This window comes from Gossypium raimondii, chromosome 5 (genome assembly GCF_025698545.1).
Source record: "Gossypium raimondii isolate GPD5lz chromosome 5, ASM2569854v1, whole genome shotgun sequence".
Taxonomy (NCBI): Eukaryota; Viridiplantae; Streptophyta; class Magnoliopsida; order Malvales; family Malvaceae; genus Gossypium; species Gossypium raimondii.
Genome location: NC_068569.1, coordinates 5,675,204 through 5,739,384, shown reverse-complemented (window position 1 = coordinate 5,739,384; position 64,181 = coordinate 5,675,204). Strand labels below are relative to the sequence as shown.

Here is a 64,181-nt window from a genome sequence, read left to right as displayed (position 1 = left end):
TGAATCGGCAAGTGAGTAATCTCCGCCTCTGAGTAACCTATTTCTTTCCTCTCTGCATGCGATTGTTTCAGTTCTTGGTAAATCGGCATTTCGTTTCTTGCTGGTTATGGTTTTTTTTCATTATTTGTTTGGTTGTTGATCATTACAGGTTCTTTGCTCCAGCACTTCTTCATCGCTCTCTTCCCCGATTTCCTCATTACAGGTTAGTTTCCCTCGATTGCATGTTTGTATTTATAGTTTTGAACTCAAAAGCTATACAATTGTTTGCAGTGGCTTCTTACGTTTGATTGACAGACTACTCTTATCATTATCGAGAGGCGTATCCTGCTTGTCTTGTATATATGTAGGAAATGGAATTTGTTGCCATGAACTGTGAGGAGAAACAGAGACCTTTACCTTATTATATGCCTCCCTTAAAAGTTGGGCTATTGCTACCTTAGCTTAGTGTTCATGTTCCCGATCTAAGCTGAATGATGAGCTCTTTAGATTTTCTTCTGTTCTGATTTTGAAAGCTGATGATTAGGTAGTTTGATGTATGACAGATGAACTTCAAAGGGCAGTCATAATGTATACATTTTAAGATCTTTGAACTCAATGTTAAATCACAATACTTGAGAACTGTCTGTAAGTCGTTTTGATGGAAAACATTTGCAGATAGTACAAAGTGTTGGTGATTTTAGGTTTCTTTCAGACCCCGGATTTGGCCGATAATCTGACCATCTATTACTAGTGTCTGTCCTTAGGAACTTTTTGCGCGGTTAGCATTAGAATTTATTGTTATTCCTCATATTTAAATGCAACTAGATAGAAAAAAGAAAACTAAAATTAATTTCCATCAATATTTAATCTATACTATCCAAAATTTTCATTTTCTTTTTAAGTCTTCGTATTAATTTATGTTTGGCAGTTAGCTTTAAAGTTACCCTTGAAAACATGGATTCTTATTCATTTATATATTTTCTGCTGTGACGGAGATAGTGTTGTATCCTCTCTTTTACTAGTGGAACTTGTGCTTGAGGCACTTGGAGAGTTTCTAGTACTCTTTTTGGCTGCTATTGTAGAATAGGCTGTGATAAATTAGAAGTTTCTTGATTTGAATATGCTCAGTGTTTTAGCTATTCTTTACATTTTGTCTAAACATATTCAATTTATTCTTTTTTTCTTTAGTGATTTGCGAAGTTTGCGCGGGCCAAATTCAAAATATTGGTTTCTGTTTTCCTTACGAATTCAAATTGCAAAGCCAAGTATTGTCTATAGTAACTGTTAAGTGCCTTCTCCTTTTCTCTTGTAGACCATGATGGATGCTGAAGAAAATTTTGCTTAATATTCTGTAGTAATAATTTAATTTCAGCATATAGGAAGCTTTGACGGAGGTCATATCTAAGTAAGAAAATGTTGGTTCAAGTGAAATAATATATGCAATCGGGTATATATTTCTTCCTTGGATAACTATATAGAGAGAAGGAATGGAGGCTTGTTTGCACAAGATGCTTGTCAACCAAGTTTGATTGGCCACCTGGAGTCGAGAAAATGATATTTATATCTAGTCAAAATGCATCCTACTTTTGTTGCTGTTTTTAATTTTCTATACACAGATTAGCATAGATTAATACGTTTTTGAACATTGATTTGTTCCATTAAATTTATACAAAACATATCTTAATTACTTAAAATATATTGCTTTTAACTTTCTCACATTTCATTTGACTTGTAAAATAAGCAAGCATCTGAAACTAACTCATATTGAATCAAATTAATACCTTTTTTTTTTCTCTTTTTGAGAATTCATCTAAGTTGATTGTAAACAGCAGTCAAATGAAGTCATCATTGTCGAAATCTATGTTGTTCTGATGGATGAATTTTAATTGTCCAAACCTTTGTTAGTAGCATTATAATGTAGGGAACTTGTGAAATCATGCAGCTAGTGAACATGCTTTAATAAACTTTTAATGCCTTCATTTCATACTAATCAATGTGCTTTAATAAACTAATCAATATTAGCCTAGATACTTTAATCGATTAAAATGCTAACGTTAATTTTAAACTTGATAATAATATTAAAACTTCAATTTCATTAGTAAACCAAATCCTCATTCTTTATTTTATTTGTTTTAAAATTAGGTCACCTTAATTAAACTAATCATCAATAAATAAACTAATCAATGTTCAAACTTTGAACATGCTTTATAATTTTAAATTATAATGAGTAAACTTGATAATCTAACAATTACCAACAATTAATTTTAGGTCAATTATACATATACCTTTAAATTTTAATAGTGTTTTAAAATGTATTTGAATATATTTTCTTCCTTTATTGTTTGGGTGATTGATAAAGAAACGAAATTAAAGTTGCAACGATATCATTTAATAGATACTTTTTTGCTTCGTGTGTTCTAAAGTTGTATTGTTTATTTTTATTTGATAATGTGTAATTGCAACTTCAATTCTTTGATACTGTGTTCTAATTTTAATATGTTGCAGTAATGGCTCGTCTGCCTTTAATTGCACAAAGTGTGAGGCGTAAAAGAATTGGTATTGCATTGATAATATGGTTGGAAATCTGTAGAATTGCGATTTGGTTCTTATTTAGAATGGGTGTCAGCCTTAGCCTACATACTTATAGACCAAGGATTAGGTCCTACACCTTAGATTTTTATGCAAAACGGGATTATTTGAAAAGGCTTGTATATGCTAGTGACAAGATCTGTGTTGAACAAGTTAGGATGAATAGAACTGCCTTTTTTAAATTATGTGAGATGTTAGAATCGATAGGGGGATTGAAGTCGTCAAGAAACATGCTTGTTGATGAGGTAGCAATGTTTTTAAATATCATCTCCCATCACCTGAAAAATCGAGTTATCAAGCATCACTTTAGAATGTCCTGGGAAATTGTGAACAGAGCATTTCATAGTGTTTTAAATGCTGTCATACACTTACAAGATGTGTTATTTAAAAAGCCGGAGCTAGACCTGTCCATGGGCCGGGCCCGAAATATGGGCCTGAAATTTTGCCCAGGCCCGACCCGAGAAAAAAAGAGTAAGCCCGAGCCTGGCCCGATTTTTAATAAACACAAAAATAAAATTTTAAAAATAAAAATATAAAAATATTTTTAAAGTATTTTAAAATTAAAAAATAAAAATAAAAAATATATATTTATTATATTCGGGCCCGGGCCAAAAAAGTTGAGCCCGAGCCCGGCTCATTTTTTAAACGGGCCTCATTTTTTTGCCCAAGCCCATATTTTGGGCCTATATTTTTACCCGAACCCTCCCATATTTCGGGCGGGCCGTCGGTAGGTCAGGCCGCCTTACCATGGACAGTCTAGCTGAGCCAATTACAACAGATTCTTCTGACACAAGGTGGAAATGGTTTAAGGTATTGGACTGAGTTTTATATATAGCTTGTACAACATTAGTTGATTTAGATTTAAATTTGTATTCTAACTCAAGGTTTTATATCATGTGATATAGAATTGCTTAGGTGCTCTTGATGGAACCCACATCAAGATTAAGGTCCCAACAGTTGATAAAACTAGATATCGAACGCTAAAAGGTGACATAGCAACAAATATGCTAGGTGTTTGTACACCTGATATGCAATTTGTTTATGTTCTTCCTGGTTGGGAAGGTTTAGTTGCTGATGGACGGGTTCTTCGAGATGCCATTAGTATAAGACATGGACTAAAAGTTCCTCATGGTAAAGTGTATAGTTAGAGGACTTCGAATTATTCATTAAGATCAAACTTTTTGTGCTGAATTAATCATTTAAAAAAAAATATTTCATAGGTTGTTATTATCTAGTTGATTCTGGATACACAAATTGTGAGGGATTTCTTGCACCATTTAGAGGACAACGATATCATTTGAACGAGTGGCGTCAGGGTTATCAGCCAAGTTCTCCGCAAGAGTTTTTTAATATGAAACATGCCTCAGCACGTAATGTTATTGAAATATGCTTTGGGTTACTAAAACTTAGACGGGGAATACTTAGGAGTCCATCATTCTATCCTGTAAGGGTGCACAATAGAATTATTATTACATGTTGTTTGCTCCATAATTTTATTCGAACCCATATGAGTATTGATCCTATTGAAGCGGAGGTGGGAGAAGGATTGCCTAGTAATGTGGTGGATGACGATGAACCGAATATCGCAAATGTTCATCCATCGGATGCTTGGGCTACTTGAAGGATGGAACTAGCCAACCAAATGTTCATTGAATGGCAAGCATCTAGAAATTAGTTAGGTTTAGGGACAAAATGAGTTTGAGTTAATTTGTTTATGTTATTTTATGTATGTAGTTTGTGAAACTTTTGTGGTGTTTGAATTGATTTTTGTAATGTACTAAACTTGTTAAATTATAATTTAATTTCTTTTCATTCAGCATGTGTTATTTTAGAATTGAGCTTTTGATTCATGATATTAAACTTAATTATAATTTTATAAAGTGTTCACCTTTTGATTCATGATATTAATAGTAATTAATATAATTTTTTTTTCTTAAGATAATTATGTCAAGTGTTCCAGAATCAAATGCTTCTTCTCAAGCTTCTCGAGGAACCAAAAGAAAATGGGTTCCAGAAGAAGATGCAGCATTGATTTCCTGCATGGTGGATTTGTACAATGTTGGAACATTTAATGCTGATACCGGGTTCAAAGCCGGTTATTTAAACGAGTTGGAAAGAATGCTACAAAAGGCTTTACCAAATACAATGTTGAAGGCGAAACCTAATATTGAATCGAGGATTAGGTTACTAAAAAGGGAGTGGTCAATCGTATATGACATTATTAATAGCCAAAACAATAGCGGTTTTGGTTGGGACGAGCATAGGCAGCTCGTTGTTGCTGAAGATGCGGTTTGGGACTCCTATTTAAAGGTAAGAATTATTTCAAGTCTTTACTATCTTATTTTTACCAAACTTATAACTAATATGATTTCCTCATTTTTTTAGAGTCACAAAGAAGCCGCTCAATTCAGACATCGTACTTTCCCTTACTACGACCAGCTTACAGCCATATACGCAAGAGGTCAAGCGACTGGGAAAGATGCTCAAACAGCTGCTGATGTTCTTGAAGAAATAAATGCTGAGGCTGTACCTACTATAGATATGGATGAAGAGAGAAACTCATTCTATGACTGCGAAGCTGACGTCTCATTGGATGACATGGATGTTTCTGCTGCGGAGCCGCGACGAGATAGAGACCAAGGGGGTTCCTCATCTTCAAACAAGAAAAAGAAGAAATCTGATGCTCGTGATAATATGTATTCTTCATTTAATGAGGCTGCCACTTTATTGGCCGAAAACATGCTGGCCATTGGCGATCAAATCAGTAGGAGTATTGCCTCCGATGTGGTCGTTTAGCAAAAGTCTGAAGAATTCCAAATCATCCAAGAGAAAGCTACAAATTTATATTCAACCTTATGGGAAACTGAAGGTTTAACTGACGATGAGCGGTATCGAGCTTTGAGTAAAATTCCAGATCATCCAACTCAAATGCTTGTTTTCTTTAGTTTACCTTCTGCTGCGCGATTGGAATGGGTCAGAAGATTTCTTTTTGACCATTAAAAATCAATGTTCAAACTTTTTGATGTTGTAAAACTATATAACATATGGATTATGATGTAGAATTTCATTTTCATCTAACATTTTCTTAATATAAGTTAATTATGTTTATGCAGAATATAATTCTCAAGTTATATTATGATTTTAGTAAATTCATATAAGAACATATTATTAAGAATTATATGAAATTATATATCATTATTAAATTATATTTAATATTAATTATTTTAAATTATATAAATTCATATAAGAAAATTTATTATCAAAATTTTATGAAATTATATATCATTATTAAATTATATTTAATATTAATTATTTTAAATTATATAAATTCATATAAGAAAATTTATTATCAAGAATTTTATGAAATTATATATTATTATTAAATTATATTTAATAATAATTATTTTAAATTATACAAATTCATATAAGAAAATTTATTAGTTATAATTATTTTAAATTTTATTAAATCATATATTTTAATTAAATTATATTTAATAATAATTATGTTAAAATATGATTAAATTATTTATTACTGATATTAATAATCTTATTAAAATTTAATAACGATAACAATAATTATTTATCTAAACAAATTTCTGCTAAGGGTATTCTAGTCATTTTAGTTTTTTCCCTTATGCTATTACACCTCCATCCCATTCAACCAAACACAAGAATACTATTACGCCTCTATTCCATTACATTCAACTAAACAATTGATTTGCTATTACGCCTCTATTTCATTACGCCTCTATTCCATTACAACGAAGCGAACCAAACGTGCTATAAAAGTATTTTCAAGTTATTTTACAAGTTAAAACCAGCTTGAAAATGTATGATATATAAATAAGTTTTTGCTTGAAGATAATATAAATACGACATAACAACGTAAGTGAGAAGCACATCAACTTGATATGCAAGTAGATTATCTCCAAATTTCTGGCATTCTGAAATGACCCTTGAGTGACAATGCACGATTGAATTTTGGTGGCAGACATTGTTGATGAGTAGTAAAACACCACATTCATTTGTCAAACACCATAAGGCCAAAGAGCCCACTTTTTAGCTTTCAATAATCATATGTTAATTCGATTACACCAAATACTTGATACATAGTTTAAGGATTCAATAACACTAGAAGCAAACACTGATCTTCATACCCCTCATTACAGTGGGAGAGGAATCTGGCTGCCCCACCGAGGACGACTTTGATGCTTCCATTATCACTGCTGCTTCTTCCAAACAGCTTTGAGTCTCATCACTACCCATTCCTACGGTCATCTTCTCCACTTCTTCTCCTGTGTATATATGGATCTTGGATACCACATCACAAAATTCACTGCAAACAGCAAGTCAAACTCATCATAGGCAACATATTTTTCACACAGCACAAGCCCAGTAATAATTTCTATGTGCATTTGAAACTTTGTAAACATGTTTCCCTCCTGCATGATAAACGCTATCATGCAACAAACTTGATAGTTGATAGCAGCGAGGGAGAGTGAGACTTACTGCCACGGGTCGTCTCCAACTACCATTACATCATTGTCCCTGTCAGTGTACAAAACCCGCCACCCTTTATCAGGATCATTTAAAAGACCTTCCATACCGAAAAGATGTTCTAGTTCAGTCATCAAGTCTTTATATCCATAAAGTCTTGAGAGATCAATGGCTCTTCCAACCAAGCTGCCTTGCTTGTGAACCTGTAGTCAGTCATGTTACAGTATCAGTAGGACAGAAGTAGGAAACAGAGTTAAAATTCAACTTCGGCCGTAACATACTTACCTTTGTACAACTCCGCTTACCAGAATTTTGTGAGTTCAGAGTAGGTGATTCCGCAGTCAAGGAGAATCCAAAGAGTTTACATCCAGCCACATTTCCTTTGTAGCACTCATTCTGTTGGTTCCTCAATTTTTTTCCAAAACCGGGACTAGGGATATTCTCCATTGGCTTATGGTCATTCGGAGGGTTTGGTTTCCTGATGTCGTCCACACTAACCCCCGGCTTAATTGAGGAAGCATTGAACAAAACATTGCCCCTTGGAAGTTTAGATGCGTAAGAAAACATTTTTGGTTCCTGGCCAGCTTTGTAAAACTCATTATAAGGAAAATACATATTTCGAAGTCCTTCTGGATAGCAGTTGGTGTTGGGTGCTTGATTCATGTTGAAAGAATTGCAACCATGATTGGTTTTTGCCCAAACACCAAGGTTGAGATCAGCCTTGTGTGTGAGGGACCTCAATGAGCAAATTTCTTGACCTTGCAAGACCTTCGGAAACCGATTAGTTTCCGCAAAGCCTGTGTAAGAGGAGGAGTGAGCCCTCATAAAATCACTAATGTTACTCTTTCCAATTCCTGTCGATGCAAGACTTTGATGTGCCATAGATTGCATCTCGGAATTGAGGGGATGGTTCACTGTACCACATCCATATACGGGTGATATGAAACCTACATTTTCTTGACCTTGCAAGACCTTAGAGGATCTTGTCGATTCCTCAAAGTCCAAATATCCAACCCCTCCTGAAGAAAAGAACATTTTATGGACACATACATTTATCAAGTTTAGTTTTAAAAATCAACAATAATACGATTCTAGTGGAAAGATTTGTACCAGTGATAGGGGTGTCAAGTGCAGCAGTCTGCAGACCTGTCCGCAGTTTCTTTAACCTGAATGGAGATGGAATACTTAAGGGTGGGGGAAAAACAGGAGGATCAATTTCCCAAGGTGAAACTCTCTCTTGGTGATCACTTGCGATATCATCATCCCACCTAACCTGTTAGATGTCATACTCAAGCGTGTGATACAAGATCCTCTCAATAATATTTTTGCACATGTATATATTAAAAGTAAAGGCTTCAATGTCTGATGATATAGATATCCTGAAATGAACTCAAGTAAGAGAAGTTGGATATTAAAAAGAGGTTTTTGCTATGACAGGTAAAGGAACTCTCAGCATGAAGCTACTAAGTTATATTTTATTGAACAATTAGTTGACTTAGGGCACCTTCCTAGTTGTTTTGTTTCATCAACCATTTTTCATTTCATTCGGAAAAATAGTTTATCACCATTCATCATGTGATGCACAAAAGTTTATATATATATGTAAAGTATCTTGATGAAAAATAACATGCATATTAACTTGCCTAGTTGTGAAAGCTATGTCACTAGGACTCAGCTGTGTTGAACACAGGGTAAATATGGGTATGTTGAATATTTTTTCCAAGATTTCCATGTATTTGGAGAGCCCTTGGAGGAATATCTCTATTCCCATGTTTGGATATGTGTCGGAGCAATGTGTGACTACACGAGTTAAACTACACAGCTAAAAAAGCAATAGTTACATGAGCTCAATATTAGGGGCTCACCATTACGCATCTCCACTTTGAGTTAGGCCATTTATAAGGATCTGAGTCCCCTATTCCTGTCACTACACCATTACACCTATAAAAGAGTAGCACTATATTATATTCTCGAAATAAAACCATTAAAAAGGAAAAGAAACAAAGAAAGCAATTGATCTTTGTCATGATTTGCGGTTTGATTAAACAAGACCTTCTCTCCGGCAAATCATCCATTTCAAATTTCATTCTGAATCTTGCCCCAGTGCACATTGGATTTGTGATGCTTTTAATATACTTTTGGAAGGGTATGACGAACTCGGCATGACTGGCCCTGCATTACAGCAATTTGAACAAACATACCATTTCATTTCACATCAAATGCATAACACTCGGAATTTTAAATAGGCTAACAAGCTCTGCAACACAACAACTTAATTACATTCCAACATTCAGAATGCTCCTTGAATGCAACTTCCAAGAGCTACTTATAATCTAAAGTCTAACATTAAGAGATGCTTTGCAATCAGTTTGAAAATGACCTTCATATTTTCAAATGAAACATTTACTTACTGTAAAGACCATTTGCATTAACATTTATAAACTAATAAAGAATCCTATTAAGTCTTGATTTTGTTAGGTGAATTTACTTTTTTTTTTTTTTGGTTTACATCACTTACCAGCTTATTTCTTTTCTTTATTTTTTTGGCTAAATACCAGCCGATACGTACCTTGGACAGTAGCAGACTTGAAACACTCTTTTGGTGGATAATGCATTAGACACTGCAGAAAGAACCTTTGGATATGAATTATGTTTCGCAATAACTGAATCTGGAAGACCAGTTCTTGGTCGAACGGCTCTTCTAATTCCCAACCTCAGCTCCCCATCTTCGCCCCTACAATGTGGAGATCAATGAATAACTAGGCCATGGGAAGACATAGGTGCACTAAAAACTCCCATGTCAATATATATTATGATTCTCAAGTAGGATAGAATATTCCAGTTTATGATCAATTTCTAATTGCAAATATGAAGTTGTGCTCTCCAAAAATTTGTATATTGGTAAAAGCTATACACACCTCAGAAAGAGCACTGCATCCCCAGCAATAAGATTCTTTTGACTCACAAAAACACTCCAGCCGGTAGTAAGGAGATGTCGCCTCGGTTGACCTACACATAATAAACATTAAGCTCTTATCACTGGTTCTTTCTAAACACTATCAGAAATGCCAAACTCTCTACTAAGGTTACCCCTAAATATATGGCGAAACCTCCACTCAACTCCATGGAGGTCTTTAGCAACAAGCTCCTGTGAGGGCCTTGTCTGTTTATAATCCTGAAATCAAGGCAAACACCATTATGTCTACAAGAGCGAGGTTCATGGTGAATATTACATCGAGGATTTATAAGTATAAAAACCAGCCGAGGAAAACAGTCTTCAGCAGCTCTACGAGGAGCAGAGAACCCTCCATGGATGCTAGTGTCAGAAGCTGTTAGTGTCTTGCAAAACATGTGAGAGGTTGGCTTCGAAGGCGACCCATCGGCATGCTCATCCGCCCCTACCTCATCCAGCTGCTTGCTCCCCAAATTATGCCCTCCCAACTGATGAACATTTTCAAAATAGTTATAAGTACGTCAATTAATTATTAATGAAGCGTTATAATATAACTATTCTTACTATGAATTACCTCACTTGTTTCCTAAAAGTTATATCACTTAATAAAAGAGTCATAATTATTCATTTATTTGATAGACCTAAATTTTTTTCAAACTTTTATTATTTTTAAATTTTTTTATAAAAATTATTGTAGAAATTCTGGCTATGCTCCACTTAATGCTCAGTTTACTGTTTGTGTTAGTGCAAAATATCTTTATTATATCCTCGAAATTTATTTACCAAAAACTTTTTTACACACCAAAATATAATCTTTTGCACCCCAAACCAAAATATAAATGAATTGAATAAAACTTAAAAAAACAACATTGATCTTATAAATTGATTTTTTATCCCACGCAAAAACAGAAAATCCCAAACTGGAAATCACCAGCCTCGTAATAGGAAAACTAGTGTATGGAGACAGGAATTCATTCATTCATTCATTCATTAAAGTCACTAAATTCTAAACAGTTGCACTGTGAAACTCCCATTTCCTCATAAAAATAATACCAAAGAAATCACAGATTTTTATACAAGTATATTCTAAACCAATGTAAAGGACTCAATCAGGTATGGTTTAAGTTAAGAATTATAATAATACCTCCGGTTGAGGAAGTAAAGTGACTTGCGTATAGACCTCATCATTCTCCTTATTGGCCTTAACGATAGAAAACAAAAGGAGACTTCAAATGAATCAATCAATCTTTAGGAGAAAGCTAACTTATGGTACAAGTCAATTTAAAAAGAAAAATTGAATTAGTTACCAGAAGCTGGACATTCATCACTTTGCAAAAGATTTGGGGAGGAAGATCAAAGGTGTCCAAGGGAGAGAAAGGAAAAGCAAGGGCAAGTTGTTCCAAGTGACCTTGAGGGAAGTATACAACCACATTTCCCTTCTTTGGAAGTGATGTGAGAGGACCAGCACAAGCATGCCAAAGCTCCAAGTCAATGGAAGATGAACAAGGAGGTGAACCTGAGTTTGAAGAACATGAAGAAGAAGAAGAAGAAGATGATGATGACGACGACGACGACGACAAACAGTAAACGCAAGCACTAGCTTTTTCACAGCTCCCATTGCAAAGTACAGTCTTCTCCACCTCGTTTACTGCATGGTTCAGATCAATTTCCATGAACACCCCCCAAGTTTTACTTTATTTTTTCTTCTCCACAGTGCAAGTTCAACCGAATTACCAACTGCCTCCACCAAACGGAATAATAACAGGAAAATTTACGAAAAAAAAAACTAGAATGAGAGTAAAGGGTACCCAAGAAAGCTGAATAACTAGAGGAAAAAAAACTAGGAAATGAAGTCAAAATCATTGGGAAGAAAATTGTGATATTCCTTTTAAGGGGTACCCACAAAGCTATAAGATGAAGAATAGAAAAAGAACAAGACAGTCATGTTTTTGAAAATGGAGGGACAGAGAAGAAAGAAGAAAAGGCTATGTGAAATAAGAAGAAGAAGAAGGAATTGAAAGCATAATTCCTCCCTCCCATTAGCAGGTAGTGAGAAGGGGGAGCAGCACAGCAAACATAGACAATTGCTTATAGTAGTAAGCACAGCAAAGAAAAGGCAATATGGGGTAGTGACTTTTGGCTTTTGGACTTGACAAGAAGATATCCAATGAAAAGAGAAGGGAAAATGTGTTTAGTGGAGGGGTTAACAAATAAAATATCTATCTATATTCCTCAATGTATGAGAATCTGTAAAATCCAAGGAAAAGAAATATCTGTTTAGGCGGATAGAGGGGATGATTCTTAATAACCTGTCTAGTAGTTATCATTCCTTCTTCCTACATTTAACCCTTCTTTTTAATTCTATATTTTCAATCACAAAATTTAAAAATTGTTAAGTATATTTATCATTAATTCAAAATCTCCTTTCAAAATATCAACACATTAATACTAACTTGAGATACAATATTTTTACGTTTTTATTTTGTTTAAAAATAAAATACATTCATAAATTTAATTTTTGAATTTTATAAATATTTTAAATTATAAATTTACGTATAATTAATTTATATGTATGTGATGTTGAAACTAGGTTAACAAAATACACATAAGAATACATATAGAAAATCCAAGACAATACAGCGACTGGTTTTGTTAATAAAAAAAAGTGTAAACTTCAAATTTTCAAGTTGTTTTAAGAAAATATATAAGTGGTAGATTTTAGGTTGTGACGATAATGAAATCATTAGATATTTAAAATATTTTTAAAATAATGCTAAACTCACCCTTAATGTTGAAGCAACTTATTTATTTTAGGACAAATGATCACCGTAATATAGTATCTCTCTACACCGTTTAAGGTGTAGATGCATTTAAATATCTAAATCCAATTTATTTATTATATATTTTTATTTGTGAATAGTTTGGATTTGATTTTTTTTTATGAAAAAAAGTGTGAGACTAAAAATATTTAAATATGTAAAGTTGATATTAAAGTTGTTTCTCATACAAGCTAGAATTGAGGGGGGGGTATTAAAAATATATGAAACCCACAGTGATGAGGGCTGAAGCTAAGCCCGAATAAATAGAAAGAAAGGAGAAGCTGGAAGAGGAAAGAAACATGGGACCAAAGGAGGAGCTTTTGGCAGCAACTATCGTGGGCGTGTTGTTAGTTGTTAGGGCTCAGTGAGTCAGTCAGACAGACTGCAACTGCTGCTCCTTCACTTTTTTTGTTTTTGGGATTAATCTCTAGTCTTATCATCTATCTTTGTTTTTTTCAATCCTGTCTTCTTATTTTCCCCACTACATTCTTCAGCGCGTCACCTTGTTTTCTCGGAAAAGGTTAAGATTTGGAATAGGCACATATCCTTTTTTTAGAATGTTATGATGTATTTTATTTTAAATTAATTTTTAAACTGTTACCATTTTGATTCATCAAATTGTAAATTATTTTTAAAATTTTATTGTTTTCTTTAAAAGGGATTACATAAGTCCTAACGACCATGCGAAGGTATATTAATGAAAGCGGATTCTGGCATAAAAGAATCTTATAGGGTTTTTTTCTCATAATAATAAAATTGAGTGGAAAAGAAGAAGAAAAAGTAAAATGCACGCGAGAAAGGATGGAGGAAGTGAGAGTGATGGCATCGCATAGCCTGCGCCTTTGGCGCTGCTTCATGGCCCCCACCACTGTCCACTCGCTCGCCTACATTTTTCCTACCCAATCCATCCTTCTATTCCCACTTTATTTACCAATTTATCTCATGTTTTTTAATCAATTATAATCCGCCCTTTCTCTATAAAAGTCATATGCTATATTAATATTTTGTTATAACAAAAAAAATTTAATCGACTTTTTATATTTTATTCAATATTTTATATCAAAATTTTCACTTATAATTTATAATAATAAGGAAGTATATTATTTTAGTTTTATTTTAATATTTACATTTCTCTATGGTTTAATACACTAATATCTATAATTAGTAACAAAATTATAACTATATTTAACATATTAAAACAACTAAAATATACGTCACTATATTATTTCTATTAATTTTACACTTTAATATTTATATATAAAATATTACATTATATGTGTAAGTTTGTCTTCTTTTTTATTGATCTTGTTTTATAACAATAATATTTGTATAAGAGTTTATAATGTATTATTTTGTTAGAGTTTAATGTTGTATAAATGTTTTTCTTTAATTTTTAAAAATTAAGTGTAGCATTTAATCTTATGTTGTTAGTTAAAAGAGTAAGCAATTTCACATTTTCTAATAACAAGTTGCAATTGAATTATGAGTCCATATATACTCATATTTTACATTCCATAAAAATAAGGAAAATGAGACTTAGAGTCTATAAAAGACATATTTTATAAATTTTATTTTCACAGAAGTGGCACTAGAAAATATTCTAAAGAAATTATTGTATAGAAAAAGCTTCCAATTGTAAAATCGGCTAGTCTCGTGATTTTTTTAGTAATTTATTCCTTTGGTTTCTTAAATATATAAAAGAAATTGAATGCAATATGATTACATGATAAGAACTAAAAATAAAAATAAAATAAAATGTGGTGAAAGATGATGTGGAATCCCTAATCCTTTTAGACTTCGATGAACGTCAAGTTTTTGTGTCTCCTCTCTTTTAATTGAGTTTATCACCGGCAACGAAGCACCATGCTTAAATTCTTCATGAGGGTTGTTTTGATTTTTTTTCTTTTTCTTTTTGAGATTTTATATTTATGTTTCCTAAAAAGTGAAGTTTATCATGTGAAAGAGATTATATAAGAAAATAAGAGGAGGAAAAAAAAACGACGAAATTTGTTGGGTTGAATATGATGAGAGTAATTAATTGATTTTTATTAAAGCTTCAATTAAAGGTGTTTTGGATTATTTAATCACAAGTCCTTAGTTATTTTGAAAATAAAAATTTTTGACAAAATGACACCGGACATTATTTAAGTGGCTAATAGGTTAAAAACTAACACAATTAAAGGGAGGTATCATATTGATAGATAAAACTAAAAGTTTAAATTGAACAAATTAAGAGAAGTATAAAATAATTCAAATATAAATATATAAAATATAACATGAATATGAATGCATTAATCAGAAATACAATTTTAAAACGAAGAGAAGTGAAATCATGATTTTTGATTTCATATTACCATATGTCAATTTCACACTCGGAACCCAATGAGTTGCTTACAATGACTTTACAAATCCCATGCACTATTGTTTGTCGCACGTAATTGCTTCCACATACGCCAAATTTGTGTGTCGAAACTAGATGCCTTCTATTTACCCTTCGCTTTCAATTCGAAAATGGTGCACGTCTCATTTTACATGCAAACCCCATCAACTTTAACATTCCTTTTTTATATTTCATAAAATTTTTATACTTGACATTTTTCATGACAAAAATTACGATAGGAAGAGAGCAAGATTCATTAAAATCGGGAAGGCCTAATCACTACCCCAAACGAAAGAAGAAGAAAAATCTCAGATTCACAAGAAACGACAATAAGAGGGAAACTCTTTGTCAAAGTTGGAGGCCTAAAACATGTAAATATTTCACATCTATATACAGTAATATTATGTTTTATGTTTAAATACAATGGATCGTGCTATTTTTTTATTTTATTTTTTATAAAATGTGTCAAAAACATAAACTTTAAAAAGGTAAAAGAGTGGAAATATGGCCAAAATATCTAAAATGTGTCGTTTAGTTCAATTATTAATGGGTTGAAGTAATAATTGGGCCGAAGTGGGCACCAATATTTTCTCTCTGCCCCCAAATCGTTTTGTTGTAAACCACTCCAAGCCCAATTCAATGGACCCACATGTTTTCCATTATTTAATCAAAATTTTTATATCATAAAATAAATATTTTATTTCTAAATTAATGAGATTTTTAAAAAATATATTACATACAATTTATCAAAGTTTTTTTTTAAAATAACTGAGGAAACAAGCTGATATGATCCAAGCCAATGAACTTCAGTTCAGGCCAGGTTTTTTCTTTCTTTCTTTTATGAACCAAGCCAAATGGGCCTCTACTTTGTTTTTTGCTTTTTCTGTCTCTGTCTCATCTGTATGGTCGCTGTCTCAACATGTCATGTTTACAGTTACTGTATGGATTAGATGGTTCTTACAATGTTAAATCTTTGTCATTCTAAATTGATAATCCATCTTAGCCCTACAATTGGCGAATGGAGCCACCCTAGATCCTGATTGTGATTTTACATGGATTAATAGATGGGGTACGTAGGCAACTAGGTGGCATCAAACATGTTTATGTTTCGATACCACATGATTGTAATAGAAATTCAATCATAGCTGCACCTCCCAACATTTGCTTTATTCGTACATAATTGCTCCGATAGTTAAATTTAGCATGTTTTCATATCATTATAATAGTATCAATTTTCATTTACCTCACAATCACGACCATAATTACAGTCACAAATCATTGTCTGTATCATATAAAAATGGTTTATTTTATATATTCTACAATTATTAAATAAATAATGTTTGAAATATTATGTAAAAATTATATTTATTAAAAAATTATAAACATGGGTTAAAATGGTAAAATGGAAAGTCTAAAAGTTACAGTGTACTTCAAGTTCATGTTAATTTTTGATGATTTTATATAAAAAATATATATGTTAAAATATGCTATTAGTCCTTGTATCTTTGTGCAATTATTATTGTCCTTAGTAATTTCTATCAAATTTTATTAACTTATCATGTTTATTTGTTGTAAATCATGTCACATGATATGAAGGCAACCTCATCGACATGCCAAATTGATAAATTTTGACGGGATATACTAAGAATTAATGATTGGATAGAGATTTTAATTAGAAAAGTAAGAGGACTTAATTTTAAATTTTTATACGCAATGATCAAATCTCAAATTTTATCAAAGTAGAGGATTAATATCACAGTTTAACCAAAAACATAAATAGACAAAAAAAAAACCCTCAAATAATATAATTTAAAACCATGTTTATCAAACAAATTTATATTCCGTAATTATTTTTTAAAAGGTAAATTCATTAATTTATTCAATGAATAGAACCATATAATTCAAGAAATAATAATAATGAACACTTGTCGTAGATGAGGAAGGACAAGCTCCATTAACATAGCAAAGGCTTTAGCCTCAGCATCAATAAAATATTCTGACACGTTGACAATTGAATTTGTCCTAACTCAAGCACGACATATCTGGAGAGATTGCAATCACTTAACACAATAAGAAAATCAGCCCCGGATGGTTCAAAGTGACGAGCAAAAATCGACAAAAGAATCGAGCATTCACCAAACTATAGAGGATGACAACAAAACCATCCCTAAAATCAATTGTAAAACTAAGATTACATGCATAAATAAGACCAAAAACCATGCTACAAGAGCAGACAAAAAATTCTAAAACTGAAGACTTATTAAAAAATGGAAAAACAAAAAAAAAATAACTTAAGACAACATGAGTCCAAATCAACTCGTGAATTTATTTATTATTCTAAAATATTCTCAAAACAAAAACAAATTAAGAAACTACGAAGAGCCACCCACTTTCCAAAAAAACTACTGGTGGCCAGTGGAGTTTTAGTGAACAAAAGGCATCGTCATCTGTCCATCATAACTTTTGAAGAAAATAAAGATACCCACAAAATAGATCTGCAAACTGAAAAAGAGAGAAAACATCTGAAGTGAATGAGAAGAAGAAAGGAAGAAAGAGTTGGTGGGAAGAAAGAGTTGGTGGGAAGGGAAAAAAAAAGCAGGCGATAGCCAACCTAGAGGCTAACACCGCCGTTGAGCAAAACAAAATATAATAAACAAATGACTTAGAGAAAAAAAAGAGAAAAGTTTGTAGGGTTTAACACATTTTTTTTATATTCAGTAATTAATTTTAAATAACATATCAAACTTTGGGTTTTTTTTTTTTTGATAATTAGGGGTAGAGGTAAAATTGTTAGGGATTGAACTCAAGCTCTCATGTTATAACACAAATACACTTGGCACTAGGTCAAAAAGTTGTTAGCAAAAATTTTAAGTCTGCTACTAATATTGTTATCCTGATTTCTCATCTCTCAATATTGTAATGATAAAAATAAATTATAAAAATCTATAAAGGAAATAATAAACTTAAATAAAAAAAAATTCAATGCTCAGTTAGTCACCATGTCAAATTTTAACCTTGAACAAAAGTTAATAGAACCACTTAAATGTTATTTCCCTATTTTCTGATATGAACAAGTAGCTCGTATCTTAGTTGAATCATTTTGCAAAGGATTATCTACTAATAATTCCTATACAGATTAAATAAACAAAAAATAAATAAAGAAGGCTTCGTAATTGGTCAGATAACCCGGTAATCTCTCTCTAATTTCTTCTCCACGGAAGCCATTTGTATTTCCACTGCCACGGTAGGCATAGCAGGGCCAGCTTCTTGTATCTCCGGAGAGCTACAGATTTCGAAAGAAGCAAGTGTTGGAGGCTGATGAGACGATGAATCCACGGTGGAAATGGTGGTGCTGTTTTCCGGAAAATCATCGGCAGCAGCCTGCGAAGATCGGCGTTGTTTTTTCCGTTTCAGCTTCACACCGGCGTGCCATTGTTTTATTGCATTGGTTGTTTGCTCTTCCAACACAGCTCTCTTGAAATTTGATCCCATCTATGAATATATGAAAAAAATGAAATTAATCCACAGCTGATTTTGCTTTCATCATGATTATTTCGTAATATGAAGAATATGCATAAACCTTACTTGTGTCACAAGAGCATAGAGGGGGAGAGTAACGTAACTGCATATGACTTGAACCGTCACACTGTAAAATAGCATATCTTAAATATTTAAACTCGTATGATTTATATTTTTTGGAATTAGGATAATTATTAAATACCATTATATTTAATATTTAAATATGCTTAAGATACAAATGAAAAGTTTGAATAATATTTGTCACTATTTAATTAACTTCTTTTATAATAAAAAAATTTTAAAAAATGAAAAGAACCAAGGAATTGGAGCTTACGCTAACACCACCCTTGTGGCGATTATTTCTCTGTTTTCATGGTAGCAGGACTTTATTCCATATTGTGTCTGGAAATGAAGATAAATGTACATATACAGATGTAAATGTGGAGATTATTTCTTGAAAAGAAAATGAAAGAGGTTAACAACAAGTATTAAGTACCGTGACCCAGACGAAAAAGGCAACCTCAAATGCATTCTGAGAATTGGAAGTAATGGAAAAATCAGGTGTTAAATTCAATCAACAAATAGTATAATAAACAACAAATTTCAGATAAAATTGTACCATAAAGAGAGTGTAATGCAGAAGGGTCAAAACAAACTTGGGGTTATTGAACCAGAAGAAGTTGTCGTTGGGTTGCACCAAAGGGGCTCCATGGATTACAGTGTTCTGATCTTCCACTCTGTGTGCCATTTTTGCCAATATTACTTGCAGTTTGGTTCCCATAATCAGCACTATCTGAACCCATGTTGAGAAGATTGTCAAAATTGAGAATTGTTTAAGAACACTAAAACTCTTTTAATTAGTGCTTTGCTTACTGTCAATGGCAGAAATGAAACCCATAGATATACATTCCAACCTGTTCAAATTCAAACATCGTTTGAAACAACACATTACTTAAAATAGAGATTAAGAAAATCAAGTCTGTCAGTCCTACACAGTAGAATCGGATTTTTTTGCCAAACCCATGACTAGTAGAATAGGAAAACCTACTCACCGTGTACGTCGACTAGTAGGAAGATAACAACCAAGAACCACATAAATGGGCTGCATTGCTCCATGAAATTAAACCACAAAATATTAATGGAATTAACATTCATTTATTTTTATATAAAACAATGGTGCTAATGGACGACAGATTTCAGTACCTGATGCCAACTATAATTTTGAAATCATCTTCCAGTGATCGTTGTATGTATTTTTGGAAATTGAAAGAACTACCTACTGATAAATGAGTCTGCAAATTATATATGAACCCAATTAACAGCATTAAATAACTGTTAATGATGATAAATGAGAAAGGATAGTACTAACAGCGACGAAACCATGGCGTAGAGTAAGGTAATCAACTTTCGCCACCGAATTAAAGAACTGTTGAAAGAAGCATTTCTGCACCAATGTAACTTGTTATCACCATGATATATATATATGCAAAATTGATGCATTTAAAAAGAAAATGAAACTTACAGTCCACAAAAGGATTGATGCGTCTGTACATGGGTTTATATGGCGTTGTGCAAAAGTCGTTTGTCTTGTGAATCGAAAACGATTAGGATCTAATACATGAATGTAATAATAGGAGAAAATAAAGAATATTAATACAAATCTAAACATGGATGAGAATTTATATTGGAAATTGAAGACAAGGTCTCGATTATTTTGTTTACAGAAATATGTCGGGAAAATTAATTATTATTTGGGTATAATATCCATTCTTTTAAAATAAGTAGATATACATCTAATGCTGACAACAACAAGATCACTATTGAAATTAGGAAATTATTTAATTTTTAAAATATATATTATATTGGAATTTTTAGCCCCATGATTCTCCTCATTCCTTTTAATTATGAATCAAAATTTGACCCACAAGTTTTCAATTTTAATATCAAAAGGTGGTTTGTAAAGAGAAATACACAAAATATATATAAACACTTATCTGGACAGGTAATGAGGAAAAATTATAAAAAAATCAGAATAAAAGCGAGTTAAATAATATTCTATTGATAGAAAAAAGAGGAGATGATTTTGACATCCCACTACAATATTACAGAATTAAATATCTTGGACCCACTATTTAATTAGGGAAAGAAAATATAAGCTTAGATTCTAGATTCAACACCTTCTTTTCTTTTTCTCGCAATTAATAGCTTCGAGTTTAAAATGAATTAATTTTGATATTTTTCTTATAATCTCATAATTACGGGATAAAAAAGTTCACCGTTGGCAGCTTGATATTCCACCGTTCGCGTCTCCTTCTCCCAGGTTTTCCAACGCCTCATCTAACATTAATTAATTAGGATAAGTTTAGAAGTAGGATTAATTAATTAATTAAATATAATTTTGAAATAATGACCAACCTTAGCCCTTCCCAAAGCCATAGTGAGCACCGTATACACAATTTGCATACCCGCTAACACAAAGATGAAGATGCTCAGCTGGTTCGCCCCCACCTCTGATATTAGAGACGTCTTTCCCTGCCATTTCCATTTTATCTATTAAAACATCTAAATCAGTCAAAAAAATAACTATCTAGTTTCAATATTAAAGAAGGAACCTTGGAATCACAGTACTCTGGAGAAACATTTTCATCATCCAATATTCTTTCATGCAATCCATGGACGCTCCATATTTGGTCGTATCCCAAGTCTTGGGTAGTTCTAATAGAATCAAGGGTTTTCCGGCATGGAAGCATAGAATTTGCAACTTCATTGGGTATACAAATTTTGGAGATGAAGCTCCGACTCACAGTTAATATAAGTGACATGAAACCCAGCACCATGAGCACTGCAACCACAAACCAAGCCCCACAAATATATATAAATATGAACCCAAGATAACAATTTATCAAAATATATTTGTGTGGTTTTAGTTTACCGGATTTAAGCTTCTCGACGGCATCAAAGAGTGCAATTTTCCTACGTCGCTTGAGCCACTGCGAAACATGGTTTAAACAAGTGTATAATTACTATATATGTGGTACGGAGGAGGGTTTTGTTTTTTGATGTAGATGAAGAAGTTAATTTGCCTACATTTGAGATGCGATGAATCAAGTATTCGATGATAATGGAAAGGGAGATGAAGACGAAGCAAACGGTAGCGACGGCCCAAGTGGGAGTCTCTTGGAGAGAGCGAGAAGTGGAGGATTCTTCCCCGGCAGCCATGGTACTCGTTGGTTTTTCACATCAACGATTCGATGAGCATCGAGGATAGTAGTAATAGAGAAAAGATAGCGCCATTAATTAACGCATTAGAAATAAGGGCACTATCTGTCAAGAGAAATAAATGAGGACAACACCCATAATTAATTTCAAAATAATTAAGTGGACCAGGACCATCGAAGAAGGAGAAAAAAAATTGTGCCATAAGTCCCTCTAACCTTAGGAATTCAGTTTTTTTATTTTTTAGATTTCAAAATTTAGATCCAATTGTTAAAATTATTTTGTTAAACTCAAATTCATTGCAACCTTATCTTTTTACTTACATGGCTATTGAGAAAGTAATTTTTTTTATTTCAAAATGTCACGCTAACAAATTTAACGTAATAATTCTAGTAGTGTTAACGATTTGATCTAAAATTTGAAATCTGAATAGTTGAGAGACTAAATTACTGAAAATAAAAGTATAGAGATTAAATTCTAAATTTTGGACAAAAACAGGGACTGATGGCAGATTTTAACCGAAAAAGAATCAAGTATTCACTTTTCAACGCTACAAAGCTGGTGGAAACTGGCGGGCTTTGGGAGCAACCAAGTCAACGATGGTTGTAGCTCGTGTTGTCCAGATGCCTGGACTGGGCCAACTCCAATATTTAAACTTCTTTTATCAATTTAATTTATTTTAAAAATAATAAAAATTCTATATTACTTATATTTTATTATCAAATTTAGATTTAATCTGGGACTGTAAAAATCCATCATCTTGAGTTGAAATTATCAAAAGCAAATATCCAAGTCTTATTATATAGTACTACTCCATATCTCAAGTATGTTATGTTGCGTTTTGTCAAGATTGACTATTCTTTTCTTTTTTTGGTTTAATTTTCATTAATTAAGATATTTAAAATGTTTACTTGACCTAATTTGCATGTTTCCTCTTTTAATTTAAAATCCATTTCATCTTTCTATACAAACCTCCACCAGGTAAACTCGTCGAGCTTTCAATTTTGGAGGGTATTCTAATATATATTCACAATAATCTAGAATAACGAGACGTGTAATTTTATTGAATAACAAATCATGCAAGTTCTGAATTAGTGTGTATTAATGGTTTAATGTACTTTGCAGCAGCCGTCATCACCTCTGACCCATAATAAACAATAATTGCACCTCACTTTGTTCACTACTTGGAATATTAGGTAAAGTTAAAATTGATTTCAACTGCACCTCAAAAATAATTTTTATTTAAATTAATTATGAATTCATGTATATTAGATTACAGTATATACATGTTGTGAGTGAAAAATATTATATAATAAATTTATTGAAAATGATACTGAAACTAAATACAACTTTGATTCAAATGATACAGTTGAGAGGAAAGACAATAAAAATATGATGTTTGAGGTTCAAAGCTTATGTATTTTTGTAGATAAAAAAAATCCTTGAAATAATATGAGAAAAGTAATCTCAATTATATATTTGTTTAGGCCATCAGTGTTCATATATGCAAGGAGGAGTAACTGTGTAACTAAAACTCTAACAACATTTTCCATAGTTTACTAATTCAACTATAATTAGGTGCAATCAACTGTGAATCAATAGATTCAACCGATATTTTTTTTGGTAAAGCAAAACAACCAAAGCAAACTAACTACATAATAACTCTTTGAGACTATCATTGGCTTGAGCACTAGGAGAAAGTGCGAACACCTCCCTTGGAATCTCTTAAAATATCTTTAGTCCTTGGTTTATATCAAAAGCCATTTTGGCTAAGCCGTTAGTAGTTTTATTGCGATCCCTAGGAAGATGTTGAATGATCTGAAGTCCTAATTTTACCAACAAGTGATATATGTGTCTAATGGGGGCAAAGTTTGAGCTTCATAGCAAAGAGTTTTGAAAGGCCTTGATCACCTCCAAGTTATCTGTTTGCACCATCACACCATCAGAATTCTTGATTTGGGCGAGAGCCAAACCATCAAAGGCTACCCTACAACTCAGCATCAAATATTAAGCGTTTGCCCAAATATCTGTTATATTCCATAATCCACTCTCTATTTCCATTCCTTATGACACCCCTGCTGCAGCATTCTCAGAGACAATCTGAACCACCCCATCAAAATAGAGACTAATCCAATTTTCCGGTACATCAGCTATTGAAATTTGTTCCTCCTGTCTAGTTATGTCCTCCCTATAAAAAGAACAAATTGTTTTGCCCATATATATGTGAAATCTTAACAATCTCACTTGTATTTTAGAAGACACCCTAAAAAAGAAAGGTTCTGATTTTTTTCAAATTCGCCAGGTTAGTAAACTAAATAAACAAGACCAATTTACCTCACTGACAACTGATTTAGCAGGACTCTGCAAATTGGACTTTTACCACTAAAGAAGGTCCCCTACAAAAAGGCTCCCACTAGATCCATCTGGGATAACTTGCATCCAAATTTATTTAGCTGTTAGACAATATCTGATTAAATGCGGTATATCTTCAGAATGATAACCACACATACCACAAGAGCTATCATACCCTATCTTTTGCTTATCACACTCCACGTTTGTCAGCAGCCTCTGTTTTAAAACAAGCCATAAGAAGAATCTGACTCGTTAGGGTCTCTGAAATTTCCATGGTATACTCCACTACGTATCTTTTGGTTGCCACGACCTTTCCTGAATATGCCAATAAGCCCTTTTAGAAGGAAAAGATACCATTTGAATAAATATGTAAAATGTTAGAATTTAATAATGCTATAAATTATTTGTAATCAATTTTGCATTAATTGTTTCAAAATTTCTTTATTTTAGCTGCATTTTCCTGTCAACATTTCCGAAAGCAATTAAAAAAATTGTAAATTATTATCGTCATTCTAAATTTACCTTTTAAGTAATTCTAATTACATCTCTAAACTACTGAAGGTATATTAGTTAGCTCTTTTCATTATTAAAATTGTTAATTTAATTGTTAAATGATATGTCATATCTTATGTGGCATAAATTAAAATGAATATTATAAAACAAATGTTTTAAAAACATTGATTTTGAGGTTTTGAAGCTTTTAGAGAAATTTTATGGTTCACTCTATTTTTATTTTTAATTTTTACTTTTAAATATTATGCGACAATGTTCTATTTATTTAATTTTTTTCATTTTAAATTTAGCTATAAGATTTAGAATATCTTTTCATAGTTTTAATAACAAAAAAACTTAATTGATATATCGTCAATAATTTAAAGATGTAATTTAAAATATTTTAAAGTTTGAATAAAAGATAAAGTTTGAGATGTCTCACATAAAAAAGGGAAGTCTCCTGGTTTATAGAAAAAAGGAACACTCAATGAATTTGACCCAAACACTAAGGGTGGGTTTGGATGGGCGATTGGGTGCGGTGTGGTGCGTTTAGTTTACTTTTTGTCTCACGCAACAGTATCGCTACAGTGTCTAATCTCACCGCCACCGCTATTTTTACACTAACCGCAGGTAAATGCACCGCCCATCTAAACTCATCCTAAACCGACCAAGGAAAAGCAGCAGCCCGATATATCAGTTGGACTGGTGATCCTGCAGATTCCAATATCTCTGGGTCTGGGTGGCATGATCCGCTCATTTTTTATGCCGTTTACTTGCCAAATTTTAATTCTTGTGTTAATGAAAGAATATTTGATAAATCCATAGAACATGAAGGATATCTGAGGGATGGAATGGAGCATAAATAATCTTTCCAACTCGCTTCATTTATCATCTTCTTATTGCTTCTCTTTTTTCTCTTGCTTTGGTGTAATTATTATTTAAGTCCCTTTCATTTTATTTTTTATAATTAATTTTGTCTTATACTTCAAATGAAATTTTAATTATTGTTTAATATAACATATAATATATGTTTCGAGACAAGTGCTCTTTTATCTCTAGACAAGTAAACATCGAAGTATCTTGAGATATCTAAACGTCGAGATTAGAGGTCCGAAATAAGGGAACTAAATCTCAAGACCTATAACAAGATATTAAAGGTCAAGTCTCGAGACATTTGAATTTCAAAGCAAAAATAGAAAAATAAGGGAAGTATGTTGTTATGTTTTTATGCTTAACATTATAAACATAATATTATTTATTATTCAACGAAACATTATTTTAACAATTTATATATGTATTATTTAATTTAATTGATTTTCACTAACACAAGTAAAGTTTTAATTTAATATTTTTGGTGATCATATTTTTTTATCACTTCAGCATTATGGGTCAAAATACATATTTCACCACTATGTTATCCGATCACGCTGCTACAATAAATAATCTTAGTCTGACGAAACTAAAATGGTAGAGAAAAACAACACAAAATAACATTGTTGATGCATTAATTAGAATGAAAGTTAGAATTTTCAACGGTCTATCCATAGTATTAAAACATAAAATGTTATTGATCATATTAGTCAATTAAGCTGCTGAGATGACCGAATTTTTTAAATTTTGTTTCAATGGATGGGATAGATGAACTTATTAAACGAGGACAGCGACCGATCGAGCAAGAATAAGAAAATATAATTATGGGGGTTTATCTTAATTAGACTTGTTCACCGTTAAAATCCAGCTTACATTTCATATTCTCCATTTCTTTTTATAAGAAAATATCATGACTAAATTGCACTTCTATTCTTTCTATTTTTAATGATTATATAAGATTGGTTAATTTTTAATTTTGATCCTTATATATTTTTTTAAATTTAATATTTAACTTGTATACTTTAATTTTGATATAATTTAGACATTTGTCCATTCTTTTTTTCTTCTTTTCTTTTAATGTGAGAAAATAATGACTAAATTACAGTTCTAATCCTCTACTTTTTAAAGATTATATAATAATGATTAAATATCAACTTTGATCCTATATTTCACTCAAAGATTTAACTTCTATTCTTTAATTATGACATAATTTAGACATCTGAGAGAGTAGAACTGAAATTTAGCCATTATTTTCTTGTGTTAAAAGAAAAGGAAAAATAGAATGGACAACAGTCTAAATTATGTCAAAATTAAGGCTTAATATAACATTTGGTATATGAACTTGACACTTTTTTTCTAATTTGATACCCAAACTTTTTTTGGCCCAATTTGGTACCTGAACTTGGCATTTTTTCCTAATTGGTAGTTAAGCTTTTTTTAGGTTCAATTTGGTACATAAATTTATTAAACGTTATACAAATTATGCAAAACACTAGCAACGTTAATTTTTTTGTTATGCTACAAATATATTGCCAGTATTAGAGGAAATTCATGTTAAAAAATAGGTATTGAGCTATGTTTAACTAATTAATATTAAATAAGAAAAAGATTTTTAAAACCCCAAATTAAAAGAAATCCATTGTTTTTAATTAATTAATTAACTAATTAATTAATTAAAACTAAAAGTAATTGAACATATAAAATATAAAAAATATCATATCATTTGTCACATGTCGGTATACATTGATTATTTTTGCTACCTCATAAAAAATTATAACATTGTTAGTATATTTGAGTAATTTGTAAAACGTTTGACAAGTACCAAATCGAACAAAAAAAGATTAGGTACCAAATTAGGAAAAAGAGTCAAGTTCAGGTACCAAATTGCACCCCCAAAAGTTTAAGTACCAACTTAAGAAAAAGTGTCAAGTTTAGGTACCAAATTAGGAAAAAAGTGTCAAGTTTAGATACCAAATTGGACCAAAAAAAAGTTTAAGTACCAAATTAGGAAAAAGTGTCAAGTTCAGGTACCAAATGTTATATTAAGCCCAAAATTAAAGTATAGAAATTAAATATCAAATTTGAACAAAATATAAGGATTGAAATTGAAATTTAACCATTCTTATATAGATTAGAACTTAAATTCAACCATTATTTTTCTTCTAAAAAAGAATAGATATGTGTCTTTTAAGGAAAGCATAGGGACTTCCTTTTATATAATGGACTTCTATATATAAATATTTATATTTCGATTAAATTTAAGATTTAATTTTTATATTTTAATTTTGATATAATTAGTGCTTTAATTTAGTTAGTCTAAATATTTTGTTCGATTAAAATGTTGAGGTGAATTTTTAAAATTGTTAACATCGTTAAAATTTTTGGTAAATTTAAACCCATTATAATGTCATTTTTGTTACATTGATACCACGAGAGTATTTCTTTTTAATTTGAAAATGTTACACCAGTAAATTTAACATAAAAATTTTAAGAATTGCAAAATAGAGAGATTAAATCTTAAAAATAAAACACAGATTAAATTTTAGATTTATGAAAATACAGGATTTTTAAACATATTGTGATATTTGATTTAATCAAAACATGAAACCAGTTGTATAATGATTGTAGAGGGATGGATTTCATGAGCTGATTCCTCGTTATTACTAATATTAGTAATATTAAAATCATCAATAGAACAACATATTTTTAACCATGCTCCCATAAATATGGACACCGAATGTTGGATACTATTCTCTTCCACGTTTTGAGATCAACATATGTAAATTAAAAGCAGGAAAAACTCTGCTGTTTTTGGTTTGTTTTAGAAAATAACAGGTCTTGTCTCCACATAATTGATTCTATTGTTTAGTTTACTTTATGTTTTCTAAGATGTCTTGTACTACTTTAGACATCCTACTAAGTGGTTTCTGTTAAATAAACAAAAAGTAAGTGTTCAGCTCTGTTTGAAACCTGACTAGCTACCAAAACTTCATCATATAATAATGAAAGTAAGGTAGGTTTCAGAAATAGAAAGCAAAATCTTAGTTCACTATAATATAATTTATATATCCATTAAACCGCAAAAATCGAAGATTTAATCTTTGTTAATATCATTTACCTCTTTAAAAAATATTTATGATAATTCCGAAAGATTATTTATATTCCATTCCATCCCTGAGATTTTCTATGGATTAATTAGCAAATATTCCTTTATTAATTAATTATATATGCAGCTTGCTTGAGCATCCTTCCAATATTTCATGGTTGACTAAGTTTTCTACCTAACTCAACTTTTTTTTCCATAAATTGGCAGTATATATATATATTATCCATAGCGCCCTTCGGTTTTCACTTGCCGGTCTTTCCATACTCTTCAATTTTGTTTTCCATAGAGGGAACTTAATTTCCATTTACGCTGTGAATATGAGATTTAACGTAAATTCAGGTATTATAATAATTTATCATTTACGTATCCATGCAACATAGGTGTGATTTAAAAAATCTGGAAATTATGAGCTATGACCATGTCGCCGATAACATAGCAAATAAAATTTCATAATTGATCCATTCATGTTTGTATTGACAATAAATAATTGGTTATAATACCAAATTATCGACCATATTACATAATCGTCCGTTGAAATTGAAAATCAATACCCTGCCGGGGCATGCAAATGATCAGAAGGTCTAACTTTTGTCCAGGTAATATTTTTAACCTAATAAAATATTAATTTTTGAATGCTTCGGTATTGTTTGGGCATCCAAACTTTTTTTTTGAAAGGTACAAATAAAGCTCTACCTCCCACGAAAGTTACACACGGCATTCCATATACCGCCACATCTCCTAGCACCCTACTAACTTCCCCTAGAGTTAAAGAATACAATATGACAATTACCCTCAGTAGCAGCTTTTTCCAGAAAAGAGGCTTTTGACCACTTATCTTTGAGTTCATGGTCCATAACAGGTGACAGGATATTAAAATCATGAATCCTCATATGTGAAATATTCTCCACCTGTCGGACCACGTTGATCTTGTCCAATTCAATGATCACTTTATTAGAATTAAACCACCATGATGCCTTAAAAATGGTTAGAGCCCTCTAACTGCATAAAAATCCACCATTGCAGACTCCAGAGTCCCCAAGTTCTTAGAGAAATAAAGCAAAATCTGCCCTTTTTGTGTCGAACATGACTCCTCCTATACCCCCCACAATCCCGTCAATATTGAATTTGACGAAACCACTTGGAGGAGGTCGCCATTGAACCATCCCGTGGCGTTTATGACCCCTAACATTGACAGATTTTATTGGTATATTCCACTTAGCGCACCACCACCAAGCGATTCTACAATAAATGGGTAAGCCTGATATTTGATCAAACTCTACCTGACCTATAGAAAACCTTTAGCTCCCTTGATTTAAAATAAATTGGTAGGAAAGATATAGGTACAAATAAATAAGATTATTAAGGGCTAATATTAAAAAAAGAGAGAAATACTTCAGGTAGTATTTAGTTTTAGAAAATATAGGCTATTTTTGTTTTCATATTTTTGAAAAATAAAATATCCTAAAAAACATGTTTAGTTGAATTTTTTAAATACTTAATTTTAGAAATAAAAGAATATGTACAAATTCGTAAAAAAAAAAGGCATTTTATTATTTTACCAATATTGATTTGGAAGAAATGAAGAAAAAAATTAAGGATTAGTTTAGTTTTTTTAACTCTAATTCAAGTAAATACATGGTAAGAAAACTTTCTATGTGTTTAGATATCATGGAGTCATTGTAAAAAAATGAAATATTAGTGTAGTAATTGCATAATTTCGTAATTACAATGAATTCCAATTCTCTAAACTTATTTTGCTAGTATTGTGTATGTCTTATTTAACCGTACAAATTATAATTAAAAATAAATTAAGATTTAAAAAGAAAAAGTTCATCATGGTTATTTACCACGTGCAAGTAATTAAGTGTTGTAATTATACTCAATTCAATTAAATTTATGAATTAAAATGATTTTTCAAATATGGCACATATATAATTATAAATAATTATATTTAAATACATAACATTAAAAACTATATTTTACTTTAATCATTTAAAATTTATTTTTATTTCTCGGTTGTTGAAGAAGTGGATAAATAAAAGTGAGAACAGATTTTCATGTTGATTTTCATTTACTAAACGTAATTTCGTTTTACTTTTTAGGAAAAATAAATGTAAATTTTCAAACCTGAGGGAAATATTGACTCGAGTGGTAATGATATTCAAATGTGATTAAAATAATAAAGCTTTAATAGTTTTTAATTTAGTCCACGAATTCTGTTAGCTTGAATGCATGTATTCAACTGGATCAAGTCATAATTAATTATATATTCATTATGTTTTTTTCCTTTTTTGACTTTTTTCTATTTTGATCATGTTTCTTCTTTCCTCTCCTTCGCTTATGTTTACGCCGGCTGGATGTCAAAGTCATCAACTTATCCCTTGTATTCTTCTTTCCTCTGCAACTTTGTTTGATTTCTTCTTCTCTTCTTTTTTATTCTCTTAGCATTAAACAAATAAAATGACGGTCAATTTCATTTAAAACCTTGCATTTTATTCAAAGGTTACACCCGATTTAGTATTGACATTATATTATATATATTAGCTTCTTCAACTTTATTTCCAAAACTATATATGTTTTCCTCCAGAAACAATTCATTCAATCAAGGTGACATTTGAAGAACATTTGAGCTGGTTTTCAGAAAAAGAAGAAGAAGCAAAAACATGTCCGGAGAAGGTGAAGCAAGTAGTACAAGATCATTGGAAGAAACACCAACATGGGCTGTTGCCGTTGTTTGTCTTGGTTTGGTTTTGATTTCAATAATCATCGAACATATAATCCATATGATTGGAAAGGTATCACCCCTATACATATAAATTGCTTTTAAAGTTGATTTTCAGCTGGTTTTTTAATTAACCATTTGTTTGCTTTGGCAGTGGTTAACGAAGAAACATAAACGAGCACTTTATGAAGCTCTGGAAAAGATTAAGTCAGGTAAAACTAGCATCCGTTTTTAGACACTAGTTTAAAGCTTAAGTTAAAGATGATCAAAAACTAATCATTTGAATGGGTTTGGGTGATAGAGCTTATGTTGCTGGGATTTATATCATTACTCCTAACAGTAGGAGAAGGTTCAATAACAAGCATATGCGTATCAGAGAAAGTTGGATCTACTTGGCATCCATGCCATAATGATCGACAAGAGATCGCGGATGAACCACCTTCGGAAGAAGATACATCAGATAACAATGAACATCGCCGGAGACTTCTTATGATGTCGGATTCTGTTCGAGTTTTCCGGCGTTCTTTGGCCGGAAAATCAGAGGACAAATGCGCGGACAAGGTATACATGCATATCCATCCCCTAATCTTTCTTCTTTAATGACGTCCCCATGACTATGAAGAGTTTGTTTTGCACCAGCTTACGTAACCCCCCCCCCCAAAAAAAAAAAGGGGGAAAAATCCACGTTATGGTATTGAATATATATGTTATTTATTATTCATATACATCTATACATCATAATCCGATTGACCAACTAATGTATACAATAAAAAATCATAGCATCGCCTGATTTGATAGTTAATAACATTTCTTGGTGCACAAGATGGGAAGTTCTCTGAATTTTCATGTTGAGATTCCCATTTCTTTTCTTTTCTTTTCTTTTCTTTTTTTGTATTCAAAGTTAAATTTTCTTTCATTGTACTTTGTTTTTTTTTCCGAAAGTATCTAAGAATTATCAAAGGTTGGTAAACTACTTTAAGGGGTTTGAAATTTATGCAATAATATGAATCTTACGTTCTAACTCTTGATACAAAAGCGATGTGAATATTCTAGTCAATATCATACTAAAAATATCTTTAATAATTAAGAAAAAAAGCTGTATGAAAAAAAAAAAAAGTGATGTGTTAATATGTGTTAATTTGTATATATTGCAGGGAAAAGTACAATTTATTTCATATGAAGCTCTGGATCAACTCCATTATTTCATTTTTGTGCTGGCCGTTTTTCATGTCATTTACTGTATTCTTACGCTTTTGTTGGGCAGAGCTAAGGTATACTCAATTTATAATTTAATTGAAAATTAATAATTTTTCTAAATTTTAAGCATTGTTTAATTATATATATAAAGGATAGCAAATTTAAATTCTAAACTTAGGGATGAATTCTTTGTATACAGATGAGAAAGTGGAAGAGATGGGAAAGGAAACTAGAACAATTGAATACCAGTACTCACATGGTTAGTACAAATTATAAATTTTAATTAAGTATATTCTACTAGAACGTCATCCATCCATGCATTTCTGCATATACCATGTGCATGGTTTTATTGTTATTATGTAACCAGTATTTTTAAATTAAGTAGTGGTTAGTACCAATAATAATATATGTAGAAATCAATAAGTAATATTTATTTAGAGTTTTCTTTCATAAATAAATAAGATGATAATCTAAAATGGATGTCATTCAAATTAGTTTGTAACACTAATTAATTAGTGATGGATTATTGAACAGATCCAGAGCGGTTCAGATTTGCAAGGGAAACATCGTTTGGAAGAAGACATTTGAGTTTTTGGACCAAAAATCCCATTCTACTGTGGATTGTAAGCAACTTTTTTTTTTAAATCCGAATAAATTATTATTCTTTGAGTTGAATCTCAAAAAAAAATCAAATGCAAGATTAACTAATAATTTACTGATAAGTTAAAGTTAACAACTTATTTAAATAAAAATAAAATTGGATAAATTAAAAGTATAAAACATTAAGGCTCATATTTTAAAAAAATGAAAATATATAATTAAAACATTTCCTATATATCGGAAACTAACTTTGAATTATTAATCTTGATATGGTGAATAAAATTTCTGGAATTCCTCCTCTCTGAATTCAGTATTTGCACCACATATTGTGGATGGAAAATTAAAAAAGTAATGTGTTTTTATTGAAATAAAATTGTTTTAAAATAAAATATGACATTTTGAAAAATCATTTCATATTTTTGGATGATAAAATTTATTTTCCTTATTTCCAACTCATATTCTGTTTTCCCTTTTTCAGGTTTGTTTCTTTAGACAATTTATTAGGTCAGTCCCTAAAGTTGATTACTTGACCCTCCGACATGGATTTATCATGGTATTTAATTCCTTCATTTCTTATATAAATTGTTTTCTACTATTAAAAGTATTCCACTAAAAAGCATTTATGTTTTCCCAGGCACACTTGGCACCCCAAAGCCAAAACCATTTTAATTTTCAAAAATACATAAATAGATCACTGGAAGAAGATTTCAGTGTTGTTGTTGGCATCAGGTAATTAATTTTATCCATATACTTCAATTGTTGTCTCTATTTTTACTTACATAAATTGACTCCAATTTTTCAATCAATTGTCCAGCCCTCCAATATGGTTTTTAGCTGTACTCTTCCTACTCTTCAACACTCATGGTAAGTCTTACAAATTTATATAAAAGAATAAAGAAAAAGGGATTTCAGATTCTTTATTTTCATTGATTTATTCAATTTGTGGTATAGGATGGTATTCGTATCTGTGGCTTCCATTTCTCCCTTTGATCGTAAGCACCCATTCCTTAATGACTTATGTGTTATGATCAACATTTAAAGAGTGAGAGAGATGGTGATTTGGTGATAACCGTGCAGGTGGTCCTGTTAGTGGGGACAAAGCTGCAAGTGATCATAACAAAAATGGGGCTAAGAATTCAAGAGAGAGGAGAGGTGGTGAAAGGAGTGCCAGTGGTTGAACTGGGCGACCATCTTTTCTGGTTCAACCGCCCCAGCCTCATCCTCTTTCTCATCAACTTCGTTCTTTTTCAGGTATTATTTCTTTTTTAACACCAACCTATCATACAATACAATAAATAGTGATATATCAAACATATATAGTGAGATTAAAATATCATTTTTCTTTCTTGTGTAATTATTGAATAATTCTTTTAACTCCCAAATTAATCTTCTGTTTATCTTTGTTTTACAGAATGCTTTTCAACTTGCATTCTTTGTATATACTTGGGTACGTAATAATGTATTTTACTATTTACTATATGAATGAGGTTTGATTTTTCATATATTATTTTTAATGAAATTTATTGTCTTCATTGCTGAATTTTACAGTATGAATTTGGGATACACTCTTGCTTTCATGAGCACGTGGAAGATTTAGTCATCTCAATTTCAATGGGGTAAAAAACAATATTATAAAAAAAAATTCTCATTCATTCTTTAAAATTATTGGAATTAAAGCTCTAATGTATTTCTAACTCTTTTTTCTTTTTTCTTAAATAGGGTCATCGTTCAAATTCTTTGCAGCTATGTCACTCTTCCTCTTTATGCCCTTGTTACACAGGTAATAAACATATATTTACCATCACATACAATCATTATTTTGAACATTCCAAGTAATATTTCTTTTTTGATATGATCAGATGGGTTCAAACATGAAACCTACCATATTTAATGAAAGAGTAGCGACGGCTCTTAGGAATTGGCACCACACGGCTAGAAAACACGTTAGAAACAAAGGTTCGACCACGGTGACCCCATTCTCTAGCATACCCAACACCCCATCGCACCACACCTCCCCAATTCACCTCTTGAAGCACTACCGGGGAGAAATGGACAGCGTCCATACATCTCCAAATAGGTCGAGTTTCGATATCGAGTCTTCAGAAACGGATTCTCCATACACTTCCCACCACCCTTATTATGATGATGGTTCAACATCTCACAACCCTAACATGGCGGAGCCAGTACAAGGAGGCACTGATAAAGATATAAACGAGGCGAGTTCAAGTGAAGAACGTGAACCCGAACACCATGCCATCAACATCTTGCCCAAAGAATTCTCTTTTGATAGAAGAACCAATATATGACGATATCTGCATTTTGAATCTTCATGTATAGCATTTAATTTTATTTTAATTTTTTCAGGACTTTTTAACAAAATCTTCTTTTGTATAATTTGTTTTCTTGTGTATGAAGAGGCTTAGAGATTTAAAAAATTTTAAATTTATTATGTTTAATAATAACATTATTATTAAATTTATTTGAATAATAACTTGAAATATGGATTATGCTTAAATTCACTCCTTTCAACCTAATTCTATTTAGATTTACTTAGCTATATTTTTTTCTAATTTATTTTTAAATAAAAATTTAAATATAGATAAAGTAACATACTTTTTATTACTTACATCATATTATTACTAATTTATTTTTCATACAAAATAAACTACACAATATATCAAAAAAATATTTTATTAAATAAGAAAATAATCCAAATTGAGTAAGAGGCAAATCTGGGGGGCTGGCAGGGGACCCCGACCCTTTTAAAATGAAAAATTACTATTTAGGCCTTTTAGAATTTTTTAAAATTTTAAATTAGTAAAGGTAAAATTACACTTTGGCCCCCTAAAATTATAAAAATTTGATTTAATCATTTAAAAATTATAAAGATATAAACTATTAAAAATTAAAATTTCATTTCAGCCCCCCTAAATTTATTTATTTTTAGCTTCGCCCCTGAATTGAGTCAAATTCAACCTTCAATGTTGAAACTTAAATTAAAGATTTTAAATAAAATATAATTATTAAAAGTAACCATCAACAATAAGAATATAAAGACATGACATGTAGTATAAACTATAAAAAGACTCTGTAAATTAATGCACAAATACCATGTTGCAAAATAATCTCAAAAGAAAAGATAGATAAATTGACAATAAATGTACCATTAGAAGAATAAAAAAACAAACAAGAGATGTATCGCTTTGATCTAAGTGCTTAAAATTGCATCCAAGCTCCACTATAATCAGACCAACGTGACGATTAACTCCGAATCACTTCCAAGAGACTCATCGCATCATTGATGCACAAAAGGCTAAGTCTCAAATGGCCTATCATTTTTATAATTATCTCAGATTCCAATTTTACGAACACCATCCTCGTGTTCTATCATAATAAGACCATCAAAAAACGGTTCTCAATAAATCTAGTAATAGCCTTAACTTGATGGATCTCATATATATGTCAGAACACGACTAGAAATCATAAACTAATACCTAAAAACTAAAACTAAAGTTGAAACTAAACCAACTATTGCTTTCAAGGAAACAAAGTGAACAAAACAAGAATCATAAAAACGTTGACAAAAATCACGATAATATAGACTGAAATTAAAAAAGAAAAGTAAACTAGTGAAGAGGCCACGACTAGCAACCCGCTCTAAGGCATGACCCGTTGTTGGCAAAGCTAAAATTTGGTTTGAGAAAGTTGAACAGTTGGGGTTTTTTTCTAAAACAAAAAAATTGTGCGACTAAGATTTGGTTAGCAATTTTTTTAAGTTACAAGTACAACTATAAATAATACATATCTGAAAAAGTTATAATAATCGAAATATATTCAAAGCCAAACTAGAATATCTTTGAAAAAGGATCCACACAAGATGTGAATTAAATCAAAACAATCTAGAGACAATCTATCATTGTTTTTAAAATTGGACCGGTGGTTAAAATAGCCCGGCTTAGTTTACTTATTAAAATAATTCAATTAAAAAATTATAAAAAATAAAAAAAACTTTAAATATACATAATTTAACTGTTAATTCCATGAAACCTTATTGATTCGAGATTAAATTAATCTAATACAATTTTTCGAATCGATAATCCAATCAAGTGATCCAATCCCATTCAAATACTGTAATCCATACGTAACTTAAATTAAAGTTGAACTATTTTTTTTGGGTTCAAATTTATTTATTTTTAAACCTATAAGAGCAATGTTCTATAAAAAGGCTGCAGGATGAGACTAAAATGCATAAAAGTGCTAAAACCAGGCCCAGGTGCAGTCGGTTTTTAAAGTCTGGCAGCGCTTTAACAGTGAACATATTTTATCAGGGTGCCAGTAAACGACAATCCTCGCCTTAATAATATCCAATATCCAGCGGCTGATATACCCCATGTTTTCTATAATTTTCCCTCTCTTACAAAACCAACTATTCTTACGTGAGTATATTACGGTCTGTTTGATTGGTAGTAAAATATTTTCCGTAAAATGATTTCTAGAAAATGTTTTACATTTCTGTAAAATGACTTACTGGAAAATATTTTCTGGTGTTTAATTGAATCTGTGTAAAATATTTTTTGCTGTTTGACAGATTTCCTGAAAATATTTTCCAAAAAAGTTAATTTTAATATATTAATATAAGGGAAATTATAAAAGTTAAATATTATTTCTTAAAATATATTACTTATAAAAGTAATAAGGGAAATTATAAACTCTAGATGGATCCCAATAAGCCCAATTTACTTGAGGTTGAAGATATAATTTTGGATATGTGATGCTAAAAGATGATGTTGGATATAAGACATGATATTCTAGGGTGTGTATACAATGATTCGTTCTTGATTTTTTGGAACAAAAGAGAGCAATTGCTTTGACTCCTAACCAATTGCTTTGACTCTCATTCCACTTCTATTTTCAGACCGCCTCTTCTATTATCGAGAACAAAAGAGAGCAATTATCGACCGCCTCTTTTATTTTCACCTTCTTCATCTCCTAACCAATTGCTTTGACTCTCATTCCCATTGCTTTCCAATATCTTCTCCTCATTCCTCCGACCGCAACAAGTAAAACTTCCTTCCGATTCACTCAAATTAGCCACACATTCAAGATCCTCTGTTGCTTCCCACTCTAAAATTTGATTGCTTTTATCTGAAGAATCGATAATACCTTGATTTTGGTCAATTACTTCCGCATTATTTTCAATCTCTGCTTTGGGTCAATTTGAAAAGCAAGCTCATCAGATTCTCGTTCACTTTCAATCTCTGCTTTGGGTCATTCCGAATCAATTCCACAGTCTCTGTCTTGGAAACACTACGCTCGATGTCATTCACTTGCTCCCTTCTGGATCTTGATTGCCGAGTCGGATCTGCCCCGCTCCGAACCGACGAAGTGGACGGGGATGGATGCCATCTTGGGCTTAAGAGACTGAGGCTGCGACGCCTCGGGCATTACCAGAACCGGGATCCCTCTAAAGCTTCTCCCATAGCGGGGGCAAAACGACGCATCGAATGGATTTTGGGCAAAAGCAAAATGGAATCCAAACAAAGCTTCAAGGAGAGCTTTTTCCATCAGATTGACTGCCGAGGGCTACACTTTTCGAGAATCGGCAACTTCTCTCCGAAGGCCACTGCCATGGCTTGGAGGCGATTGTAGGCTTCGAAACGGGAAAGGGAAGGAGAAGGGGAAAGGGAAGGAGAAGGGGAAAGGGGAGAAGAATGGGTCATTTTCCGGAAAATGTCTTACCGAATTCAAAACGGTAAGACAGTTTCCTCAAACAAGAACTCCTTTTCCCGTGTTTTGTAAAATATTTTACAATAGGAAATCATTGGAATCATTTTCCTCCAATCAAACACCGGAAAATGGGGAAAACCAATTCCGGAAATGGTAGAAAACATTTGCTGATATATTAATCAGAATCATTTGCTGCGCAATGGAGAAGATGGGGGAGAGATGGGTTGGAATGCTGGGTCGGCAGTGTTACGCGGTGTTGTGTTTGAGTGTCAAAATTGTTTCCGTCACAATTGCTCACTTTGTTTATCCGCAGCCAGAGGATGCTCGTGAATGCACCAAGCGTTGCCTCCGCCCCTTGCATGGACGTCCTTTCTCTTAATTACTCTAAAGCTTTGTGTTTCTTGTTAATAACAACTACTTGTACATGCTTGCACAGTTTCTCGTGTTCGGTTCAAGTTTGTTTCAATTTTGTAGATAGTATTTCAGAGCTGAGAAACCTATGCTAGCTTTCACAGGTAGTAATTAACTACTACTTGCCTGACTTGGAAATACCAAAAATGAACATGCTAATTCACAAACTCACCAAGTACCCAGATGCATCATTTCCATTTCCAGGTGCACTGATGCCACGAGGAGCAAAAGAAGAAGAAAAATGTCAAGTTGGTTATCTTCAAATGAAGCAGCCATTGGATTAGGTGAATCAAACTCCAGTTCATTTGTCAATAACACGGACAACAGTTTAGGAATGATGCAAGCCAATAGACAAACAAGGCGGCCACGCTGTGTTTTGTGTACAAATTCAAACCAAGATTAAGCAGGGGTTTCCAAAGTTTGCTTCAACGGGTTTATAAATTTTTTAAAATTTATCATCATATTTATGGTCAAATTACACCAACAGTCCCTAAATTTTCTTAAAGTTTATCGCATTCCCTTAGCTGGAAAAAAAAAAATCAAGCTCAGAGTACCTTAATTCCCATGGTTCCTGCTACGAATCATCATGGTATGTGTTCTGCTCTTGTTTCGTGTTTAAAAGGGAGACTGAGGAGACTTGCTCAGAATAGACAACAATGCACATTCTAAATGAAACAGCAGCAGCTTCATGCTTTGGTCAATGCCACAAACTTACATAACATGGTCAAGGTTTCAAATTAAAAATAGTCTTTAATGTTGTTCTTGCACACACATATCTATAAAATTAAACCACTGATGTGCAGTATAGCATGATTAGTAGTATCATGCGAGAACAACGCAAGGTCAAGGTTCAGACTAAAAAATACTCTTAAATATTGGTTTCCAGTAGCAAGAGCAAAATGCCAACCGAAGCAGCTCTCCAAAGTTCAAATACCTATACATGACAAAATTAATAATAGAAACAAGTAAACTACAATTAAGGCACCAACCTTGGACTTCTCCTTCCACATCTTCTCAAATCTTCATTTTCAGACTCTCTTCTGCAGCAAATATTTCAGCTCTCAATATCCATGACAAAGAGTTATTACAATTTATTAATGAAAAGCATGAAAAACAAAAACGTGACTTACCTGTTCCTGCTTATTAAATATTAATTAGGACTGAAAGAATAAATAACCGGAACCTAAAGCAGGGGGACAGAAATTAGATTGCTTGGAAAAGCAGGGAAAATAAAGGAGAAATGGATGAGTTCGATGATGATGCCTTTGCATTGCTTAAACTTGGTATGTAATCTCTGGGCAAAATACCATTGGTTTGGGTTGCTACTGGGTAACTTAAGAAACAAGTTTACACATGTCCGGTTGTTCGTAAAGTTGGGCCATCAATGTTATCCCTTACTACAATATTAATATCAACCCTCACCAAATTTGATCATCTTTCTTACATGGAAAACCCACTGTCATCACTAACCACCAATAAATTGTTATTGAATCAAATTATGGCCCCCATTGTAGAATGCAAGGTCCCACCGATGTTGAGTTGTAGAAAAAGAAAATCTGAAAAATCTTAATCGTTGAAATATCTCTTTTAATCGGTTTTGTTGGTTTTTAAAGTGGACAAAAATATCAGACATAATATTTGACAATTCACTTGGGTTCACATTGTTGCTAATTCTTAGTTGTCTTCAGACTTGAGTAAAGATATCGACAGATATTTATAACCCCTTGCATCGCATTGCATGCTTTGAGTGTTAATCCATCGATTGCAATAAACGAAACAAGAGTAGCGCAGCCACCGACAAAACAACCCACAAGACAATGTAATAAAGTAGGTAGTTAAATCAATCTTATATATAAATTAGCATTTATTGATATTAAAATTAATTAAATATCCTCTTTTTCTCCCACTTTCCATTTTGGACTTTTTTCCTCTCCATTATTATTTTATACCAAACTTTACTTTTAAAAAAGAACATACATGCATTTTTTTCCCTCTCCAAATTTGTTTCGTCGACAGTTGGAGCATTGACGTGGGATATTCCAACAAGCATATTTGAATTAATTTTATCTTTTAGGTGTTGGATCCATCTTTCATAGTACCAAACTTGATCACTACTACATGCATAATATTTACCAACTCGCCACTGCTAATTATTTGATTCAAATATAATAGACACTTGCCAATATGAGTTAACTCAGTTGATTTAACACTATAACAAGAGTTGGAGTTTTTCATAATCCCATTTTACTTATATAGCAGCATACATACAAAGATGGATAATAAGTCAAAAAATTATATCTTGATAACAAATAAAATGTTTAGCTTCATCTTTATGTAATTAGAAAATTATATCCAATGAGCATCAGAAATGGCAACTTTCTCAGGCTGTTGACATTGGAGATGGAGTTGGGAATTTGACAGCATAGTGGATGTACCAATTAGCATATATATAAAAGTAAAAAGAATATTTAAGCAGTGGAGATGCACCGCCCCAAAAAGTCACTGGCAAGGAAGGACCAAAAACCTAACCAAAAAGCAGTAGTAGCCAGCCAATGGTGGCCACCCTAGCACAGCAGGGGTCAACGACATTATACCGAGAATTTTGTCCAGCGTTCACATGGCGTGTTATAATTTCATCCTTTCTCTCTCATCACCTCCTTTCAACACCTGCGAAACAAATATTTGAAAACCTGCGCTAGTTTTAGCTTGACTTATTTCTATGGTGTTGACTTGTCATTATATGACTGACTATCACAAAAACAAAACTATTGTTTTTACTCTTTCTTTTTTTTCCCAACAATTATTGTTTTGTTTTCGACACTTGAGCTAACTACCATGTTGGTCATTAGTGATTTGGATTTTATTTATACGTATTAATAATAATATTTTTAATAGATTTATGAAAATAATTTACTAGTTTATTAACCAAAAAATCTTTTGCCCCTTTCCTTTCTATAATATTTTGATATGTACCTTCTTTACATTTATATGTAGATTCTGAGGAGATTCAGCAACCTAACACCAAATAAGAATTGTGTTTACGTGTGGTTAGCATCCTTTAACTCTCCTATTAAGGTTTTAGGATATATAGCATTAGCCAAAACTGTTTCATTATCATGTTCCTAGATTGCTTTGTTAATTTTGCTAATGTACTCTCCAAAAAACACTCATTTTGAAATATATTTGTCACCTAGGTACCCTAAATTCTAATTGCTTTACCAAATTCCAAAATGACTAACGCATTAAAAATAATAAATGCAATTACAAATATAATCATAATTAAATTATTATAATGTATGATTAATAAAATAAAATACATCCAAACAGCTGAATAAATCCGAATAATAGTTGCCCAAAATAAAAAAATGAAATTGGAATTTAGTAAATAAAAAATAGTAATTTAGTAAATTTTTTATTTAATAAACTATTCTCATCAAATTACCAAAATAATACATAAAATGCGAATTGGTTTATACTTTTTTAAATATATTTACTTCAATAATAAAATAAAGGGCTTTTATGAGTAAAAATCATAGATTAAGAGCTTATTTAACTACAAAAATAGGTTGAGGGCTTGTTTTTTAAATAAAAAAGTGAGTTGAAGGGGAATAAAAAGAACATGATAAATAAGGAGGGCTCAGAAGTCAATTAGCCACGTTTCAACTTTAGTGCCGCCACACTCACAGGCGGCACCAATTCACTTTCAAAATTCAAAATGGTAAATTTGCATGTCAGGTCCTTGAAACTGCAGATTATTACATTTTAGTCCTGTGCCGCCTATAGGAAAGGCACATTTGGTGCCGCCTTTCCATTGCCCTCCTTCAACCATCTTTTTTTTTGTATTATTTTGGTAAATAATTTTTTTGTTATATTATTTTGGTATTTTTTTATTTCTTTTGTATTATTTTAGTAAAAATCCCTTATTTCTTTCTTAATATATTTTATCCTAACTCATAACTTTTCAATAGGTTGTAATGTAAATTCGACTAAACCGTAAATACTTAAATTAATTATATAAATACAAGTGAATTTATATTCTAGTAAGATAAAATTAATTTAGTTTTATGTAATTGTGTCGTATACTACCCAAAAAAATTATAAAATAATTTATTTGATGGCTATCATATACTACAAAAAAATTATTAGCAAATTAATAAAGATTTTGATGTTTATATTTTTATTATAAAATTAGTCGTCGTCGTGAAGCTATATGTTTATTTCTTAATTTTCTTTTTACAAATAATCTAACAATTCTCCTATATTTTCTCTTTAAAAATTCTTGCATATTTTCGTATCTCTTTTTTATTTTTTTCCATATAACTAGTAAATTGAAGGCGCAAATCAAGGGTTTTGGTAATTGCATCAAAATTCTAAACAAAAATATAATATATTTTAATATAGTGTTTTCTTTTTACATATAAATATATAGTGTTAAATACATATGTACTGAATTTATTATATTAATTTTATGTTATTTATTTCATATATATATATATAATTTTATATTAGAGTGGATTCTAACCACAATTCACGTGAAGTTCCCACAAAAGACGATGCTGAACCTAATTTGGAGTTTTTGCCTAATCCACAATAATCATATGAACCCCATTGGTATCACGCCATGGTTATGGAAGAACAAAACAAAATGATTAGGCCTCCATAATTAATTAATTAAAATTTGAATGAAATTTATACAAAGTCCAAAGTGGTCCTTTGCTTGCCCCGAGGGCAGCGCCAACCGTGACCTTTGTCGTTAAAAATTTACTGAAGTCGATATTACTTGAACGTAAATTTGATCATTTACGTAATAGTCAAATTTTATGTTTCTTATTATACAGCATAGGATAGATAATAATAATAATAATGAATTTGACTGATTATAATATTAAAATGTTATACGCGCAAGTTTCCCGTCCACATTTGCTTGCTAATCATAAACAAGTACTATTTTCTTCAAACTGCAAATTTAGGTCAATTTTAGGTCGATGTAGAATTTTTTTGTTTCCTTTAACTAATTTTATGATATTTTTCACTATCTCGGTTATAATTTCGATTTTTTTATTAATTTTTAATATATAGAACTCAAAATTAAAATTTAAACTGATTCAAAATTAAATTATTTTGACTTTAAAACTTAAAGAATTGAGATTCAAAAATTTAAATCCAAAGTCATAATAATCTAGATTTTATCGAATTAAGACATGCAATGCAACAATATGTGGGAATACTACGTGATTAGGACCGCTGCGTGGTATTATCAATTATGAGTTAAATACTCACCCACCCATTACCTTACCAATTTAATGTCTTAGCTATAAAATTATAAGTATACGTCATTCTTATCATTTAATGATAAATTAAATTTTTTCTTCGGAAGAAAAGGATAGAAATTTCATACATAATTGCATTAACTTCTTTTTAATGAAGATAATTTTATTTTTAACATTATTGTTCTATTTAATTGATGGTAATATGTCGATGCATAGCTAATTTTAATACATAATTATTAGAGGGCCTGTCTTTTTTAATTAATTTTTTATTTGAAGACGTAATTACTAAAAAGAAATAATTTAGCTCGCGTAAATTTTAATTACCAGTAAAAAAAAAGTTTAATTTCCTTATGGAATACATGCATGAAGATGAAGCGGTGAACAATTTGAGGAATCTTTGATTACGTAGGTAACCCTCAATCTCAAACTGTTGTGCTAACTTTGATTTTGTTCTCTTATAAAAAGAAAATAAACCTTCGATTTTGTTCATATACGTGTCGGTATAAGAGTTCCAGTACGTGGTTCGAAGAGAAATGCAGGTGCATTATCCTTGCCATATGGTGAAGCAGCACTTGATAATATCTTTCTCCAGTACTTCATTCACTTCGTCTTCACTGCCCGTAGCTACTGGCTGGCTGGCTAGCTGGCTTTTACCACAATGACTGCTCCCCACTGCAGCAAAAGGCTTATAAAAACGCCATTATTGTGATTAAAAAAACAAAACAACAAAAAAGAGAGAGGATATTATTAATAATTAAACAACAAGAAGAAGATGATGATGATAAAATGGTGAAATAGCGGTGACGTGCACTGCTGTTCTCTGGTAGCTTAAAGTGTTGATTTTGTTACACAAAGCGGCCAAGCAACAAATATTATCAGAAGAAAGGGAAGAAAAGTAGAAAAAGGCATCAAACCAAAGGCAAAAGCAATAGAATTGTTACAATCAAGAAGCTACATTTTTCTTTTGATAAAGAGGAAAAAAAGGGAGGAACTTTACGTGTGTGGCTGTGTTGTTGTAAGTTACCGGAAATGAGGAGAAGAACAGAGATTCTGGTGTTGCTTATTTGTTTGGTAATAGTAACGACGTCGTTTGCATCCACCGTCACGTACGATCACCGAGCGATTGTCATCGACGGGAAACGCCGCGTCTTGATCTCTGGCTCCATTCATTACCCTCGCAGCACCCCTGAAGTAAGCTTCAATTTTTCGTCATTTCTTTTTTCCCTTTCATTTCTCCTCCCCTGTTTTTAGGACAACTCTGTATAAGTTATGGCTCATGTTTTTAATGTTGTCAGATGTGGCCAGACCTTATACAAAAATCCAAGGACGGAGGGTTAGATGTGATTGAAACTTACGTTTTCTGGAACTTGCACGAACCAGTCCGAAACCAGGTTCTGTCTCTCTCTCTCTCTCTTTATTCCTACTAAAATCTCATCTGAAGATTCTGAACTAAAAAAAAAAAAAAAAAAAGAATCCCATTGATTTATTATTTTGGGTCTTGATTTTTGATATTTACAGTATAATTTCGAAGGAAGAAACGATTTGGTTAAATTTGTAAAGCTAGTTGCAGAAGCTGGTCTTTATGTTCATCTACGCATCGGTCCATACGTTTGCGCTGAATGGAATTATGGGTAAATTTTAATTAATTAATGTTTCTTTCTTTTTTGGGTATGTTTAATTTTTTTTATAATTTGTTGATAAAATATTTGCAGTGGATTTCCTCTTTGGTTACATTTTATACCCGGAATCAAGTTTCGAACTGATAATGAACCATTTAAGGTAATATATAATAAGATAATAATGTAATTAATTAATCTAATATTTTTTAATTTCCTTTTCTTCTGTTGCTTAAAGTTCACTGAAATTGTTGGAAGGACTGTTAGCTGAATGATTAAAAGTGACTATAATATTGTCGGTTTTTTCAGGCAGAAATGCAGAGGTTCACGGCTAAGATTGTGGAAATGATGAAGCAAGAGAAGTTGTATGCATCACAAGGAGGACCCATTATTTTGTCACAGGTCTACCATCTTTCCCCCGCTTTCTTATAAACAATCCTGTCCATTGTCGGTGCTATAATTTCTTTATATTTTCTAATGGTTTTCTGGGGTTATTTTAGAAGACAAATTTATTATGTTTTTATTTTTTTAAATATCAGATTGAAAATGAGTATGGAAACATTGATTCAGCATATGGGGCTGCCGCAAAACCCTATATTAAATGGGCAGCTGGTATGGCTATTTCATTGGATACAGGAGTTCCCTGGGTTATGTGCCAGCAATCTGATGCTCCTGATCCCATTGTAAGTTTGGGTTTTCTTGATTGATAACAATTTCAGTAGTAGTTAATCAATTCACTCAGACTTTCCATGTTTTAATTTAAAGGGGTTTCACGTTGTTTCTTGTTTTTGTCAAGGCATTGATGGGTTTTCATATATAATTTCTTCTTTTACCTTGGCATTGACAGATTAACACCTGCAATGGATTCTACTGTGACCAATTCACCCCAAATTCTAATAAGAAACCAAAAATGTGGACAGAGAATTGGTCTGGATGGTAGGATGTCTGACTTGCCAATATAACTTACTAATCTGACTTTTACGTGGTAGCTGTTTTGGTTGTATGGATTACATGTCTCCATCAAAATGTTGATTGCTTGCTGAGTTGCTTCCCTGTTTCAAATTTTTATCAATTCCTCATTACTTCCCGTCATATTCCAAATGCTAGGTTCCTTTCATTTGGTGGCACCGTTCCCTACAGACCTGTAGAAGACCTCGCATTTGCTGTTGCGCGGTTTTTCCAAAGAGGTGGAACTTTCCAAAACTATTATATGGTAATGATAATTGGAATTTAAAATGTGTTTGTGCATGGACAGTCCCATTTTGAACCAAACTTACGAGTCAAAATTGCTTGGTTGCTCTTAAAACAGTACCATGGTGGAACAAACTTTGACAGGACTACAGGTGGACCCTTTATTGCTACTAGTTATGATTATGATGCTCCGATTGATGAGTATGGTATGCTTCCAATCAATCTAATGAAATTGTTAGTATTTCTAAGCATCTACTTGACCCTATAAGTGCCTGCAACATACCTGAGGCTATCATTTGTTTGCAACTTGACTCCTATTGGTAGTTGTTATTATGATGATGATGATAAGGTTGTGGAAGCACTTTAAAAGTGCTGGTTTTTTATTAATGATAGTATGAGATAGTTTAATCCAGGATTATTCAGTTTACAGTTGACTAAACAGTGTCTTCTAAGTTACACCTGTCTTCCGATTCACTAATTTTTCAGGACAAGTTAGACAACCAAAGTGGGGTCACCTAAGAGATGTCCATAAGGCTATAAAGCTTTGTGAAGAAGCATTGATAGCCACTGATCCTAAAATTTCCTCTTTGGGTCCAAACTTGGAGGTATGGCCTATCTTGATTGGCACTTACTTTAGCATTTTGAAGAGAACCTTACTTCTTTGCTTCTATTTGGGTTATGAACAAGAACTCAAAGGGGGCCTGCCTCTTCTTCTTTGTCTGATTTGCGAGGAGGGATCCTGTTGAATTCTTAACGATCATAATACTTTGTTCATATAAATGACAACAAATAAATCACTTTTTCTGGTGATTCTTTTTTGACAGACTCTTAAACTGCACACTTTTTCTTAAATGCAAAATTTGATCAGATCTTATTGAAAGATAATAGTTGAAAATCAACTAATAGAGGTCCAACAGTTTCTTCTGTCAGATCTTGTTAAAAAAATAACTCGTTCATCTATGTATTTCTTTTTTCTTCCCAGGCTGCTGTATATAAAACAGGATCGGGAGGATGTTCTGCTTTTCTTGCCAATATAGACACCAAATCTGATGCGACTGTTAATTTCAATGGCAATTCATACCATTTGCCTGCATGGTCTGTCAGCATCTTACCAGACTGCAAGAATGTAGTTCTGAATACCGCCAAGGTATGTTGCATTAGCACATACACTTCCCACTTCGAGTTAGTGTTAGCTTCATCAATTATGGATTTGTCGAAATGATGGCACCATTAAATTGTTATGCTATAGCTTGATTTGGTTCAAGTTCCTTCTCTTAACCACCTTGCTTGCTCTTTGAGATTTTTATGCCATTAGTCAAGATTCTTGCTGAAAATCTTTGAAATATTTGAATAAATAATTGAATTACGTCAAGCTAATCTTTTTCTATCTTCTCTTACGAAAGGACCATAGTAGGAAATTCAAATTGTCATTAGTTTTGGGTTCAATGAACCTAACTCTGCAAAATAGGTCGTCTGAACCTCCCTTGCAGTTGTACAAAGTACAAACAATGTATTTCTTCCTCGGATTAGGTCAGTTTTTTATGATACCAATGGGCTTTCACCTTAGAGTTAATGGAGTAGGGGGGATACATATTTAACAAACTAACTGCAATGAACTGTCGTATCAGTTTTTAAGTACAATGAACTGTGTCTGCTTCATCCGCCTCTGCTATGAATTGCTTGCATTTATATTCGCTTACTTACGTTGAGTTGTTCTTCTTGTAAATTTGTAATCTGTATTGTTTTATTTTTAACATGACAGGTTAACTCTATGAGTGTGATTCCAAGCTTCATACATGAATCATTGAATAAAAATGCTGATTCAACTGACTCAATCGGGTCAGGCTGGAGTTGGATAAATGAACCCGTTGGCATCTCTAAGGCTAGCGCATTTAACAAACTTGGATTGTTAGAGCAAATCAACACTACTGCTGATAAAAGTGACTACTTGTGGTATTCATTAAGGTATGCTGGTGTTTTATTATAAAAGTTGTTTCCTGAGGACATAATTGCTACCGTTTTCAAGTTTATTATATTCACAATGTTTTAAGGAATATATATTGAATGCTTTTGGGCAGCATGAATATCAAGGGAGATGAGCCTTTCCTTCAAGATGGATCTCAAACTGTTCTTCATGTGGAATCACTTGGGCATGGCCTTCATGCTTTTATAAATGGGAAACTTACAGGTAGCTGGAAACAATATATATATTTATATATATATATACAGAAATTTCTTTTTTTCACTTGCCCTATAGTTCTGCTCTGATATATTATTAAGGAACTTATAGGGTTTCTATAGTGAAATGGGTTGAATGGAACTTATGAAAGGATTAGCATCTTGGGTAAAGATGATAGAACTAGGGACTGTTCTTTTGTATGTCCGATGAGTTTATTGCTTGGCTTAGATTATATAATTATAATTGGTAGAATAGGAAAATGATGCAGACAATGATGAAAATCCAAATTGGTGTTCAAGTTTATGGATAAAAATACCAGAAAACTGCAATAGACTTGATAAAATTAACATTGAAGTCCTTGCGGTGTTGCTTATTTGGAAGTGAAATGCACAAGAATCCTTGACGTCTTGCAGTTGGGAGTTATACCAGACTTGGTAGTTGAAACATTCTAGTATAGGATTTTGGGTGGGTTAGCTCCCTCATTGTGATGTTCATCTACCACTATAACACTATTGCTTGTGCATATCCTTTGAAACTTTCTGCAGGGAGCAGAACTGGTAATAGCGACAATGCTAAGGTTAAAGTGGATATCCCCATCACAGTTGTCCCTGGGAAGAACACGATTGATCTCCTTAGTTTGACCGTAGGGCTGCAGGTTTGGTTCTCCTGACTAGGGTCCACATGATCATTAACTAAAAAGTGGAAATATTTATCCGCAAAATGTAGTGTCATTATGTTATCTACAATAGATATAATTCGGTATATGTATCATCTAACTGGAGACATATATGCCAGAACTATGGGGCCTTCTTTGACCTATCAGGGGCAGGGATAACTGGTCCAGTGAAACTAAATGGTTTAAGTAATGGTAGCAGTATTGATCTCTCCTCACAGCAATGGACGTATCAGGTCAGTGTCTCTTTCACTCTGCTGTCAACATTATTCGATATTTGCATAAAAACACTAATTCTTTATAACCTACAAACTGAGAAAATGGGATATAAGAATTGGATTTGAATCGTATCCATTGCAATAGTGAACACAATCTATTTATTTTCCGGATATCTTAGCATTTATCTATTATTTGTGGTGAGAAGGCACTTAATATATAGCATATAGACTCTTGTGGAAGATTAACCAAATCCCTAAGCCAAGGTGACTCCAAGATGAAAATTTTGCAATCATGAATTCAGGTTGGACTTAAAGAGGAAGATTCGGGTCTACCAAGTGGAAGTTCATCGGAATGGGTTTCACAACCCGCATTGCCGAAGAATCAACCCCTGATATGGTACAAGGTAATGCTTAACTTTAAATTAGATGCGAGTTTTGAATTTACTTATTGCATTTAAAGGAAATTAAATATTCGATAAGGTATTTCAATTAAGTTTCTTGCATTTACTTCTATATAATTAATTTTCCATTTTTGGCCTGAATGTATATATTTTTAAGGTTTAAACCTTCTATGGTCTTTTATTATTTGTAAAATTATTGTGGTGGATTTCACAGTAGACTCAACTCTAAGCTACTACCGATCAATATTCTGTATGCAGACAAATTTTGATGCCCCTACTGGGAATGACCCTGTTGCTTTAGACTTCATGGGGATGGGGAAGGGTGAAGCATGGATCAACGGACAGAGCATTGGACGATATTGGCCTGCCTATATCGCATCAAACAGTGGCTGTACTGACTCTTGTGATTATAGAGGACCTTATAGTGCAAACAAATGCCGCAAGAATTGTGGGAAGCCTTCTCAGCAATTGTGAGTACTAAAGAGCCTATGTTGGGAAAACTTGAAAATTGCTATGCCTTCAAAATTTCTTATGCCGGTATATCCGTCTCTCTCGCAGGTATCATGTACCTCGTTCATGGTTGAAACCAAGTGGCAACATTCTTGTATTGTTCGAGGAAATGGGTGGGGATCCGACACAGCTTGCTTTTGCAACCAGAAAGATGGGAAGTTTGTGCTCGCATGTATCTGACTCTCACCCATTACCCATGGATATGTGGGGTTTGGATTCGAAAACAAGAAGGGCTTCAAACCCTACGCTATCCCTCAGTTGCCCATCTCCGAATCAGGTTATTTCTTCAATCAAATTTGCCAGCTTTGGAACTCCTCTTGGCACTTGCGGCAGTTTTAGCCATGGGAGGTGTAGCAGTGCTAAAGCACATTCCATTGTACAGAAGGTGCGATCTTGCTGTAATATCTGAATGCAAAATTTTCGGTTTCAGCTAAACCATCCTTGTTCATTGTTGATGACAATTGTTATAACTGTCCAGGTTTGTGTTGGATCGACAAGTTGTAGTATCGATGTATCAACCAAGACTTTGGGTGACCCTTGCAAAGGTGTAAAGAAGAGCTTAGCTGTAGAAGTTTCTTGTGCATGAAGAAATGTGATTAAGAATGGATTATTGGGTGCGAGAGAAGTGCAAGCGTTGGATCAAATAAGCTTTTCAACAATGAGTTCTTCTGATAATGGGAAAAAGACGTCTCATACCAGAAACGTGTTCTTGCTAGTACTAGAGAAATAAACATTAGTGTAGTTTATCACTTCAATGGTATTTCTGCATCAGTATATCTTTTAACACCGTACCAAGAAACGATATCAAAGTAAATTTTATCAATATATATCTATAATGATAAAAACTACATCGGCCTGCACCCCAACGGAGTGGAGGGATAATTTCCCATTTATTTAATTATTTTATTTAGTTATAATAATTTGTAATTATTTAACTAATTAATTTGAAAGAAAACTACGCGACTCTAACTTACAACCTCTAAGAAGCTTTAACAGCAATAACGTTGTGATCAACCGTCTTATAATTTAGAAGTATTGTGTAATTTATAAACATAACCTTTTAATTATTAATAATATATATTGTACCAAAAAGCTATTAATACTCTAATCTACCATTATCAACGACAATTTTTTACTTTCGCCAATAATTTTAAACTGTCCACCTTAATGAAATAAAAAACCCCAAAACCGAACTTACGATACTGCCATTGTCAACCTTGCTGTTACAATAACTTCATCTTTTTTTATTTTCAAAACTTAGATTGTGGCTCAAGCTTTTTAGAAATCCTCACCCCCAACCATTCCCCCTCTTCTGTGAAGGTTAGGTAGCTTTATTATATTTTTAAGAAGATCGTATATTATACACAAATATGTATCCAACATGAATACCAAAAACATATGAAACATCAGGGTAACAATAGATTGTAATTATATAGTGATATGTGTGTAAATGCCACCTAGAAAGAACAAAAATTACTTTTCAAATAGAAACTTACCTTATGACAAAAAAGATTAAACATCTGCAAACATGGAGGAAACAAAAGGAAGAAAATGAAAATGAAAGAGAAACTGAAAATACTTGAAAAGAATCTCATTGATGCCACCGATTATCGGAATATAGGAAGATCATATTTTGTTTGTCGGTCAGAACTTGAAGCCGCTTCACTGACTGCAACAGTGGCATTCGAGGTTCCCTCTCCGACATCTCTTACCATCTTTAGAAAGTAACTATGCCTGCACAAGCAACCATTTACAACCTTGACTTAGCAACAAAAAAAGAGAAACATTTAAAACCTCAGATCATTAGCAAAATTGAAGATTTTAAAGGATAGTTAACATCTCTTTATACCATCTCGTATCTGCAGTCAACTCAGGGTGGAAAGCAGTCCCCAGCAAGTTTCCTTGCTTTATGGCAACTATCACTTTCTTTTCAGGCACGGCAGACTCCTGAAATACCCAAAATTTTTAGATGACAAGAACTAACATAGCTGAAGTTAAACACAATGAAATAAACAACGAAATAGGTCAGCAATGAGATATTTGGTAATGTATAGGAAAGCATGATCATCAAATCTAGACTCATTTAGTTGAAGGAATGTCTATAAAATTTCATTGTTTTACTTTCGACCATTCCGATGAAGACGGATTCAATAGATGAGTGCCGGTATACCTCTTGAATTTCAACAGCTGAACTTGAATATAGAACTTTATTTGATGGGATAGGATAATCAGCAAGCACTTCAACTTCTGGCCCCACTTCAAGGACAGCAGGAGCTCGGATGAAAACACCACGAAATGTCTCAGGGCCACCTTCTTGGGAGGCAAGTTCTGGCACTAAGAGCTCTGCCTCAAAGCTTTGGATCTAAAAAAAGTTGATTTGTTAAAAACAAACAATTTAGTTCAATGTTAGAAGCTTAAACCAAAAGGATAGGAGGAGTTGAAATCTTCTTCGTAACTTGAAATTAATTTCAGTAAGTGGAAGAGGTTTCTACTTCCTAAATATAAAAACGGAAAAAGTGAAAAGCTAGTATGTGAAACCTTCATGACAGAAGGTTTTCTTAAAGTCTGTATTTCAGTTCTTGAAACTGACAAGCCTATTTAAGCAAATTTATCAGCATAAATGGGAATGGCGAAAAAGTTGATATCTTCAAGTAATAACAACTCCACCAACATGCAAAGCCTTAAGTCATGATAGAGAATGTGACTACCATATCCTAGTGAAATCAGTGAAAGCAAGGTCATTTTTTAGACTGCTCTGATTCTTCCCCTACCCATTTGACATAAACATTTTTAATACATCCATACATCACTATAACATTATCATACCCATAGTCATTTAAGGTTTTGGACCCATTTTCTGTGAGCGGTCTTTCTTCAAAGAACATATTTGTATCTTAAAATGCTGATTAGCAAACTTGGAAGTTCTGCAATTTCTCTTGGATTCCAATTTAACTAAATGCATGTCTTTTTATTCAATAATAACGATGCAATATAGCACTCTATACACTTTATAAGCATCATATGTAGTAAAACAGAAGGCATATGTAATTACCTGACTCCCAAAGTAATTTCTATGGACAGTGCAATTCAGACCCCCAACTAATTCCTGTCCTCCGTCTTTCTGTCCTGAAAAAGTTGCACCACCAATTTCAAATTCAAAACTTTTTGAATGATCTCATTTTGAAAAACAGCTTGCTGCAAACTATATACACTCTACAAATTTAATATGCAGAATCTAAAACTGGAGGAGGCTGAGGGGAGAACAGAAACATACCAACAGCTTTGTTTGCCAAAAATATAAGACCTGCACAAGTCCCCCAAACCGGCTTCCCCATTTGCACAAATTCCCGCAGAGCTGGAAACTGACCATAAATGAAAAAAGATATTAACCATATAAATGCAAAGGAGACATTTATCAATGTTCTCAACTGAGAATGCTACGACAACTGCTGACTCATCTAAAATGTTTGGACCAGTGAGTGCATCGAGACTAAAAATCAAGATCAAGATGGGATTGGAAAGTCCAAATCTTATTCATCTCCAGCAATAACACAGGAAATAAACGCGTTGATTTTGTCAGTCACTCTTTGCAAAGAACCCATTTGAACACTATAAACAACTCAAGTAAATTAGGTTTAGAAATTCTTTGTTAATGAGCAAAGTCTTCAGCTATATATATATCCTTTAAAAGATCTAACAGTGCCAAACTCATCCTCAATGCATCAACCCTTTTTCACAGATCAAAGAAGGTCAATCGTGAGTACCAAAGCACCTCAAAGTCCAAAATAGCCAAGATCACTATAAACAACTCAAGTAAATTAGGTTTAGAAATTCTTTGTTAATGAGCAAAGTCTTCAGTTATATATATATCCTTTAAAAGATCTAACAGTGCCAAACTCATCCTCCATGCATCAACCCTTTTTCACAGATCAAAGAAGGTCAATCGTGAGTACCAAAGCACCTCAAAGTCCAAAATAGCCAAGATCAACACCACCAAAGTAGCCCTTATCTTATGCCATTGCCACCTTTACCTTCTAATGACTAAAGCAAACAATAGAAACTAAATTTAACATTCATGATGATAAATTCCATGAATTTATATTACCATGGAAGATCTTTGTTTGAATTATAACTTCGTTCTAATTATTCACTCATTTCTGATCAAAATGATCTCAAATCTTAGCAGTTATTTTTTGCTTTAACTACTAGCAAAAAGCAAGCAACAACAAAACAAGCGAAAACGGCGTCTAGGGTCATCCATGTTTTTTAAAACCAGAATAATGAGAAAACAAAAAGAATCCAACTTTCTCGAAATGAATCAGAATTTAATCGCTTATAGTATATGACTAAAGCTAAAACAAATATATATATATATATATATATATAAGATGAAAAAGAGAGCGAGAGAACATACAAGATTGTGGAACTCAGCAAGCTTAGCCATGCTGGTGCTTTCTCCACCAGGAATGATAAGAGAGCTGATACTTTGAAGCTGCTCTGGCTTCCTTATTTCCACTCCTTTCATTCCTAACCTCCTTAGCGCTGCAAAAAAAAAAACATATAATATAATTTTTTCAGCCAAACATAAAAAACTGATGAACAAAACAATTGGAATATCAGTGAAAGATTATTGCCTGCTATGTGTTCGTTAAAAGATCCCTGTAAAGCCAATACTCCAACCACGGCCATGCTTATTTCTTTCACTCGACGAGAGAAGCAGAGGCGTCGAGTAATTGAATTCTTTTCTTTCTTTTTCTTTCTACGGTTGTATTTTATTTCTTCGGCAGCTGAAATGGTAACCAATCAAAATATAATTGAAAGTTTAAAAAAAAAAAAAAACTGGAGGCTATTGCGCCGTTGGCGTATTCGCCACCAAACCCACCACCCACAGCTACATCAAAATATTTGGAAAAATGAAAAGGAAAAGTAATAGTAAAAGTAAAAAGTTTTCCACTTATTTATTAATTGTTATTTTCTTAACTTTGTTAATATTATTATCAAAATAACTTAATAATCTTAAAAATATAAGTTTTAGATACCATTTAAATATTGCCACATCATCTACTTTTTAAGGTATCTAAATTTATTATCTTCTCCAACTTAATTTAATTTTAATTAAATTGTTTAAGATAATTAATTTTTAAATAATAAACAAATATCTATTTTTATTTTTGTGCAATCAATTTGTTCAAAAATTTTAGTTTCTAAAGAGATCGATTTTTTCTTTTTTTCATTTTAAATTGTTTTTATTTTTTATTTCCATTTTTCTAACTTTTAATCAAATAACATGATTTATAATACAATTAATGATGGCTATAAATTTTCAATTTCCTACTAACGTTTTTTTTTTATTTTTTAATTGTTGGTTTCATTTTTCTTTTCTCTATTCTTTTAATTTTTAATTATTTATTTCAGATTTTTGATTTTTTTCTTATGATCTTTTTCGCCTATAGTTCTAACATATTTGTTTTTTTTTAAATTGAAGTTAAATTAAATTAGAGGAAATACCATATACAGATGAGTGTATAGCATTGTTTGCATATCTTTAAAATTTCATGGTATGGTACTGTTTTATTAATATTAAAATTTATACTTGTTAAGATTATCTTAATTTAATTTAAGTTATTTCCTCAAATATTATAGTGCTAAAGTAAGTATTTTTTTAAAAAATTTGAGTTTGATTTAAAAGTAAGAGCTTTTTAATATAAAAAAAGTAGTTGGTTTCTTATGCTCTACTTTATTGAAGCTTTTATAAATTTGAATTAAAATTTTGATACCATTTTTAAATAAAATTTCTTGCCAAAGCGTGGGTAATTGAATTCTTCTATTCAACTAAAAGGTTTTATTTATTTTGTATTTAAACTAATTTAATATCTTTTAGGTAATTGACCAATACTATTAAAATATGTTGATGTGACTATGGTGATCAATAACATTATAACACATGGTAATTTTACATTCTGACACATGAAAAAAAATTAAAAATTTAAAATTTATAAAAAAAATCAATTTTTTTTCACAAATAGGGAATGATGTTGGTTTCAGACGTGTTTCCAGGCATTGGCACTGTCTTGCTAGTTGAATTGTGGGCGGTATATGATGGAGTTGTTGCTAGCGGAGCATCAGGGAGCTGGCTTCTTGGGATTGGCAAGTCCATTTGGCTCATATTTTTTTTAAAGAAGCAAATGAAGTAGTGAATAAAATGGCGAAGATCATTGATGCTGGATTTTGTGGGATGAAATTAGTGGTGTTCATGAGTCGGGTCGAGTTTGGGTCGGATTTCAATAGAAATTTAAATTCATTTATTGGTTTGGGTTTGATTCAGCACGAAAAATAAGTTTAAAATTTTGTCCAAACTTAACTTGAATAAAAATGTTAAAACTTGAATCCGACTTGATCCAGTCGTATTAATTTTTTTATATTATTATTTTTATATAAAAATAAATTTAAAAAATATAGTATATCAAATACATGAAAAACAAAGTAAATTTAAAATAAATTTAAAAAATTATTTATACTTAAATAAGTACAACTTAACAAATAAATACCTTTAAAATAGTAGCAAATTTAACAATAAAATAGTAGTAATATAATAACGAAACCACAACAAAATAATGACATAACAACAACAAAAATAATGAAAACAACATCAAAAAGCAGTAACCTTTTTTTGCAAATTCGTGCCAGGCCAGCGCTGAGCCAAAAAAACTTACTTGAGGCCCGGCCTATTTAGAGAACGGGCATTTTTTTTCCCAAACTCAATTTTTGAGTCTATATTTTTACTTAAACCCCCTCACTTTTCTGATATGATAATCAAGTCTACGTGTAACCATTTGATGAATCACCAATTGATGTTCTGTTAGCTGTCCAAGAGGCTTCGAGGGAAGCAATTGGAACTAGAGTTACTGAGATGTAATGTAAAGGATTTGCCCTCTTGTTTTATATATAAAAAAAATCATTAACTTATTGATGATTAGACCTGCTCATGTGTCGAGCCACTCGGCTCGGCCCGAAAGCCCGGCTTAAATGTGAAAGAGTTTGGGCAAAAATATAGGCCCGAAAAATAGGCTTGGACAAAAAATAAGGCCCGTTTAAAAAACGGGCAGGGCCTCGGGTAAGGCATTTTTGGCCTAGCCCGACCCAAATTCACTAAAGGACAAAAAAAGTTTGTTTTTTTTGGTTTTTAATATTATTTTCTTGTTGTTTTCTCCTTATTTTGCGACCATTTTACTATTATGTTGCTACTATTTTGTTGTTATTATTTGAATATTGTATAAAACTTATTTTATTGTTAATTTTGTTATTATTTTAAAGACATTTGTTAATTTTATTATTATTTTAGAGGCATGTGCTTGTTAAGTTGCATCTATCTTAGTGTTATTTAAGTATACGTATATTTTAAAATATATTTTCAATTTATTAGGAAATATTTATTTTGATGTTTTCAGTATTTTTAATGTATTATATATATTTTAAAATTATATAAAAATAATATAAAATTTAATATGGGGGGCCAGGTCTAGCCCTGGTTGTAGTATTTTTATCCGGGCCGGGATTGGGCAAACTTTTAGGCCCATTTTTCAGGCCGTACCCGAGCCTAGCAAACGGGCCTAAATTTTTAGTTGAGCCTGGCTCGGCCCATGCACACCTCTATCGATAATATATAAAATATTTGGAATTAAAAGTAAGGAGAATAAATTTCAAAAATCTGAAAAGTACAAGGACTGGGGCATGATTAGACCTAAAACTTATAATCTAAAAAATTTACACTTTAAAATATAACTGCGAGTTTCTAAAATTACCCTACTGTAAACATAAGGCCTAAAAGAAATCGTTTTCCTGTTCTTTTATTTTTGTTTTTGTCTACACAAGTCGCCTTTCTCACTTTGTGAAATCAACCCCAAAAAGCAGAAGCAAGAAGAAATCGATAGGAATTCGAACTTTTGATTTCTCTGATTCGTGTTTTGATTTTGAAAAATAGAAACCAAAATCGTCCCTGGGTTTTTCAAGATTCAAATTTCTCTGTAATAGGGTTAATCAAATTCCCCCTTATCTTCTTCTTCTTCGTAGTGGTTCATCTTTTACAATAGAAATCAAATTCAAACATAGGCTTTTTTCTTAATTATTTTTTAGGTATTTATTTGGGAAGAAAAAAGGTCCACGTAAAAAACTGGAGGTTTAGCGATGTTGTGTGACGATAGTAGTGGGTTTAATGTTGGAAGTTGTTCCTTTCATTTGGCTGAATGGCATCCTTTGGAATAGTAAAGCTGATCAGGGCTTCAAGCCCTCCTTCCTCCTTTTTTATTTAAATCAGGTATTTTTAACTGAATTATATTTTAGGTTTCCATTTTACTATTTCGAATTAATGATTCGATGTTATATTGTTATGCATATTGTTTTTATCAAATAGATTTTCCTGCGTTTTATTTACTTTTGTTTTCAAGCAACTTGTTAAGAAGTAAAAGCGGCATTACTAGCAAAAATAAGAATCAAATAAATTGAGCCTAAGGTGAAATGTGGTATCGTATGGGTTCATCTCAGTTCTAATGCTTATTTGTTATTTCATGAAAAAAAAGGGTTATATACAAAAGCAAGCAGCAATGTAGTTTAGGCATTAAAATATTAAAAACGAGCTTTTCTAATTGAATATTTGAATAATTTTAGCTTTTAAATGAATCAATCACGTCTGATTGCATGTTGCAATTTAGTGATTTTCTCATTTTTAATCAAATACAGTGTGGGGCTTTAGCAAATTCAACGAAGTTAAAAAAAGAAAGAAATAAAAGAAAAGAGAAAGTAGTAAATCTAGTGAACTAATGGAGCACAAGTGTAATGTAGTCAGTATGTTTAGTTAAGTTAGTTTTAATATTAATCTGAAATTTCTATGGGCAATTTCTTGATAGGGGGTCTATTAATCTGGGCTTATGCTCTCTTTGCAGGTTCAAGATTTGTTCTTCATTTGTAACTTACTACTTTCAAGGTTTCAAGTGTTCTAATGTTTAGTAACAGCTTTTCATTTGCTAGAGCAATGGGCTGCTTTGGTTGCTTCGGCTTCTCAACAAAGCCCAAACAAACCACTAGGCCCAATTGCAGGTCAAATTTTCCACTGTCCCAGGAATTTTTGTTAGACGAAGAAATAGAAGAAGATGATGATGATTGTTCATATAATGGTGAAGTTACTCGCACTGCTCATGGAGATGAGGTTGATTCTCTGGGCCGTGGCAAGCGTTCTGAAGAGATTTTGAGGTTCAAACTGAACAATGGATTGGTTTGCAGGCAGGTTCCTGTCAAGGAAACCAACATGATCGTACGCACAGAGGTACGTGTTGAAATGAGTTATTTGACCTCATTGTCACTGAATGCTATCATGCATGTTAATATTGTTGTCTTGCAGATGTATTTCCAGCATGTGAAAAATCTTTTTCACCTCTTTATTTTGTAATTATACCCGTAAGCTTCATTTCATTGTTCCTGTCTCTTATGATTATGAAGTCATGAAATCTTGATTCATTTTCCAGGATGAAAATGGGAATAAGATGATTAATGAGTATGTGAGGGAGTATAAGATTGGTTCTGGTAGCTATGGAAAAGTGGTAAGGATGTTGTTGAAAGTTACTTTTTACATAATTTTTCATAAAGGATTTAAATGTTAATTTGTTTGCTTTTGTGGCAGGTTCTATATCGAAACAGTGTTGATGGGAAACACTATGCTATTAAGGTTAGTAGCTTGTTTCAGTAGAGAAAAGTGTTTCCTTCAAGTGTAAAATGACAGTAACAATTGAGAACGAGTGCTTTCAGGAAATTCAGTTACATTTATTTGTTTAGAACCAGAGTTTTTAAATTTTGAGAAAGATTTGTTTATTACGTTCTTATAGCTTAAGTTTGCTTTTGCACTTTGTGGATCTAGTATAATTTATGACAAATTAAGGTTCACTTTTCAATAATGAGTTACTTCTACATTGAAATACAGGCCTTTCATAAGTCTCACTTATTGAAGTTGCGGGTTGCTCCATCCGAGACTGCAATGACTGATGTTCTTCGTGAGGTATTGACTTGATATTTTGTGCGGAGAGAACTGCCTTGGTTATCTACTGTTGACATTTGAAGTACCTTTTTTAAATTACTTTTTGGGATAACCACATATTTATAATATGCATTTCCCTTACAGGTTCTAATTATGAAAATTTTGGAACATCCCAATATAGTTAATCTCATTGAGGTGATTGATGACCCAACAATGGATCAATTCTACATGGGTATTTATAGTTCCTTTTTCTTTTCTTTCTCTAGCGAGTGATGTGCTTAAAAGAGTATTTGACTTGGCCTTTCATTTTGTTCAGTTCTTGAATATGTTGAAGGCAAATGGGTTTGTGAGGATTCTGGTCCTCCAAGAGGCCTTGGGGAAGATACTGCTAGGAAGTATGTGCGAGATATAGTATCTGGGCTTATGTACCTCCATGCTCATGTATGTTTACAAAACCAACTTTGTGCATCATTTCGGTTCTTTCATTTTTTTTTTCTTGCATGCTGTTTTTCCTTGTTTGTGTAAACACAAACACAATAATTAAGGCTGTCAGTTTGAAGCAACATCCTGAAGAAGAGAGTTGGCTAGTTGTGAATTGTGATATCTATGATATATGTTGCAGCATGTCCCTGCATGTCTGATATTCTGTAATTTGACATTTAGATGAGGAAATTTATCAATCCAGAAATCTTTTTATTTTCTGTGCGGTGTATATTTATTTTACATTTTTATATCCAGCATCTTGTTTTCTGTGATAGTCCCATAGACAATACAATTATTTCTGTGCTTACTCGGGTCTTTTCTTTTAAAAACAGAATATTGTGCATGGCGATATTAAACCAGATAATTTGTTGATTACTAGCATGGGTACAGTGAAGATAGGAGATTTTAGTGTGAGCCAGGTGTTTGAGGTAATGATGGTACTTCCTCATAAATATCCTCATATTTTGACGTGTGAATTTGTTCTATGTTTCTGCTAATTTTGTGTCATTTTATGATTTGTGCCATGTTTTAATTACTTTTCTCGTATCGTATTTTTATCATGTAATTGTGTCATGTCCAGTATTGCCAGGCCTATATAGTTTGATCTAAACTACAAATTTTGTGAATAGGCTCATCATTACTGTTTTCAATCATTTTATTTTCATAGGATGATAATGATGAGCTTCGCCGATCTCCCGGGACTCCTGTTTTCACTGCGCCTGAGTGTTGTGTAGGTCAGTGTTCCCTCTGTTAGCCAAAACTATTCTCTAGCTTTTGGAGAAATAATTAGAGAACATATCATAAGCTTGATTTTACCATTTTGAAATCAATCTACAGGTTTAACATATCAAGGAAAAGCTGCAGACACGTGGGCTCTAGGAGTTACTTTGTATTGTATGATACTCGGAAGATATCCATTTCTTGGTGAAACGCTACAAGATACATATGACAAGGTATGGAATTTGATCGTTCCGTCTCTTGTGCACTTACTTAGCCATGCATGCATTCTCTCTGGTTGCTCTTTATTATGTCTCTCACAGCCAACAACATCCCTCATTTTCTTTCTGCAGATTGTTAATAATCCTCTAATTCTGCCAAGTGACATGAACCCAGAGTTGAGGAACTTACTCGAAGGCCTTCTTTGCAAAGGTTAGTGAAATCGTTCTTTCTGAGCTCAGGGTCCTTCATACCCAACCATGGATGTGCTATTCTTGATGGTTGTGAAAATGTTAACATTTGTTTTTTTTCAGACCCGAAACAGAGGATGACATTGAATGCTTTAGCAGAGCATTCTTGGGTTATTGGAGAAGATGGACCGATCCCCCAGTACTTGTGTTGGTGTACGCGTAATAGCTATTCGAGGGAAGAATCTAATGGGAGAACCGGTACTCAGTTGACAGAAACTGACTAGATTATCTTCTGTTGTCGACATTTCAGCTGAGAAAAAAGTGAGAATGAAGCTTTGGGTGATGATGGATTGCCTTTGCACATGGTTAATACTGATATACGGAGACACAATGGCAAAACCAGCGATGATTTGCATTCACATATGAACAAAAAGTGGGCCTCAATGGGGAGTATAAGAGACCATAGGATCTGACTCTTATTTTTTTTAATATTCTTTTAGTTATGAAATTTTGTTTGTGGCTTGACCTAATATTTTTTGGGGGTTAATCTCTGTTTTTTCCTTAAGAACTCACAGATCCTCCAGAGATTCAATTTAATTAGATTATCATATCATGAAAGTAAATATCGAGTAAATTTGATGACTAGTTTGCTTTTACTAATGCAAATGTACCTTAATTACTTTCATAAGCAGAAAGTAAAACAAAACTGAGTTCTATTATGTACAATGATCTCCTCAAATGATAACATTTATTCAACCATTCTTTTCTTACGATAAAATATAGTCCTTTCCAAACTAATACGGTTCTAGTTTGAATCACTATAAAATTAAGTACAGAAAAATAAAGTAGAGAAGGAGGAGCTAAGGGATTTCAAGTCAACATTGCAAATTAATATAAGATAATAGGGCTGAACAAGAAAATTTGAATTGAAAATTGACTCGAGAGATATTTGAATGGTTTTATGTGATGTAAGTTTGAAAACTGCAGTTGCACAGAATTTAATCGAATTTTTTTATTTAATATATTTTGAATTTTAAGTTTTTATGATATAAAAATAAAC

The 64,181-nt window shown here is 32.2% G+C and overlaps 6 protein-coding genes and 1 long non-coding RNA gene across 10 annotated transcripts; 3 read left to right on the top strand and 4 right to left on the bottom strand.

The window, feature by feature from the left end:
• Positions 1-6,592: 6,592 nt before the first annotated feature.
• On the bottom strand, positions 6,593-12,241 carry LOC105768136 (auxin response factor 4). 3 transcript variants are annotated; one of them, XM_012587891.2, is made up of 12 exons: positions 11,326-12,232; positions 11,163-11,219; positions 10,324-10,506; positions 10,156-10,240; positions 9,984-10,074; positions 9,635-9,799; positions 9,118-9,237; positions 8,931-9,006; positions 8,176-8,338; positions 7,351-8,084; positions 7,078-7,268; positions 6,593-6,904 (listed from the first exon to the last, which is right to left on the bottom strand). In XM_012587891.2, the coding sequence occupies exons 1-12, from the start codon at positions 11,689-11,691 to the stop codon at positions 6,700-6,702; spliced, it is 2,436 nt and encodes an 811-aa protein (XP_012443345.1). In that variant the 5' UTR covers positions 11,692-12,232; the 3' UTR covers positions 6,593-6,699. The 3 variants fall into 3 exon arrangements, with proteins under 3 accessions (XP_012443345.1, XP_052487586.1, XP_012443348.1); XM_052631626.1 differs by lacking the exon at positions 11,163-11,219; XM_012587894.2 differs by lacking the exon at positions 6,593-6,904 and having other exon boundaries at positions 7,084-7,268; positions 7,371-8,084; positions 11,326-12,241.
• Positions 12,242-18,243: 6,002 nt separating this feature from the next.
• Positions 18,244-22,045, bottom strand: LOC105768137 (MLO-like protein 3). The gene is made up of 15 exons (XM_012587895.2): positions 21,824-22,045; positions 21,669-21,726; positions 21,349-21,578; positions 21,152-21,268; positions 21,013-21,073; positions 20,259-20,347; positions 20,106-20,180; positions 19,940-20,028; positions 19,789-19,838; positions 19,610-19,650; positions 19,356-19,529; positions 19,233-19,268; positions 19,071-19,138; positions 18,803-18,863; positions 18,244-18,709 (listed from the first exon to the last, which is right to left on the bottom strand). Exons 1-15 carry the CDS (start codon positions 21,953-21,955, stop codon positions 18,395-18,397), a joined length of 1,596 nt encoding a protein of 531 aa, XP_012443349.1. The 5' UTR covers positions 21,956-22,045; the 3' UTR covers positions 18,244-18,394.
• A 9,128-nt stretch (positions 22,046-31,173) lies between these two features.
• LOC105771429 (MLO-like protein 6) lies at positions 31,174-35,806 on the top strand. Its single transcript, XM_012592897.2, is given in 16 exon segments — positions 31,174-31,567; positions 31,649-31,706; positions 31,796-32,055; positions 32,649-32,765; positions 32,891-32,912; positions 32,915-32,950; positions 33,226-33,314; positions 33,770-33,844; positions 33,926-34,020; positions 34,106-34,155; positions 34,243-34,283; positions 34,369-34,542; positions 34,703-34,738; positions 34,840-34,907; positions 35,011-35,071; positions 35,151-35,806. Coding segments are annotated over 16 exon segments (1,761 nt in total). The 5' UTR covers positions 31,174-31,435; the 3' UTR covers positions 35,598-35,806.
• Positions 35,807-40,140: 4,334 nt separating this feature from the next.
• Positions 40,141-40,845, bottom strand: LOC105770850 (uncharacterized). The gene is made up of 2 exons (XR_001126322.2): positions 40,560-40,845; positions 40,141-40,469 (listed from the first exon to the last, which is right to left on the bottom strand). It is a non-coding gene; the product is annotated as an uncharacterized LOC105770850 (long non-coding RNA).
• Positions 40,846-45,343: 4,498 nt separating this feature from the next.
• Positions 45,344-52,335, top strand: LOC105768687 (beta-galactosidase 8). Its single transcript, XM_012588774.2, has 19 exons — positions 45,344-45,890; positions 45,995-46,090; positions 46,218-46,330; positions 46,412-46,478; positions 46,625-46,717; positions 46,855-46,998; positions 47,163-47,251; positions 47,423-47,528; positions 47,625-47,712; positions 47,993-48,111; positions 48,489-48,653; positions 49,269-49,471; positions 49,585-49,694; positions 50,231-50,340; positions 50,481-50,594; positions 50,879-50,980; positions 51,236-51,447; positions 51,536-51,872; positions 51,966-52,335. Exons 1-19 carry the CDS (start codon positions 45,729-45,731, stop codon positions 52,071-52,073), a joined length of 2,538 nt encoding a protein of 845 aa, XP_012444228.1. The 5' UTR covers positions 45,344-45,728; the 3' UTR covers positions 52,074-52,335.
• Positions 52,336-52,884: 549 nt separating this feature from the next.
• LOC105768688 (probable pyridoxal 5'-phosphate synthase subunit PDX2) lies at positions 52,885-56,347 on the bottom strand. Its single transcript, XM_012588775.2, has 7 exons — positions 56,122-56,347; positions 55,902-56,029; positions 54,762-54,849; positions 54,540-54,613; positions 53,658-53,849; positions 53,337-53,434; positions 52,885-53,221 (listed from the first exon to the last, which is right to left on the bottom strand). The coding sequence occupies exons 1-7, from the start codon at positions 56,174-56,176 to the stop codon at positions 53,095-53,097; spliced, it is 762 nt and encodes a 253-aa protein (XP_012444229.1). The 5' UTR covers positions 56,177-56,347; the 3' UTR covers positions 52,885-53,094.
• A 2,964-nt stretch (positions 56,348-59,311) lies between these two features.
• Positions 59,312-63,766, top strand: LOC105770041 (serine/threonine-protein kinase GRIK1). 2 transcript variants are annotated; one of them, XM_012591074.2, is made up of 12 exons: positions 59,312-59,801; positions 60,512-60,806; positions 61,006-61,080; positions 61,161-61,205; positions 61,458-61,532; positions 61,656-61,743; positions 61,828-61,952; positions 62,327-62,422; positions 62,662-62,728; positions 62,832-62,947; positions 63,065-63,143; positions 63,245-63,766. In XM_012591074.2, the coding sequence occupies exons 2-12, from the start codon at positions 60,516-60,518 to the stop codon at positions 63,403-63,405; spliced, it is 1,218 nt and encodes a 405-aa protein (XP_012446528.1). In that variant the 5' UTR covers positions 59,312-59,801; positions 60,512-60,515; the 3' UTR covers positions 63,406-63,766. The 2 variants fall into 2 exon arrangements, with proteins under 2 accessions (XP_012446528.1, XP_012446525.1); XM_012591071.2 differs by having other exon boundaries at positions 60,427-60,806.
• The last annotated feature ends 415 nt before the right edge of the window (positions 63,767-64,181 follow it).

Bases quoted from the DNA above. Each gene is read 5' to 3' on its own strand.
- LOC105768136 (XM_012587891.2), bottom strand. From the start codon at position 11,691: ATGGAAATTGATCTGAACCATGCAGTAAACGAGGTGGAGAAGACTGTA. The intron at 10,241-10,323 runs GTTTTTATACTT...CCTTGATTTCAG, and splicing joins AAGACTGTTTTCCTCGGCTG to GATTATAAACAGACAAGGCC. The intron at 6,905-7,077 runs GTAAGTCTCACT...TGCTGTTTGCAG, and splicing joins GTTGGAGACGACCCGTGGCA to TGAATTTTGTGATGTGGTAT.
- LOC105768137 (XM_012587895.2), bottom strand. From the start codon at position 21,955: ATGGCTGCCGGGGAAGAATCCTCCACTTCTCGCTCTCTCCAAGAGACT. The intron at 19,839-19,939 runs GTACTGAAATCT...GGAGCAATGCAG, and splicing joins AAAATTATAGTTGGCATCAG to CCCATTTATGTGGTTCTTGG. The intron at 19,651-19,788 runs GTGAGTAGGTTT...GAATTTGAACAG, and splicing joins CCTACTAGTCGACGTACACG to GTTGGAATGTATATCTATGG.
- LOC105768687 (XM_012588774.2), top strand. From the start codon at position 45,729: ATGAGGAGAAGAACAGAGATTCTGGTGTTGCTTATTTGTTTGGTAATA. The intron at 46,479-46,624 runs GTAATATATAAT...CGGTTTTTTCAG, and splicing joins CTGATAATGAACCATTTAAG to GCAGAAATGCAGAGGTTCAC. The intron at 49,695-50,230 runs GTAGCTGGAAAC...AACTTTCTGCAG, and splicing joins TATAAATGGGAAACTTACAG to GGAGCAGAACTGGTAATAGC.
- LOC105768688 (XM_012588775.2), bottom strand. From the start codon at position 56,176: ATGGCCGTGGTTGGAGTATTGGCTTTACAGGGATCTTTTAACGAACAC. The intron at 56,030-56,121 runs GCAATAATCTTT...TTTTTTTTGCAG, and splicing joins TTTTAACGAACACATAGCAG to CGCTAAGGAGGTTAGGAATG. The intron at 53,222-53,336 runs GTATAAAGAGAT...TTGCTTGTGCAG, and splicing joins TTGACTGCAGATACGAGATG to GCATAGTTACTTTCTAAAGA.
- LOC105770041 (XM_012591071.2), top strand. From the start codon at position 60,483: ATGTTTAGTAACAGCTTTTCATTTGCTAGAGCAATGGGCTGCTTTGGT. The intron at 61,533-61,655 runs GTATTGACTTGA...TTTCCCTTACAG, and splicing joins TGACTGATGTTCTTCGTGAG to GTTCTAATTATGAAAATTTT. The intron at 62,423-62,661 runs GTAATGATGGTA...TTATTTTCATAG, and splicing joins GTGTGAGCCAGGTGTTTGAG to GATGATAATGATGAGCTTCG.